This window comes from Tachypleus tridentatus, chromosome 9, assembly GCF_004210375.1.
Source record: "Tachypleus tridentatus isolate NWPU-2018 chromosome 9, ASM421037v1, whole genome shotgun sequence".
NCBI lineage: Eukaryota > Metazoa > Arthropoda > Merostomata > Xiphosura > Limulidae > Tachypleus > Tachypleus tridentatus.
The window spans coordinates 19784671-19856759 of NC_134833.1; the positions used below are offsets into that span (position 1 = coordinate 19784671).

The 72089-nt window shown below is 34.9% G+C and overlaps 1 protein-coding gene across 1 annotated transcript; it reads right to left on the minus strand.

Moving 5' to 3' along the window:
• Positions 1-18046: 18046 nt before the first annotated feature.
• Positions 18047-45566, minus strand: LOC143224810 (U-scoloptoxin(01)-Er1a-like). Its single transcript, XM_076453137.1, has 4 exons — positions 45545-45566; positions 30396-30466; positions 26412-26446; positions 18047-18914 (listed from the first exon to the last, which is right to left on the minus strand). Exons 2-4 carry the CDS (start codon positions 30433-30435, stop codon positions 18639-18641), a joined length of 351 nt encoding a protein of 116 aa, XP_076309252.1. The 5' UTR covers positions 30436-30466; positions 45545-45566; the 3' UTR covers positions 18047-18638.
• Between the last annotated feature and the right edge of the window lie 26523 nt (positions 45567-72089).

The following is a 72089-nucleotide window of genomic DNA, read 5'->3' on the forward strand; positions in this document are numbered from 1 at the left end:
CCTCGTCACACCAAACATGATCGTCCTTTAAGCCGTGGGGACGTTATAATGTGTCGGTCAATCCCACTATTCATTGGTTAAAAAGTAGCTCAAGGGTTGGCGGTGGGTGGTGATGACTAGCTGCCTTCCCTCTAGTTCTTACACTGCTAAATTAGGGACGGCTAGCGCAGATAGCCCTCGAGTAGCTTTTCGCGAAATTCAAAAACAGAATAAAGCAAAGATTTTTTAATTCCAGTTGATAAACATTATCAAATCAGGAACCTGTGTTAACAGATAACGTTATCCTGTGTTAAACATCGACGATTACTCAATAAACCTGTCAGATACTTACTAAAACGTCAACTAAACCTGTGTTAAACAGATACTTAATGAAACAGATAACGTTATCCCATCGACGTTATCAATAATTCCACAAACTAACTTAAACTTTTAAAGCTATCCTCCCAGTATCTCAGCTGTAAGTCTGAAGGCTTACAAAGCCGAAACACCGAGTTTCGATACCCGTGGTGGGCATAACACAGATAACTCATTGCAAAGCTTCGAGCTTAACAGCAAATAACCTTTAATGTATTGTTTCTAAGGCAAAAATAAATAGTTTCGTCGACAGTTTTAAGATATCTATTCAAATTGTGATTCTATAATAGTATGTATAAATTTGCGACTGACTTTAGAGTTTGTCAAGGTATTAGTAAAGTCTGACATCATAGGTAATTTACAGTCCTTCTCGATTTCAGATACGCGACAGTTTATGGCGCTGTCAGAACATGGGGAGATCAAGTTAATCCTGTTATATGTTAGAGGAGATTGGTCCCAGCGATAGGTTCCTGTCGAATTTAATGTACGTCATCTGGAGTGCTGTTGGGAAGTTGCTAGATAAATTTTGTTTGTTTTTGAATTTCGCACAAAGCTACTCGAGGGCTATCTGTGCTAGCCGTCCCTAATTTAGCAGTGTAAGACTAGAGGGAAGGCAGCTAGTCATCACCACCCACCGCCAACTGTTGGGCTACTCTTTTACCAACGAATAGTGAGATTAACCGTCACATTATAATGCCCCCACGGCTGAAAGGGCGAGCATGTTTGGCGCGACGGGGATGCGAACCCGCGACCCTCAGATTATGAGTCGCACGCCTTAACGCGCTTGGCCATGCCGGGCCATGCTAGATAAATGTAGAGAGTAGCAGCCTAAATCATTTACAATGAACATAATTCACAGCGATCAAAGAAAATTGAAATAAAAAAAAATCTCCAGATTTGTTCAGAATTTAAAAGAAAACGTGTAGAACACATTCAATAAAATTCGTATGGCTTATGTATGGGCAGAATACCAAGTTTGCCAAGGAACTGTTTATTACATTTACCTCGGTTATTTTGAATTTCATCATTAAGATATTTACTATTTATTACATAGTTTTGGTATCTCTTTAATTTTTTTTTAAAATATCAAAACTCTTTTTTTTGGCTGTTCGTCACACAACTCGACTCTACATGAACAGCTGTCTCAGCCACTTTTCTCAGACGTTAGGCTAATCTTTTATTACACTATCGAAGCCGTTTTATGGAACTACATGAGTCTCTCCAGGCATCATTAGAGAGGATTATACAAGTTCTTAACATACTGGTGTCACGCTTTCCTAAGGACGGTGATAGTGCCTGAAGTAAAGAATAGTTCCTATGTGTCTTGTAAATTATCTTCCATTATTTTTTAACCATAGTTTCATTAACTGTATTGGGTTAAACATACACATATATAATATATTTATTGTTTGTACTATTAGGATTATTTAGCGTTATTAGTTTAATACGTGGAGTTACATTTAACTTAAACAACTGAGACATGAGTAATTTTACGACATAACTTTATTTTCATTATTTGTATTTTTAACTTTAAATACATCGTGTAAATTAATTAGCTTCAAATATCTTTAGCTCTGTCTGACCGATGCTTTTAATTATCACTCAATCTTTCGTCAGTTTTCGTGATATTCGGTCATTACTGATTGTCTCATAGTAGTTTATCACTTGCTTTGAATCAGTTCACTTAAACATAAACATTTTTTTTTTTTTCTCATGGGCATGTGAGACACTACGGACGTTCATAATAATAAACTAGTAAACACAAATCATGACAGTATTTGAGTTATTTGCTTAACTATATATTCTAAATTCGTCATAATAAGTAACTGTAAGGAAAGCTGTGGTAATTCATACCAACCTGTGTGAAAACAAATATCAAATGATTTATGGAAAAATTGCTAAGTATTACAAATAACTGATTCTTTTTGGTAAGCCTATTGCATCAGTGCAGATTCCAGTTAAAGCTTTTTTTTTTAAATGCAAACTGCTTTAAGAATAAAATCAAATCCTATAAGTTTTCCATTATACAAAACTTCAGAAGTAGTGATTTCAGTCATAAAAGTTATCTTTATTAATTATTTTATTATATTAGTGTCTTAGGGACCTAATAATTTTAGAACATTTGATACGATTTTCGGATTGAATGCAAGTTAAACAGAGAGTTAGGCCTGGCACGGTCAGGTGGTTAGGGCGCTCGACTCGTGATATTAAAGATCGCGAGTTCAAATTCCTGTCACTCCAGACATGCTCGCCCTTTGAGTTGCGGGGCGTTATAATATGATGGTTAATCCCACTATTCGTTGGTAAAAGAGTAGTCCAAGAATTGTCGATGGGTGGCGATAACTAGTTACCTTCCCTCTAGTCTTACACTATATTAGGGTCTGCTAGTGGGTTGAGGCGTTCGACTCGTAATCTGAGGGTCGCGGGTTCGAATCCCCGTCACACCAAACATGCTCACTCTTTCAGCCGTGGGAGCATTATACAAACGGTCAATCTCACGATTCGTTGATAAGAGTTGCCCAAGGGTTTGCGGTGGGTGGTAATGACTAGTTGCCTTCTCTCTAGTTTTATACTGCTAAATTAGGGACGGCTAGTGCAGATAGCCTCCGAGTAGCTTTGCGCGAAATTAGAAAAAAAAACAAACAGGGCATGCTAGCAGAGTTAGCCCTCTTGTATCTTTGCGTAAAATTCCATAACAAACAAACAACAAACAGAGAGTCAGTTGAAGTTTCAGTAAGTGTCTGTATAACACAGGTTTAGTTGAAGTTTCAGTAAGTGTCTGTTTAACACAGGTTAGGTTGAAGTTTCAGTAAGTGTCTGTTTAACACAGGTTTAGTTGAAGTTTCAGTAAGTATCTGTTTAACACAGGTTAGGTTGAAGTTTTAGTAAGTATCTGTTTAACATAGGTTTAGTTGAAGTTTTAGTAAGTATCTCTTTAACGTAGGTTTAGTTGAAGTTTCATAAGTATTTGTTTAACGTAGGTTTAGTTGAAGTTTCATAAGTATTTGTTTAACGTAGGTTTATGGTAAAAATAAACTCTTTATCTCTCACTATATAGAACACTTTAAACTTGGGGCTGCGTGAAATGTTATATTATTTTCAATTACCTTATTAACTACTGCTGCATACTTGAACCTAAAGAACAGCACTTAGCCAATTAACTATTATTTTTTAAGGCTCGTATAAAGGTCGTTTCTGAAAGACGTCGTCGTATCGGGGAACTCAACCTTTAACGAGGATTATTTTCTCAAATATGAACGTACGGTTGATTAACTGCTATTAATAATGGCTGAGGGACTCTCTTCTGTAGCATCGAATACCTGTTTCAGTTTATGGAGCGTAATAAATATTATTTTATTCGTATATCAGTGTGAGTGACCAGGTACGGTTTTACGCCAAAATGCAAATTATGATTTATACTATCTTTAAAAGACACATTATAACGTACTTCATCAGACCTTGTTGTACAATAATAGCCTCAACCTGTAGAATACACATGATAACGTACTTTATCAAACCCGACTATACAATAATAGCCTCAACCTATAGAAAACACATAATAACGTACTTTATCAAACCCGACTATACAATAATAATAGCCTCGATATATAGAAGACACATAATAACGTACTTTATCAAACCCGACTATACAATAATAATAGCTTCGATTTATAGAAGACACATAATAACGTACTTTATCAAACCCGACTATACAATAATAGCCTCGATTTATAGAAAACACATATTAACGTAATTTATCAAACCCGACTATACAATAATAGCCTCAACCTACAGAAGCCACATTGACTGTAGTGCAGAAAAGATAAAGAGTATTTCAAACCTAGAACATTGTTGTTGTTGTTGTTGTTTTGAATTAAGCACAAAACTGCACAATGGAATATCTATGCTGTGCCCACTATGGGTATCGAAACCCGGTTGTAAGTCTGCAGACATACCGCTGAGCTACTAGTGGGCACCTAGAAGAGACAAGACAAGGTATTTCACCAAACTCTTACACATCAATAGTTCAAACCTAAACAACTCGTAACTATGTACTTCATCAAATTTCCCAAAGCTCCAGTAGTCCATCTTAAATGATATGTGGCCCATATTTCACAATTAATTCACATCTGGAATACATATGATAACTTACAACGTGAAATCTTTACTTACAAACAGTCAAAGAGTTACGGACCGTACTTCCTGGAGCTGGAATATTTTCTTAATGTATAATAATCTTACGGATTAACCGTTTCGCTTTGCTACGTGGAGACAGTAAATTTAAGGCAGTTTAAGATAAAGCTTAATAAATATACGAACGTTAAGAAGTGACTTTACAATATTTTAAAATTTCATTTATTTATTAATAAATTTATTTCAGTTCAGAGAATGGAACAATCGAAATGGACCAATGGATTCCGGGTTGTTCCAAAACATTATGCTACGTTAAGAAATTGTCGATAATTTAAACAACTGATAAAGAAAGACATAAAGAAAGACGTAGCTGAGACAGTTTTAAACTATGACAGTATCGTCTGTGTTAAAGACATAGCTGAGACAGTTTTAAACTGTGAGAGTATCGTCTGTGTTAAAGACATAGCTGAGACAGTTTTAAACTGTGAGAGTATCGTCTGTGTTAAAGACATAGCTGAAACAGTTTTAAACTGTGAGAGTATCGTCTGTGTTAAAGACATAGCTGAGACAGTTTTAAACTGTGAGAGTATCGTCTGTGTTAAAGACATAGCTGAGACAGTTTTAAACTGTGAGAGTATCGTCTGTGTTAAAGACGTAGCTGAGACAGTTTTAAACTGTTGCAGTATCGTCTGTGTTAAAGACATAGCTGAGACAGTTTTAAACTGTGACAGTATCGTCTGTGTTAAAGACGTAGCTGAGACAGTTTTAAACTGTGACAGTATCGTCTGTGTTAAAGACATAGCTGAGACAGTTTTAAACTGTGACAGTATCGTCTGTGTTAATGACAGAAAAGGTTACAATTTAGAATATTATATTTCTGGATTATGCAAGCAAAACCTTGGTGTTCTATCTAGTGTTTAATCTCAAGCCATGCGTCTACTTAGTACCACAAACATACATAATGTATATTATTTACATTCCAAATGATCGTTAAAAGCCCACCAATCATTTCACGCTTTACATACCAGAGTCCTTGTGGCATTTATAGACTTTGGTCCTTCATAAATCGGATACTGGAGCCAAAGACTTTGAAAAAGTATGAAGATTTTATTTTATCATGTGCTTAAATATAATATAATATTTTAGGCTTTATTTCTGTGGTCTTTGAATAACGTAACAGTGTATTGAAATGTCGAGTTTCTTTACTACTTTACTAAGAAGTCCGACCTCGTATAAAATTATCAGATGATACTCTGAAATTTTATCCGGCTTAGTTACAATATTGAATACGCAAAAAATAGTTAACAGGACATTAACTTGAAGACGTTTCATTAAAAAAGAAAGGAGTCCAAAGTAACTTTACGTCTATTATGAAACCTTTATATTTTAAAATCGTCCCCCGCTAGTACAGCGGTATGTCCTCGGATTTACAACGCTAAAATCAGGCGTTCGATTCCTGTCGGTGACCTGAGCAGATAGCCTGACGTGGCTTTGCTATAAGAAAACACGCTATTACAAAATCGTATGTGCCTATGTTATAATATTCAAAGATGAAAACAATAGCAAGGCTATTTTGATGACCTTTTATTGGGCTATTATGTGCGGAATATTTCGGGTTATTTTGGCGATCTTTGTAATAATTGATGCTCATTATATTTATATATTTGTTAACCTTCTAATACAAGAATTTATTTCTCCTATTGTTTGTTTTTTTTTAATTTCGCGCAAAGCTACTCCAGGACTATTTGCGTTATCCGTCCCTGATTTAGCAAGACTAGAGGGAAGTTCGTCATCACCACCAATTCTTGTGCTACTCTTTTACCAACGAAGAGTGGGGCTGACCGTCACATTATAACGACCCCACGGCTGAAAGGACGAGCATGTTTGGTGCGACGGGGATTCGAACCCGCCACTCTCAGATTACGAGTCGAACGCCTTAACTCACCTGACTATGCCGGGCCTTCTGCGCTAGTTGTCCCTAATTAAGCAGTTTAAACCAGAGAAAAGGCAGCTAGTTACCACAACCCAGAGCCAACTGTTGTCCGTCACATTATAACGCTCCCATGGCTGAAGGGCGAGCATGTTAGGTGCAACGGGGATTGGACTCCAGTGCCTTAACCACCTGGCCATACCGGGCCTAAATATGTTTGTAAAACAGTTGAGTTGTATATACAATGAAAGCCCAACAATTCTTTGTATCTCCATCGTATCCTTGGGCTTGAGATATAAATGCTTTAGCAACACCTATAACACGAAGTTCTGATACAGTTTTCATGAAATACGTATATTTACGTATGTAATGTAGACAAACGAGTGAAAAATACTTGTATTTTAATCTACCGAAGTGCCACAAGTATTCAAATCAGATATATTATTTGTATTTTCAATCTATTATATTGAACAAAAAATTGCATGTTTATGTGTAATCAGATAATTTGGATTCGTTTGTTTACGAACAATAAAATCAGGGGGACCCAACCCCATTTATTCAAGCCTACGTGGTTACTGCTGTAAAAATAATTTTCTTCCTCAGAAATGTATACCAGTTGCATATTTGTTACAGTTGTTTTAAAGCTCAAAGGCCTTTTGTTTCAGTTACTCGAGAGGCCCGGCAAGGCCAAGCGTGTTAAAGGCGTGCGACTCGTAACCTGAGGGTCGCGAGTTCGCATCCCCGTCGCACCAAACATGCTTGCCCTTTCAGCCGTGGGGGCGTTATAATGTGACGGTCAATCCCACTATTCGTTGGTAAAAGAGTAGCCCAAGAGTTGGCGGTGGGTGGTGATGACTAGCTGCCTTTCCTCTAGTCTTACACTGCTACATTAGGGACGGCTAGCACAGATAGCCCTCGAGTAGCTTTGTGCGAATTTTAAAAACAAACAAACAGTTACTCGAAATTAATCACCAATGACAACTTCAAAAACGGTAAAATTTACCATGCCAAACTCAACAAATGTGAAGGATCAGAAAGTCTTCCAGTAAACCTGAACATATTTCAGAGAACGTTGTATAAACTGCTCTTGTTACCACGCCACCTGCAGTCACGCACATTTATCACTCAAGTTGTAATAAAGGGGGTAGGCGTTTAACATATCGGCAACTCTAAAAGAAACTTCTCGAATACATAGGACCCGGTATGGCCAAGTGTGTTGAGGCGTTCGACTCGTAATCCGAGGGTCGCGCGTTCGAATTCCGGTTGCACCAAACATGCTCGCTCTTTCAGTCGTGGGGGGGGGTTATAATTTTACTTTCAATCCCACTATTCGTTGGTAAAAGAGTAGCCCAAGAGTTAGCGGTGGGTGGTGATGACTAGCTGCCTTCCCTCTAGTCTTACACTGCTAAATTAGGGACGGCTAGCACAGATAGCCCTTGTAGCTTTGTGCGAAATTCAAAAAACAAACAAACGAATATATAAATTTCCGAGGACACCCAGGATGTATTAACATCAATTGTTTTTAACATTTCTGAAAAAGAAACTTATGTTTTGAAAGCGTTGTTAGCTTCACTGTCTACAAGAATATTGAAATTTCAGGAAAATATACAACAACAAAGTTCTCAAATTATTGAGATTTTAAATATGTGTAATATAAATATATATATATATATATTTAGCGTGAGCGTGCGTTTAAAAATATAGAACTGATTCAATACAAATGACCAGTAAAGGAAAATAAAAGAATATAAATTTCATAGAGTCATATGACCCACATGCTATTTACTTCGATATTTATATGATACTGAGAGAGAATATGAAGGTAATAAGACGACTTGTTTGTTTGTTTTGAATTTCGCGCAAAGCTGCACGAGAGCTGTCTGCGTTAGCCGTCCCTAATTTAGCAGTGTAAGACTAGAGAGAATGCAACTAGTCGCAACCACCCACCGCCAACTCATGCGCTATTCTTTTACCAACGAATAGTGGGATTGACCTACCCTTATAACGCCCTCACAACTGGAAGGACGAGCATGTTTGATGCGACGGGTATTCGAACCCACGACCCTCAGATTACGAGTCTAGTGCCTTAACCCCCATGTCCATGTGGGGTCGAGCTACTGAGTAAAATGAGTGCTGGGAAACATTGTTCTGTGCGTGCGTGTGTTTTACTCTAAATATCTGTAACTTGTATTTTATCCCATTATCTCGGCCGTACACTGTCTGTGAACTATTTGTCGGGAAAGAAATGTATTATATATACAGATATATCATAAAAATGATTTAGTGAAACGCAGTAGTTTCGTTTCAGTAGCTTTTATTCTTTTTATTAAAGAACTTTCACTTCACAATTAAACTTATTCACACAATCATTAAACATATGGAAGCAGCAATCACCAAAACCATAAGAATAGGTACTGCTCACTGAGTAAGTAAGTAGCTTGCTAACCCTTGTTTACTAATTTAAATACGAATATAACGGGGTTTTGCAAACAAAACATTTTACAGGTGCCACTTTATTTGATTTACACTTGACTCAACACTTGACTCAAAGTGAGTAACACAGGAGTAACATATCGTAATAAAAGCTAATTGTTAGGACTTAACACAGTTATCTGCACTTAGATGTTTTTAATCACTGAAATGAAGGGCTAGAGAGAAGACCAGATGAAAACATCATTCATGGTTAACTCTTTGGCTCCACTTGTATGAAAAAAAAAAAAAAAATAGAGGGATTTCACTGTCACTCTTATGAGACATCCACAGCCCTTAAGTGCCGGAGCCAGTTTGGCGGCAACGGCACGCTAAAGAATAATGATGTAATTCATTGCCTGTACACTCTAATACTAGGCCTAAGAAAATTTATAGGCTCTACGTTCGTATAACATAAGATGATTCCTCTGATCATTCGTGCCCCACAGTGACACAGCGGTATGTCTGCGGGCTCATGCCGCTAGAAACCGGGTTTCGATACTCATGGTGGGCAGAGAACAAATAGCCTATTTGTGTAGCTTTGTGCTCAGTTCTAAACGAATAGTTAGTTTGTTATGTTTATTTTTGGCATTAATTTAAAGAAAGTCCGAAGTTGGAATATTATGTAGATAAAAGCGATAAAAAAGTTAAATAGATAAAAAAACAACAAATTCCTAACTCAGATCGTGAATTAAAAACTTAATTTTCTTTTACATTAACGGGAAGTTTCATCTTGGTTTGTGAAACACACAGCTGGAAGGAAAAACGTGTTTCTGTGTTGCAAATAATCCTTAAAAACGTCTTTCTGTGTTACAAATAATCCTTAAAATACGTGTTTCTGTGTTACAAATAATCCTTAAAAAACATGTTTCTGTGTTACAAATAATCCTTAAAATACGTCTTTTTGTGTTACAAATAATCCTTAAAAAACGTGTTTCTGCGTTACAAATAATCCTTAAAAAACGTGTTTCTGTGTTACAAATAATCATTAAAATACGTGTTTCTGTGTTACAAATAATCTTGAAAATACGTGTTTTTGTGTTACAAATAATCTTTAAAATACGTGTTTCTGCGTTGCAAATAATCCTTAAAAAACGTGTTTCTGTGTTACATATAATCCTTAAAATACGTGTTTCTGTGTTACAAATAATCTTGAAAATACGTGTTTTTGTGTTACAAATAATCTTTAAAATACGTGTTTCTGCGTTGCAAATAATCCTTAAAAAACGTGTTTCTGTGTTACAAATAATCCTTAAAATACGTCTTTCTGTGTTACAAATAATCTTTAAAATACGTGTTTCTGTGTTACAAATAATCCTTAAGATCGTGTTTCTGTGTTAGAAATAATCCTTAAAAAACAAATACATGAAATTCAAGTATTAGAAGTGACGTTTTAATTACATGAACGTCTACGTATATCCTTCTTTCTTGTTTTTTGTTGTTGTTGTTTCTCTTCACTTATCTGCCGTGAAAGACAAATATATTACCAGTTTTGTCTTTGAGAAGTGAATGTTTGTCTGCTATTATAAGGTTATTTTCTATCTTTCATTTTCTTATATCAAGGTTCCTTATCATTATATGAACAATAGGCGAAAGAGTCAATCATGACAGAACTAATATAATGATTTTGATTCATCTACTTTCAATAGAAACAAAACCTGTAATTGCAACGAGGTGGGGTGAGGTGCATGGGGAAGAACACCTATTAAAGATCCAATACTATTATATCAACCTTAGGAGCGGGGAAGAACACCTATTAAAGATCCAATACTATTATATCAACCTTAGGAGCACTTACAGAAACCAGTTATGGACGTTTGTGATTATCAAAGCTCTGGTTAAATAGCTCGAATTCTCCCTTCAAGTCACAGATTAAGTTCAAACCGGGGTGGAACAGGTCTCGCGTTAATGTGGGTTAATGTACTATTGTTCGAGTTGTTCGCAACGGAGCTATCGCTTGACAAACGGACGTGCGTGGTAGCACCTCACGCCATTTCTCAAAGAGTTAACATACTCTCTGTCATCGCTACTGTTCAACCCCACCTAGTTTCTTCTCGAACAATCAAACGTTTCAGAGTGCCGCAATTTGAAGGGTAAAACTAATTAACGCAATTTTGCAAATTCTATCCTTCCATTCGCAAATATGCCTGAATTAGGGCTAGTGTTTATCGAATTGTGAGTTCGATGGTTCCTAGTGTGTGCTCCGTTTCTGCAGAAAATTTTCGCCGCAACTTTGGGGTCGTGGGTGTGTTATAAGGGTGACTATCAAAACTCAACTACTTAATTGTACTATAGCAGCCCAAGAGTTTACGGTGGGTGCTTTGAATAGTTTCCTTCTTTCTAGTCTTTCATTTTAGTGTTAGGGACAGCTGGTGCAACTAGCCCTAACGTAGCTTTGGACGAAAATGATAAAACAAACAAACAATTCATAAACATAAATGTTATAATTAATGACGTAATATTTGGATACGAAATTATCGTGTGATTATCATTGAATACCAACAGGAAAGTAAGTTTATGAAGGACAGTTAGTCCAAAACCATTATTGAAATAAAAAACGGAAACTTTTAATCAAGGACAAGTTTAGTCTATAAAAATACATGCTTTAAGATAAGTGATAAGCAGTACTACTATGTAAGTTCCTTAGTCACCTTGTTCATTCTTAACAAATGTTTTCCCCATTTTGGATTTAATCTACAAATTTATTTCATTTGGGAACATTTACAACGCAAGGATCGGATCGTTTGGAAAATATTGTGTTAGCGTTGTACCACTCTGTCGGCCCGGCACGGCCAGGTGGTTAAGACACTCCTTTCGTAATCTGAGTGTCGCGGGTTCGAATCCCGTCATACCAATTATGCTCACCCTTTCAATGATGAGAGCGTTATAATGTGACTGTCGAGTAGCCTAAGAGTTGGCGGTGGGTGGTGATGACTAGCTGCTTCCCTCTAGTCTTACACTGCTAAATTAGGGACGGCTAGCGCAGATAGCCCTCGAGTAGCTTAATGCGAAATTAAAGAAAACAAACAAGCCACTCTGTTTCCAATTATTCTGAGTCCAGACCTGGAAGACAAGTTATTTATAATTATTAGTTTTATTAACATATTACGTTGTTGAATCTGTGGGCTAACTTCAAACTGTCAAAAAATATTTCGTGTTTCATTATTAGACGTTCTTGCAGGATAAGACGAGAGAACCAAATATGAAATTAATATTATCTTTTTAAATTAATTTAACAAACAACTCGTTACATAATTAGTGAGGCCCGGCATGGCCAGGTGAGTTAATGCGTGCGACTCGTAATCTGAGGGTCGCGGGTTCGCATCCCCGCCGCACCAAACATGCTCGCTTTTTCAGCCGTGGGGACGTTATAATGTGACGGTCAATCCCACTATTCGTTGGTAAAAGAGTAGCCCAAGAGTTGGCGGTGGGTGGTGATGACTAGCTGCCTTCCTTCTAGTGTTACACTACTAAATTAGGGACGACTAGCGCAGTTAGCCCTCGAGTAACTTTGTGCGAAATTCAAAAACAAACAAAAACATAATTAGTGTACGCAAATTACATACTGTCTTACTGGAGCACATAAAATCGTAATTTAACAAATGCAACAGTTGAGTAAGTGGCTCTAATACAGAAAGAGCTGATATACCAGCATTATTAAAGTAATGTAAATAACCGATTCTTATATTCCAAATTACTTATAATTTTTTTGCCGAACTCATTAATATTAAAACACTGATGTCGCGTCTCTGAAATTGTATGCAAGCGACATGTAATGTTTTACACCAGGTAACGTTTCGTTTAACAAACCACGCGGTTTATACATTAGTTGACATGAACCCTCAAACTGTTGGCCGAATAGCACGAAAAAATAGCTTCAAATGATTTACATCAGATTACTGTTCGCTTCATACAACAACCTGTTTATACATTGGTTGACATGAACCTACAAACTCTATGACTGATACTAAAACCGGCATCAAATGGTTGAATAATACTAATTGAAACAATTAGTCACCAAGGTAACGAATGTTACGTTTTCTCTCCTGTGTTTGTGTTTTTCTAAACAAATGATTGATTGGATTTTAACGAAAGTTGATATATACTCGGACTATGATCCAAGTTAGAAGTGATCAGTTTTTGAAAGGTCAAGGTCTCCGAAATAAAAACAACAACAAAACCTAACTGTTAACTCGGTAACAAATTTTCCACTCTATTGTTGCTGTATAACTTAGTAAAATATGAACAGATTTTTATTACACTTGGTGGGCATACGTATACTAATATTCCTTGTTGTTCTACTTAAAATGGTTTGTGTTCATCGGAAACGACGTACGTACGTTTTCGTATTTTTTGCGAATATGACCAACGCTCCCTGGCGGAAGTATGCTCTCTACAGAGAGCCCTCTAGTTAACATTGTATCACACAGAAGTTCATCTTTAAGTGAAACATTATCGTTTTGTGTTAAAAAATGTTGATAAATTTATTTTCATTTACCAGTTTTAATTTATTGTTTGTGTTATGTATAGAAATCGAACATTGTTGTTTGTGTTATGTATAGAAATCGAACATTGTTGTTTCTGATATTTATAGATCAATAGCATTGCTGTTCGTTTTATTTATAAAACTCGAACATTGTTGTTTTTGTTATGCATATAATTCAAATGTTGTTGTTTGCGTTATTTATAGAAATCGAACATTGTTGTTCGTTTTATTTATAGAACTGGAACATTGCTCTGTCTTATGTATAGAAGTTGTTCATTGTTCTTCATGTTATATATATATATTTAACCTCGAACATTGTCGTTCGTTTGTTTATAAAACTGCAACATTGTTCTTTGTTTATGTATAGAACTTCAACATTGCTTTCGTGTTATATATATATTTAAACTCGAACATTGTTTTTCGTGTTACAGATATATTTTAGCTCGAACATTGCTGTTCGTTTTTTTAGAACTCAAACATTGTTATTTATGTTATGTATAGAACTTCTACTTTGTTTTTCGTGTTATAAATATATTTGAACTCGGACATTTTTCTTTGTGTTATATATAAAAGTTGTACATTGTTTTTCGTGTTGTATATGTATCTGAACTCGAACATTGTTGTTCGTTTTATTTACAGAACTCGAACAATGTTCTTTGTGTTATGTACAGAACTTATAGATTGTTTCTCGTGTCACATATATATTTGAATTTGTACATTGTTGTTTGTGTTATTTATTAAACTTAAACATTGTTGTTCGTTTTATATATATGGAACTCGAACATTTTTTTGTTATGTATAGAACTCAAATGTTGTTGTTTGCGTTATTTAGAGAACTCGAACATTGTTGTTTGTGTTATTTGTAGAGCCTGAACATTGTTGTTTGTATTATACACAAAATACGAACATTGTTGTTTAAAATATTCTGATATATTGTCGTTAAAAAATTGGGTCAAAACAGAGGATTTTAAATCTAACTTCTCTTAAAGATGGTTTTTCTTCTATTTTTTGTATAGCTCCCTCAAGCTTTTCACCGCTAATTTAAGAACAGTTAGCGCAAATAGCTTTTGTAAAATTCAAAACAAACCAAATAAAGTTATTATTTTGGTAAAAACACTTATCTGATATTAAAAGGACGAAATAATCAAATATTAAGCAGATATACTCCCCCCATCACATACCTCCCCAAAAAAAAAGAAGAAATTTCAATTATCAGGGTTAACACCTTAAGGGGTTTCTTTCATCAGTTTTAAGACCCTAAGTTTCTTTAGTTACCTTACGTTACGTTAACGAAGTTAAGTTTGTTTGTTTGTTTGAATTTCGCACAAAGCTACTCGATGGCTTTGTTGCTATCTGTGCTAGCCGTCCCTAATTTAGCAGTGTAAGACTAGAGGGAAGGCAGCTAGTCATCACCATCCACCGCCAACTCTTGGGCTACTCTTTTACCAACGAATAGTGGGATTGACTGTCACATTATACACCCCCACGGCTGGGAGGGCGAGCATGTTTAGCGCGACGGAGGCGCGAACCCGCGACCCTCGGATTACGAGTCGCACGTCTTACGCGCTTGGCCATGCCGGGCCTCGAAGTTAAGTACAACATAGTAAAATGTACAAAAATACCCTTTTAAGCACAAACAAAGGGTTCGTTTATGTAGTAACAAAATGCATACCTATTTGTTACTCACGTTCACAATTGATTGAATTATAGTTTCAACGAGAAAAGATAAGACAGATAAGCTAATATATGTATATAAATGTACACCGTTTTTCTTTTGCGCAGAATCGGCTCATGTCATTTATTAGTCACGGTTATTCAATGCTGTTATCTGAGTATATGACTCCAAAGTGGGTCGTTCCGTTTTTATTTGTGGACTAATCCGGTTGTTAAAAATCTCTTCTAGAGGGCGTGGTTACTGTTCTAAACTTTGTGATTACTCGGAGAAATTACATTTTATCGTTTGCTTTTCTGTCTGAACGCACTTGAGTAACTTTATACTGATCTGGGTCAGTCAGTCATGAGCAAAAAAAACTTGCATTCGTAGATAAAACATTAATTTTCCAGATCAAATATTGTTTGCAGAAAAGAAACTCTTTCTGCTTGTTAGAATCGACAAGGAAGTGTCTTTAAACCAGTTCAAAAAAGGAGAGAAGATCTCCTTATCAAATTATAGTAACTCGAAAACTAGCTGGTCGTTAACTTAATAACTTGTTGGAAAGTAAAAAACAAACAAACTACAAAATCTAAAAGTCGCACACAGATTTTAATTTATAGATTGTTGAAGATACACCAGAGAAGCAAGTGTGTGTGTGTTTTCTGATAGCAAAGCCACATCGGGTTTTCTGCTGAGTCCACCGAAGGGAATCGAACCGCTGATTCTAGCGTTGAAAATCTGTAAACTTACCGCTGCGCTAGCGGGGGAACTCAGAGAAGCAAACCAGTTTCAATAAGATATGATTTTTGTCGATATCGTAGAGGCTAATACATATAAATTATACTCTTTATTCGAAAAAATTGTTGCGGGAACATCACTATGCTACGTCCAATCCAATTCGACCCAGCGTGGCCAAGTAGTTAAGCCACTCGATTCGTGCGTAATCTGAGGGTCGCAGGTTCGACTCCCCGTCCCAGGAACAGCAAAGGAAGTTTTACAAGCCACAATTTTCCAAGGGCTTCTTTCCAAAGGAAAACCTGCCCTTTCAGCCATAAGGGCGTTATAAAGTTAGGTCAATCCCCCTATTCGTGGCGATGAGTGGTGATGACTAGCTGTCTTTCTTTTAGTCTTACACTAGGAACGATTAGTGCAGCTATCCCTCGAATAGCTTTGCGCGACATTCAAAACAAACCAACCGTATTCATTGTATATATATAAGTACATAAAGATGGTAAGCAAGATATCTCAATTTTACTTATTTAAAAAAAAATGTGTTTTTGACAGAAAAATGTAGCATTATATGTTTTCTTAACGTCTCGTGAACAATCTACATACATTATTCAAAAATGAATCACGTTTTTTGAGTTTCATTGAAGCACGTAATAATTTATTTTTATTGTTTAGTCATTCGAACAATGCAAGTCATAATTTAGGTGTTCCTAAAGGAATTTGAAATTACGTCACTATTACTGCAGCTCTTATTTTGTAAGATTACTTTACGAGACTTAATATATAAAGGTTTATTACGTTTTTACAATCTCAGATTATATAAAGTGTGTGTTTTCTTATAGCAAAGCCACATCGGGTTATCTGTTGAGTTCACTGAGGGGAATCGAACCCCTGATGTTAATGTTATAAATTCGTAAACTTACCGCTGTATTAGCGGGAGACACACATTATGTAAAGAAACCTAAATATACATAGTATACTTGTCAAATTTTTCAACGCTCATCAATTTTTCATACAAACAATTGTGTTAAGTGTGTGAATAATTTTTATACACACCATTACTGTGTTAAGTGTGAGAAGAATTTTTATACACACCATTACTGTGTTAAGTGTGAGAATAATTTTTATACACACCATTACTGTGTTAAGTGTGTGAATAATTTTTATACACACCATTACTGTGTTAAGTGTGAGAAGAATTTTTATACACACCATTACTGTGTTAAGTGTGTGAATAATTTTTATACACACCATTACTGTGTTAAGTGTGAGAAGAATTTTTATACACACCATTACTGTGTTAAGTGTGAGAAGAATTTTATACACACCATTACTGTGTTAAGTGTGTGAATAATTTTATACACACCATTACTGTGTTAAGTGTGAGAAGAATTTTTATACACACCATTACTGTGTTAAGTGTGAGAAGAATTTTTATACACACCATTACTGTGTTAAGTGTGTGAAGAATTTTTATACACACCATTACTGTGTTAAGTGTGTGAAGAATTTTTATACACACCATTACTGTGTTAAGTGTGTAAAGAATTTTGATACACACCATTACTGTGTTAAGTGTGTGAAGAATTTTTATACACACCATTACTGTGTTAAGTGTGTGAAGAAGTGTTAAGTGTTTAATTTTTATAACACCATTACTGTGTTAAGTGTGTGAAGAATTTTTATACACACCATTACTGTGTTAAGTGTGTGAAGAATTTTTATACACACCATTACTGTGTTAAGTGTGTGAAGAATTGTTATACACACCATTACTGTGTTAAGTGTGTTAATTTTGATACACACCATTAAGTGTGTGAAGATTTTTAACGCATACGATTATTATGTTAAGTATGTGAAGATGTTTGCTGGTGCGTTGTTTTTTATAGTTTTAATGTGTTTCATTACATTATACAGTATTAAAATCAAATGTCAATAATTTCTAATTCTAAACCAAAATTTTAAACCTATGGTATTAGTTCCACACTTTGCTTCAAGTTTCTTCTTCCTTACTTCAGTGTTAGTGTTAAATTAGTATATAGCGAGTTATCAAAACGTTAAAGTCGTTATACACTGGTGTTGTATAGGAATGTAGCTCTTTAAATATGACTACCCAGTTATAATTTTTCGTACTTTAATTTAGTTATCTAACCTAACTTATCAGCGCAACAGAGAAAAAAAAAGAAATTCAGAATGTTTGCGATGGTCATTTTTGAAAAATCAGTGTTAAATCTAATTATCGAATAACATGTTTTATTTTATTTGGTTTATAGGATTTGTTTTTCTGCAAGACTTTACGTGGCTACTAAGAAACTAACGCCCCTCCCCCCAGTGGCATAGCGGCATGTTTGTGGACTCACACCGCTAGAAACCGGGATTCGATATCCGTGGTTAATTGTAAAGAAACAAAAAATAACCCACAGAGAAACAATTTTGAACGGAGTGGCTATTGGCACAATAGTTTTATCAATATGCGATCATACAAATTCTCAAATAAACACGATCCGATTTTTGTTCACACATAAAACACAAACAGGACAAACTGAGAGATCATCTTATATACATAAAAAAGTTCAATAAAACACAAATAATATTTTTTGTATCATAAAACTATCATATACAAGTCATCGATTTCAACACATTTTCATTACGAAACTTTCTCTGTAGTCTAAAAATATTAAACTTACTTGATGCAAATTGTTCTTAATACTAAAAAAAACAACAAGCAAAACAAACTGCAAATATCATAAGAAGGGAATTAGCTCTTTTAGAAATATTTTGAGTATCTTTCTAATATGTAGATTCTGATAAAAGCCTAAAATTTGTGGTTTAGTTAGAGAGGTTTTCATGGCACATCGTCCTTCAAGTGACTGCTGGATTTCTTATCGCTTTTCGGGAGGTGGTTTTTCATACGTTAGATCGTTCAGATAGTACCAGTTAGGGGCTTCACTGCAGTCCACACTGTAGCTCCAATCACACACCCTGTACTGCTGGTTGAACATCGTGTCGTTGGGACAAATGTAAGGAACTCTGCGCCCGAATACGTCGCACATGTGGAATATCTTACAGTCGAATTCTTGGTCTGCATAGAAACCAACTGCCCGGTTGTTACAATCGAACGTAAACTCTACGTCGGGGAACTCTTCCCACCTTTTTACCTGAGAATGAGAAGTGTTGTACAACACGTCAGTCTATATAATAAAGTCGATTTGAAAGTGTACGAACATATGATCTGCATCAAGAAAAGTGTCTACAAAAATGACACTCACACATATATATAACGTATCTACAGAAAAGACACACTCACACTTATATAACGTATCTACAAAAATGACACACTCACACTTATATATATATATATAACGTATCTACAAAAATGACACATTCACACTTATATATATATAACCTATCTACAAAAATGACACACTCACACTTATATATATCTAACATATCTAGAAAAATTACACACTCACACTTATATATATATAACGTATATACAAAAATGACACACTCACATTTATATATATATATATATATATATATAACGTATCTACTAAAATGACACTCACACTTATATATATATAACGTATCTACAAAAATTACACACTCACACATATATATATAACGGATCTACAAAAATTACACACTCACACTTATATATATCTAACGTATATACAAAAATGACACACTCACATATATATATATATAACGTATCTACAAAAATGACACTCACACATATATATATATATAACGTATCTACAAAAATGACACTCACACTTATAAATATCTAACGTATCTACAAAAATGACACACTCACACTTATATATATCTAATGTATATACAAAAATGACCCACTCACACTGATATATATAACGTATCTACAAAAATGACCCACTCACACTGATATATATAACGTATCTACAAAGATGACACTCACACTTGTATATATATAACGTATCTACAAAAATGACACACTCACACTTATATATATATAACGTATCTACAAAAATAACACATTCACACTTATATATATATATAACGTATCTACAAAAATTACACACTCACACTTATATATATATAACGTATCTACAAAAATGACACACTCACACTTATATATATATAACGTATCTACAAAAATGACACTCACACTTATATATATATAACGTATCTAGAAAAATTACACACTCACACTTATATATATATAACGTATCTACAAAAATGACACACTCACACTTATATATATATAACGTATCTACAAAAATGACACACTCAAACTTATATACATATAACGTATCTACAAAAATGACACACTCACACTTATATATATATAACGTATCTACAAAAATGACACACTCACACTTATATATATATATATCTACAAAAATGATCTATATATATATAACAAAAATGACACACTCACACATTATATATATATCGTCTGAACGACACTTATCTATCAAAAATGACACACACTTATATACATCTAACGTATCTACAAAAATGACACACTCACACTTATATATATCTAACGTATATACAAAAATGACACACTCACAATTATATATATCTAACGTATCTACAAAAATGACACACTGACACATATATATATATAACGTATATACAAAAATGACACACTCACACTTATATATATATAACGTATCTACAAAAATGGCACACTCACACTTATATATATATATAACATATATACAAAAATGACACACTGACACTTATATATCTATATATATATATAACGTATCTACAAAAATGACACACTCACACTTATATATATATAACGTATCTACAAAAATGACACACTCACACTTATATATATCTAACGTATATACAAAAATGACACACTCACACTTATATATATATATAACGTATATACAAAAATGACACACTGACAATTATATATATGTAACGTATCTACAAAAATAACACACTCACACTGATATATATCTAACGTATATACAAAAATGACACACTCACACTTATATATATATAATGTATCTACAAAAATGACACACTCACACAAATATATATATAAGGTATCTACAAAAATGACACACTCACACTTATATATATATAACGTATCTACAAAAATGACACTAACACTTATATATATATAACGTATCTACAAAAATAACCCACTCACACTTACATATATATATATAACGTATCTACAGAAAATGACACACTCTCCCCTATATATATATAACGTATATACAAAAATGACACACTCACACTTATATATATATAACGTATCTACAAAAATGACACACTCACACTTATATGTATATAACGTATCTACTAAATTGACACACTCACACTTACATATATATATATAACGTATCTACAAAAATGACACACTCACACTTATATATATCTAACGTATATACAAAAATGACACACTGACACTTATATATACATATATATAACGTATCTACAAAAATGACACACTCTTCCCTATATATATATAACGTATATACAAAAATTACACACTGACACTTATATATATATATATATATATATAACGTATCTACAAAAATGACACACTCACACTTATATATATATAACGTATCTACAAAAATGACACACTCACACTTATATATATCTAACGTATATACAAAAATGACACACTCACACTTATATATATATAACGTATATACAAAAATGACACACTGACAATTATATATATATAACGTATCTACAAAAATAACACACTCACACTGATATATATCTAACGTACATACAAAAATGACACACTCACACTTATATATATATAACGTATCTACAAAAATGACACTCACACTTATATATATATCTAACGTATATACAAAAATGACACACTGACACTTATATATATATATATATATAACGTATCTACAAAAATGACACACTCACACTTATATATATATAACGTATCTACAAAAATGACACACTCACACTTATATATATATATATATATAACGTATCTTCAAAAATGACACACTCACACTTATATATATATAACGTATCTACAAAAATGACACTCACACTTATATATATAACGTATCTACAAAAATGACACACTCACACTTATATATATATATATAACGTATCTACAGAAATGACACACTCTCCCCTATATATATATAACGTATATACAAAAATGACACACTCTCACTGATATATATAACGTATCTACAAAAATGACACACTCACACTTATATGTCTATAACGTATCTACTAAATTGACAAACTCACACTTATATATATATATATATAACGTATCTACAAAATGACACTCACACTTATATATATATATATCTACAAAAATGACACACTCACACTATATATATATATACGCGTCTACAAAAAATGACACACTCACACTTATATATATATAACGTATCTACAAAAAATGACACACTCACACTTATATGTATATATAACGTATCTACAAAATCACACACTCACACTTATATATATATAATATAACGTATCTACAAAATGACACACTCACACTTATATGTATATAACGTATCTACAAAATGACACACTCACACTTATATATATATATATATAACGTATCTACAAAATGACACACTCTCCCTATATATATATATAACGTATATACAAAATGACACACTCACACTGATATATATATCGTATCTACAAAAAAGACACACTTACACTTATATATATAAACGTATCTACAAAAATGACACACTCACACTGATATATATATATCGTATCTTCAGAAAAATGACACACTCACACTTATATATATATAACGTATCTACAAAATGACACACTGACAATTATATATATATAACGTATCTACAAAAATGACACACTCACACTTATATATATATATATATATACGTATCTACAAAATGACACACTCTCCCCTATATATATATAACGTATATACAAAATGACACACTCACACTGATATATATATATCGTATCTTCAAAAAAGACACACTCACTTACTTATATAACGTATCTACAAAAATGACACACTCACACTATATATAAACGTATCTACAAAAATGACACTCACACTTATATGTATATAACGTATCTACAAAATGACACACTCACACTTATATATATATAATGTATATACAAAAATGACACACTCACACTTATATATATATAACGTATCTACAAAAATGACACACTCACACTTATATATATATAACGTATCTACAAAATGACACACTCACACTTATATATATATATAACGTATCTACAAAAATGACACACTCACACTTATATATATCTAACGTATCTACAAAAATGACACACTCACACTTATATATATATATATATATAACGTATATACAAAAATGACACACTGACAATTATATATATATAACGTATCTACAAAAATGACACACTCACACTTATATATATATAACGTATCTACAAAAATGACACTCACACTTATATATATATATCTAACGTATATACAAAATGACACACTGACACTTATATATATATATATAACGTATCTACAAAAATGACACACTCACACTTATATATATATAACGTATCTACAAAAATGACACACTGACACTTATATATATCTAACGTTTATACAAAAATGACACACTGACATTTATATATATCTAACGTATCTACAAAAATGACACACTCACACTTATATATATATATATATATATAACGTATCTACAAAAATGACACTCACACATATATATAACGTATCTACAGAAAAGACACACTCACACTTATATAACGTATCTACAAAAATGACACACTAACAGTTATATGTATATAACGTATCTACAAAAATGACACACTAACAGTTATATGTATATAACGTATCTACAAAAATGACACACTCACACTTATATATATATATATATAACGTATCTACAAAAATGACACACTCTCCCCTATATATATATAACGTATATACAAAAATGACACACTCACACTGATATATATATCGTATCTTCAGAAAAGACACACTCACACTTATATAACGTATCTACAAAAATTACACACTCACACTATATATAACGTATCTACAAAAATGACACTCACACTTATATGTATATAACGTATCTACAAAAATGACACACTCACACTTATATATATATAATGTATATACGTATCTACAAAAATGACACACTCACACTTATATGTATATAACGTATCTACGAAAATGACACACTCACACTTATATATATATAACGTATCTACAAAAATGACACACTCACACTTATATATATATAACGTATCTACAAAAATGACACACTCACACTTATATATATATATCTAACGTATATACAAAAATGACACACTTATATATATATATATAACGTATCTACAAAAATGACACACTCACACTTATATATATATAACGTATCTACAAAAATGACACACTCACACTTATATATATCTAACGTATATACAAAAATGACACACTCACACTTATATATATATAACGTATATACAAAAATGACACACTGACAATTATATATATATAACGTATCTACAAAAATGACACACTCACACTTATATATATATAACGTATCTACAAAAATGACACTCACACTTATATATATAACGTATCTACGAAAATGACACACTCACACTTATATATATATATATATAACGTATCTACAGAAATGACACACTCTCCCCTATATATATATAACGTATATACAAAAATGACACACTCTCACTGATATATATAACGTATCTACAAAAATGACACTCACACTTATATATATAACGTATCTACGAAAATGACACACTCACACTTATATATATATATATAACGTATCTACAGAAATGACACACTCTCCCCTATATATATATAACGTATATACAAAAATGACACACTCTCACTGATATATATAACGTATCTACAAAAATGACACTCACACTTATATATATAACGTATCTACAGAAAAGACACACTCACACTTATATAACGTATCTACAAAAATGACACACTGACAGTTATATGTATATAACGTATCTACAAAAATGACAGACTCACACTTATATATATATATATATATAACGTATCTACAAAAATGACACACTCTCCCCTAGATATATATAACGTATATACAAAAATGACACACTCACACTGATATATATATCGTATCTTCAGAAAAGACACACTCACACTTATATAACGTATCTACAAAAATTACACACTCACATTTATATAACGTATCTACAAAAATGACACTCACACTTATATGTATATAACGTATCTACAAAAATGACACACTCACACTTATATATATCTAATGTATATACAAAAATGACACACTCACACTTATATGTATATAACGTATCTACGAAAATGACACACTCACACTTATATATATATATATATATATATAGCGTATCTACAAAATGACACACTCACACTTATATATATATATATATATATAGCGTATCTACAAAATGACACACTCACACTTATATATATATATATATATAGCGTATCTACAAAAATGACACACTCACACTTATATATATCTAACGTATATACAAAAATGACACACTCACACTTATATATATATAACGTATCTACAAAAATGACACACTCACACTTATATATATATCTAACGTATATACAAAAATGACACACTCACACTTATATGTATATAACGTATCTACAAAAATGACACACTCACACTTATATATATCTAACGTATATAGAAAAATGACACAGTCACACTGATATATATAACGTATCTACAAAAATGACACACTCACACTTATATATATCTAACGTATATACAAAAATGACACACTCACACTTATATATATATAACGTATCTACAAAAATGACACACTCACACTTATATATATAACGTATCTACAAAAATGACACACTCACAATTATATATATCTAACGTATCTACAAAAATGACACACTGACACATATATATATAACGTATATACAAAAATGACACACTGACACATATATATATCTAACGTATCTACAAAAATGACACATTCACACATATATATATATAACGTATCTACAGAAATGACACAGACATATATATATTAAACGTGTCTTTAAAAATTATACCCACACACATATATATATACACAACTGTATTTGTTATATCTGAGTATTTTTAAATATATTTTCGCGTTTTTCTTTTATCAAAATCAAAGCGAGCTCCTGATTTTAGTATTGTATATCCGTAGACTTACCTTTGTACCAACAGGGGAACAAAATATGGGTACGCAGATATACGGGTGACCATACATATACTTATGAAACACGTTTTAAAAGTTGTAAGTGTTCCTTATATCACGCACTTCAATTTAAATCTTAAGTATTTCCATCAAAGTGTTCTATTTTGTTAACGTAGCCATAACACAAGTTTATTGAGATCAAATCGATATATTGGGATTGAGTTTTAAACAAAGTAAATCGTTTTGTGCATACTTTATCAGGAACGGTATAAATGTAAGAAAGGGAAAATATACCTATTCTGAATTATTTTATATTTTCTACTATCCCATTAATTACTATTATGAATAGAATAATACTCATAATACTTAACTTATACGTTTATATATTATCTACGTAAATTCAAATTACTATGATAAATTCTCGTTCGATGTTTGGTTTCGTTTTCAATGAAAATAATACGTACCCTGCTGAGAGATTTCCCGCAGACAATCACAAGAACTAGAGAAAAAGATAAAAATCATTTATAATGAGTTTCTTCCAGTCATGAACTGCAATTACGCTCCGAAATCTTACTTTTACTTCTCGCAAGATATGACAGTTCATTTCTCTTCAAATGTAATAATTTACATTGGGATTTTGATGTCGTTTTCAAAGAAAGCTTATGAGAACCTGGATATTATTTGTTTATATAATTCAATAACTAAAAGAGGAGCTTTGAGAAAAACGAATGTCATTGGTCGAATTACGAAAGAAAACTTATGAGAACGTGGATTCTATTGGTTTATATAATTGAGTGACTAAACAGAGCTTATAAGAAAGTGGATGCGATTGGTTAATATAATTGATTGAGGAAAAGAGCTTACGAGAACGTGAATATTAACGGCTTAAGTTATTGAACTTTAAATATCTTTTTTTTTTTTAATTTGCAAAACATCCCGAAATAAAGATATTTAATACAAGATGTATGATATTAATCAGCCATTTTGAAAAGTGATAATATTTTCTGTATAGCGTTTCGTATATTCAATTAGTAAACTAATATTAGCAAAATAATAAAACTTTAGTGGAGAACAAAAAAGCTAAGAACTGAAATTTCGTTCTTGTTTCTTAGGTGATTATAAATATATTCGGCCCTCTAACCTTTACCTTCCCCATATTTTAAGTTCATTTATTTTTAATACAACGCTCTGCGTGACATAAAGGTTAAAGGAAAACAACATAAATGCCGCATTTAAAGTTTTGTAGATAAATACTTTTTTTTTTTTAATTTCGTGCAAAACTACACGAGGGCAATATGCGCTAGCCGTCCCTAATTTATTAGTGTAAGATTAAAGTGAAGGTAGCTAGTCATCACCACCCACTCGTTTGCAAATGAATAGTGGGATAGACCGAAGTGTTATAACGCCCCCACAACTGAAATGGCGAACATGTTGGGTGGGACGAGGATTCAAACCGCCGACCTTCAGACTAGGAGTCGGATGCCTTAACCACCTGGCCATGCCGGGCCTAAATATTTTTCAGTACACAGAGCAAACAGTACTTGTTCTACGGATGTCAGGCGTTAGTTTTGTATTTGTGAGACATAAGTTAAAGCAACCATATCGTATGTCACCATTACATGAATTACATTAAACAAAATAAATGAAAAAACTTGGCCTTGAAAATTAATATTTTGGGTAAATTTTAAGAATAAAATTACATTTTTTTGCCCTATTCCAAACCTAAAATGATAATTAAAAGTTTCTTATAACCAATTCAACCTTCCATGATGTTAAATGGTATTTCTTCATGCATTTAGTACAAGAACCGTGAAAACATAATTTCATCCTTTCTTAAAAACAACGCAGAATATAATGACGCAACTTGCTATAGGAAGACCCGTATTAAGGTAAACGCAATTTATAGAAGAAACAAACATAAAGAACAAATACAAATATTGTTCAAGACGCGAATTAAATAGAAAAACGTCTTACGCTAAACATTCTAGCAGCGTAAATTTGATAACCATAGTAACTGTAGATTTCAGAGTTATATTTGCTGTTTGTTGTTTTTTTTTAATGGACAATTCCCGAGGCGTTTCATTAACAACATTTCCCAGGATAAAATCTCACACAATATACCCTTAAACAATATTTAAACTAAACTTTAAAACCTTCTTTGCTCCAAAATAAAAGAATTGTTTGTTTGTTTTGAATTTCGCGCAAAGCTACACGAGGGTTATCTGCGCTAGCCGTCCCCAATTTAGCAGTGTAAGACTAGAGGAAAGGCAGCTAATCATCACCACCAACCGCCAACTCTTGGGCTACTCTTTTACCAACGAACAGTGGGATTGGCCGTCACATTATAACGCTCCCACGGTTGAAAGGGCGAGCATGAGTGGTGCGATCGAGATTCGAACCGCGACCCTCGGATTACGAGTCGAACGCCTCAACACGCTTGGCCATGCCGGGCCCCAAAATAAAAGAATGGCCCCGTGTGGTGAAATGATTAGGGCAGCCGACTCGTAATCTGAGGGTTGCTGGTTCAGATTCCAATTCCACCCAAACATGCTCGCCCTTTCAACCGTGGGGGCGTTATAAAGTTTTGCCCAATCCCACTATTCGTTGGTAGAAGAGTAGCCCAAGAGTTGGCGGTGAGTGGTGAGGATTAACTGCCTTCCCTCTAATCTATCGCTGCTAAATTTAGAACGGCTAGCCTAGATAACTCTCGTGTATCCCTGCCCGAAATTCTGAACAAGCTTCATGTGGCTTAAGTTACGGAAGATAAGCTATTTTTCAACTAATTAGGCCTAACATGGCCAGGTGGTTAGAGCACTCCACTCGTAATCCGAGGGTCGCGGGTTCGAATCCCTGTCACACCAAACACGCTCGTCTTTTCAGTCCTCAGGGCGTTATAATGTGACGGTCAATACCACTATACGTTGGTAAGAAAGTAACTCAAGAATTGGCGGTGGTTAGTGATGACTAGCTGCCTTCCCTCTAGTCTTGCACTGCTAAATTAAGGACGGCTAGCGCAGATAGCCCTAGTGTATGCTTTGCGCGAAATTCAAAACAAACCAACCATTTGTCAACTAATTTTAAAAGCTTTTCCTTCATTCTATTTAAATGTATTTTTCATTGATATTAATAAACATGAGTGTTTGTTCATATAAGGTAAAAATTTTAAAACGTATTTTAAGTGGGAAATGACGGTCATTTGATATAGAATGAGTTATTAAAACATTGGGAGTCAGTTAAATTTTGTCATTTGATATAGAATGAGTTATTAAAACATTGGGAGTCAGTTAAATTTTGTCATTTGATATAGAATGAGTTATTAAAACATTGGGAGTCAGTTAAATTTTGTCATTTGATATAGAATGAGTTATTAAAACATTGGGAGTCAGTTAAATTTTGTCATTTGATATAGAATGAGTTATTAAAACATTGGGAGTCAGTTAAATTTTGTCATTTGATATAGAATGAGTTATTAAAACATTGGGAGTCAGTTAAATTTTGTCATTTGATATAGAATGAGTTATTAAAACATTGGGAGTCAGTTAAATTTTGTCATTTGATATAGAATGAGTTATTAAAACATTGGGAGTCAGTTAAATTTTGTGTAAAAATTTCGATTGTTTAAACTGTAAGTGTGAAGAAGAAACAGCAAGCAGACCAATGAGATAACAGAAGCACTGGAAAAATGATATTGTTTAGTTAGAAACTTGAGTAATAAGAAGAGAATAATTATATTTATGTGTATCCTCGTAATTATGTTCATTGACCCTGAACAGTTTTAGGACTTGTCAAACACTTTTCATTGAATTTGTTCATAATTTATTTATTTCTCATAAATTTTTAGTGACAAAAATGGCAACTTTAAATAAATAATTTTTATGTTTCCAGATAAGACATTAGTGTTTAATTGTTATTGTCATATAACATTATGTATATTCGTATATGCCTAAAATACTTAATGGTTTAAGCCCTCCTAAAACAGTTTTATTAAAATATTTTTAACTGCTTTAGGTTAAGGCATTTTTCTGTCAATACAGGGGCTTCCATTTTTGTCTGTTTGTTTTTAACATTCAATGTCGCTAAATGAGAAACTTATGTTTTGTGTGTTACTTAAAGCACAATAAGAAATTAACCTGTTTTCTAACAAGAAGCGTGACTGGTTACCGAGAATATGTTATTACAGTATTTCTGATAATTATGATGAAGACTTGAACATCTATTTTTACAATCTCTCTCTCACTTCAAAACCACAGATTTTTTTAGCTGATTTTTGTTTCAAAGTTTATTGGACGTGGTATAAAACAAGGGAAGCATTTACTTCAAAATACATAAAGTAATTGAACCGTAATAGTTTATAACAAACAAATAAAAACAAGTCCAAGATTTTTGAATATCTATATTACATGCTGTATCTAAAGACCTATATACTTCACAAGCTATTAGATCCCTACCTGCGCATGAAAGAGCAATGACCGCTATGTGGCGCCACATGTCTGTCGATGACCGCTGGACTCGACGTAATCTACTGCAAAAAAAGTAGTAAGAAACAAACATGATCAGTGCCCCCTGTTGACACGAAGAAGGAAATGAAATATAGATTCAAATAGCTTATGCAGACACGTATGACCTATTTTCAGCTAATCTGCTAATGATCAGTAGTGTATACAAAGATATATACATATATACCTGCAAGTGCGAGCTTACCAGTTTCGTGCCAGCGGCATTGATGAGATGGAAAAAAACAACAACAAGCAAACCTTTAGCTAATAAGTGGGTCGAGACTTTGATATACGTTGTACCAAGTATGATTCAAAGCCAGAAATCCTTGCTTCTCATATCGAGGACTTCCTTCCAACTCCGATCTAATTTGAACACAACGATCCACCTCGAACAATGGAGTCAAGGCTACAACTTACGTGTTACACGATAATGTGTAACGGGCTGCTTCGATTACATCTAGATCGTTGAGATTTAGATCGAAAGGTGAAAGACGTCCAGACATTGCATACGTCAAGTGATGACCCTTCTATCATTAGGTCAAACTATATGCACCTTCATTTACATGCTAAGAATACACATGACCCGGAAAACAGGAATTTCTCTCTTTCGTCGTGAACATTGAAAAATAATGTGAGCACATGTCAGTTTCACATTCGGTAATAATGTGAGCACATGTCAGTTTCACATTCGTAATTGTGATGTTTTCACATTCGGTACTTATGTTTTATTTCTATTTTTACAAGAGACGGTTTTCCATTACAATGGACAAGAAAAGCATTCTCGTAGAAGTTCAAAGTAAGACTCATGAAAATGGACAGCTCTTTAAGATATTAAAGCTACTGTTGTTTCTATTGGCTGAAATGAAACGTACGACTTCAGAGTAAATGATTTTAATCTGACACTGTTAGATACGCACACATCACACTTCCCTTATCTGAAGTTTTAAACAATTCTCTGTTACGTTTAAAGTGTTGCTTGGAACTTTGAATAATTGTTTCTTCTAATTTGTCTTTTTCATTTATCGTTTTAACTCGAAGAACAAAATTAATCATTTACAATTGTATGGCTTTTTGTCGCTTCTGCACCTACCTTTAACTAAAACAACACAGGCCCGGCATGGCGAAGTGATTAGGGGCACTCGACTCGTAGTCAGAGGGTTGCGGGTTAAAATTCCCGTCACACCAAACACGATCACCCTTTCTGTGGTGGAGACGTTATAATGTGACACTTAGTCCCACTATTCGTTGTTAAAAGAGTAGCCCAAGAGTTGGCGGTGGGTGGGGATAAACAGCTGCCTTCCCTCGAGTCTCACTGCTAAATTAGGGACGGCTGGCTCAGGTAAATCTCTTGTAACTTTGCGTAAAATTCCAGAACAAAACAGTTTAGTTTGTTTTGATCGTGATACACCAATCACGATCGTTTATTATATTTTAAATCACAGCCATTTTTACAAAAACGAAATTTTTCCACAGGCCTACGCTTAGAATTCTATTTTGAAGAAGTGTTTTCCATGGCTTCTAACAAAAACTACCAAACAGTAAGAGCGAAGTACAAGGTGTCCCAGTTTAATGTATCTAATCGTTCGTTATAATGTTGTGCTTTTTTTTTTTTTTTGTATAGGCAGAAAACAATAAAACATTAATAAATTTAATGAACCTGAGTTTTAATAAATTAAATTAAATCAAATTAATCAAATTAGGTCAAAATACAACTTAGACATTTTGTTGTTTTTGGTTTGTTTTGAATTTCGCGCAAAGCTACACGAGGGATATCTGCACTAGCCGTCCCTAATTTAGCAGTGTAAGACTAGAGGAAAGGCAGCAAGTCATCACCACCCACCGCCAACTCTTGGGCTACTCTTTTACCAACGAATAGTGGGATTGACCGTTGCATTATATATCGCCCCTACGGCTGAAAGGGCGGGCATGTTTGGTGTAACCGGGATTCAAACCCGCGACCCTCAGATTAGAGGTGAGTGCCTTAACACGCTTGGCCATGCCGGGCCGTTTTGCTGTTTTTTCTTCGAGTCAAATTCTATTGAATTTAGTTAAAAATAAACAATAAAAAATAAACATTATCCATTTGTAAATAATGGAAATATTATAATTCAAGAGATGTGTGTGTGTGTGTGTGTGTATAGCAAAGTCCATCGGGGAGAATCGAGCCCTTGATTGATAGAGAGATTAGGACAATGGTTTGTATGTGACATTGTCACAGCAAAGCAATTCAAATATTTGGTCTTATAATGAAGGCCTTACATCTTCGCCCCCCCAGTGGCTCAGCGGTATCTCTGCGGACTTACACGCTAAAATCCGGGTTTCGATACCCGTGGTGGGCAAAGCACAGATAGCCCATTGTGTAGCTTTGTGCTGAAACCAAAACAACAACAACAACTTAAATCTTGTGAAAAGTTTCAATATATTTTTGTTTTGATAACATAAAATTATCAATATTAAATTTATGAAGTGATTTAACGTGTAGTTCTAACGTTCTTCTCAGCTTGTTATATTACCAGATTATTTAGTAAAATCGAAAATTGTTTCAAATGGCATTTTGCTTAATATAACAAACGAAATTTGATTTTTAGGGCAAATAAAATTTGGAACTAAGTTATAAAATCTTATTACAAGTTGAAGATTCTTAATATTTCCTTGTTTGTGTGTTTTATAATTTTCACATAAATCTACGTAACCTTAATTCTTAACTGATACATTAGAAGGAAGAGAGCTAATTAATAAGAATTACCATGGTCAGGCACTCTGAGGGTCGCGGGTTCGAATCCCCGTCACACCAAACATGCTGGGTTGTAATGACTAGCTGCCTTTCTTCTAGTCCTAATCACTGCTAAATTACGGAAGGCTAGCGCAGATAACCCTCATGTAGCTTTGCGTGAAATTAAAAAAACACAACAAACCAAACATGCATGCCCTTTCAGTTGCGTAATCGTTATAATGTTACGGTCAATCCCACTATTCGTTGGTAAAAGAGTAGCCCAAGAGTTGGCGGTGGGTGGTGATGACTAGCTGCCTTCCCCCTAGTCTTACACTGCTAATTTATGGACGGCTAGCGCAGATAACCCTCGTGTAGCTTTGCACGAAATTCAAAAAGCAAACATCCACTGCCAATTACTGGGATAAATTTAACTGATAAATAGAGAGACTTGACCGTCACTGTCTTAACTGTTTTTTTGTGAACACGAGACACGAACTCTTGGTTTTGCTGTCTGAGCACGCTGATCACTAGACTACACCCAACCTAATGGTATTTATGAAAATAGCATTGTTACTGTTTACGTAAGTTTGAATAAAAAAATGAATATTCAACTGCAGCTTTCGGCGAGATATCTGACGATTTGAGAGATTAAGCCTGGTGATTAACTGTATTAAAATATATTAAAAATATATTCTTTAAGCTTTAAAACTACAAGAAAAAAATGAAAGAAAATATATTATTTGTTGAAACTTCTGTTTAGCATAATTCTACTATTTTATTCTATGTCTTCCACCAAAGAATTATGTTTTGCTAATTCTTTGCTGTATATCTATAGTAGAGCCTCTCAATGGCACAGCGGCATGTCTGAGAACCCACACCTCTAAAATCCGGGTTTCGATACCCCTGGTGGGCAGAGCACATATAGCTCATTGTGTAGCTTTGTGCTTAATTATGAACAAACAGATCTATAGTAGAACTTGTACACTAATTTAAGTGAATTCTATTCTAACAGTAGCGCACTTAACTAAAGTGAATTACAGTTCCATGGTAGCATTTCTGTGTTAAACCCAAAGTTAGTTGTACACCTATTGTTACATATCTGCCCTAAATTGTAAGGCCCGGCATGGCCAAGCGTGTTAAGGCGTGCGACTCGTAATCTGAGGGTCGCGGGTTCGCATCCCGGTCGCGCCAAACATGCTCGCCCTTTTAGCCGTGGGAGCGTTATAATGTGACGGTCAATCCCACTGGTCGTTGGTAAAAGAGTAGCCCAAGAGTTGGCGGTGGGTGGTGATGACTAGCTGCCTTCCCTCTAGTCTTACACTGCTAAATTAGGGACGGCTAGCGCAGATAACCCTCGAGTCGCTTTGTGCGGAATTCCAAAACAAACAAACAAACTGCAAATCAATAAATTCTATTTCTATATTAATAAGCCTGCACCAATTTATATTTCTGTGGTAGCACATTCGGACTAAATCAAGTGAATTATACTGGTGTGACAGTGTCTAAATCCAAATGAATTCTATTCATACGACAGCACGACTGAGTTAACTCTAACGTCTTCTATTATTACAATAGCATGTTTGCACTAATTCGAGTTATTTACCTTCACATGGTAGCACGTGTATTCTGTTTCTATGGGAGAGTGTGTGTGCATTAAATGAAGTGAAATATATTCACTGGTTAGCATGTCTGTACTAATTCGGTTTAAGTTCATTCTAATAAATTGGTTTTTTTTTTAAATCCGTTAGATTAATAATTTTGCAATACGTTGAAACACGTTATGTGTGTATATAACTTGCTGTTCCACAAAGCCTTATGTTAATGATATTAAGTATATGTTTAATACAATCAAAAGTGAAATATAACAAGGAATTAAAGGTTCTTAGGCCCCCAAAATAAAACGTCTACTTTTGAAGACTGCCTCTTAGGTTATTCTGGGAAATAAGTATTTCAGACAGTGATCGTACGCTTATTTTTGCTACAAACATCTGGAAGTGAAATGAATGAATTAGTACATAAATCTTGCATTCAAAAGAACCCTGAAGCTAACATTAAACGTAAAATAATATTGCAAGAAATAAAATTGTAGAGTTTCTATTAGGAATGTAAGAGATCCATATATAGAATGTGTGTGTGTGTGTTTTTTCTTATAGTAAAGCCACAGCGGGCTATCTGCTGAGTCCACTCAGGGGAATCGAACCCCTGATTTTAGCGTTGTAAATACGTAGACTTACCGCTGTACTGATGGGGAGTTCCCACATATAAAAAGAAAGGTGTTTACTAACATTGGTAATAAAGTTTTGAATATACGAAAATATAGAAAATAATTCTACATGACTGTAGTAATACAGTGAATAAGTCAACAAAGGTTATGTTTAAAAATAATAGATTATTTGTATAAATGCAGTGAATGAATTCACAAAGATATAAAGTGGAATGCATTGTAAAAAATAATTGAGGTTCCTATATCAGAGCAGTGGATAACATAAACAGAATACCAGTATGGATATAACACAAATTTGAAACAGGTATATTAATGTAATATATAAAGTCGTCAAGATATCTCATGTAGTGAAGTGTAAAACAAATATTAAAAGCTTGCAGTAGCGTAGTGGATATTACAAGCTTGCAGGAGTGCAGTGGATATTACAAGCTTGCAGTAGTGCAGTGGATATTACAAGCTTGCAGGAGTGCAGTGGATATTACAAGCTTGCAGGAGTGCAGTGGATATTACAAGCTTGCAGTAGTGGATATTACAGCTGCAGGAGTGCAGTGGATACAAGCTTGCAGTAGCGCAGTGGATATTACAAGCTTGCAGCAGTGCAGTGGATATTACAAGCTTGCAGGAGTGCAGTGGATATTACAGCTGGAGTGCAGTGGATATTACAAGCTTGCAGGTGCAGTGGATATCAGCTAGTGCAGTGGATATTACAAGCTTGCAGTAGTGCAGTGGATATTACAAGCTTGCAGTAGTGCAGTGGATATTACAAGCTTGCAGGAGTGCAGTGGATATTACAAGCTTGCAGGAGTGCAGTGGATATTACAAGCTTGCAGTAGTGTAATGGATATTACAAGCTTGCAGTAGTGTAGTGGATATTACAAGTTTACAATAGTGTAGGGTTTTGATTAATACAAAAACAATACTACGAAGGAGTAATACATTTCATGTATTTAGTATGAGTACCTTAAGTCAAACAATGATATAACAGACCAAATAGATAACGTACTAATATGTTAACACTTAATCCACCAAATAACCAGAAGACGAGCGATAAAGCAGCGAGTAAAGTAAGTTAAACAAAATATCTGCTTGAACACAGGTAGAGAATAAATCAGTAATAGTGTAGAGTACCCCAGAGATACATGATTAAGTAAACATTGAGAAATAACGGCATAGTGGCAGAAGCTTAGTGGACAACGTAGATAATAAGATACAGGAATGTCATGGATAACGTAGATAATAAGATACAGGAATGTCATGGATAACCTAGATAATAAGACACAGGAATGTCATGGATAACGTAGATAATAAGACACAGGAATGTCATGGATTACGTAGATAATAAGACACAGGAATGTCATGGATTACGTAGATAATAAGGTTGGGGAATATAGTGGATAACATAGACAATAAGGTAGGGGAATATAGTGGATAACATAGACAATAAGGTAGGGGAATATAGTGGATAATGTAAATAATAATATAGAGAAATATAGTAGATAACGTTCAGTAAGATAGGGGAATGTAGTGGATAACGTAGACAAGATACATAGAATAATGCACGTACAAAGTAGACATTAATCAGCATTATTCAACGTCATTTCAGTTATGCGCGTCATGAAACTATAACTGTATCCTTGAAAGTTAAGAGTTACATAATTCATTGAAGTCTCTGTCATCTGTGTCGAAATAGTTTAATATTCAAATATCTTTATTTTTACTTCTAAGTCGATCTTTCGCTGTTAAATAGAATAGTAGACAAAAACACACACTTATGCTCGCTTTAACCAGAGAGTAAGTAGCCGCTAATCATTTATTCAATATATTAAAAATTGGATTTATTTGTAAATTTTCAATAAACTTTTCATAAACTTTAGTATAAGGCCTGATATGGATTGGTAGCCAGGGCCCTCAACTGGCCTGATATGGATTGGTAGCGACCGGTTATTCTCGTTCTTTCAGCCGTGAAGAGTTATATTTCAAACAGTAACTTGCCCAAGAGCTTGTGGAAAATGGTATTGACTTAGAGCCTTCCTTTCAGTCTCGGTGGGCTCAGCAAATAGCCCAATGGGGCTTTCTTATAAGAAAACACACACACACACACCTTTCAGTCTTTCATTTCAAAACTAAGGATGGCTAGTTCAGGTAGTCCTCGAGTAGTTTTGTGCGAAACTTAACAAACAGTTGTTTAGTATAAGTTAAATATATCAACAAACTTGGACGTCTAGTTGAAAAACAGCTGATCCGTTTGCAATGCTCTCGTATGAACCTAAGATAAAAATAAATCTTCAGTGTTTCGCCAAACTCAATAATTGTATTTAAAGCCATTAATCTGACTCTTGATTGCTGGAAAACAAAGATATGAGCTTGACTTTTGTCTTGAATATTACAGATAAGGAAGTTTAAAATTTTCAGGATATGCCTGTTACATTTCTTATTATTTCTTATTGCTATTGTTGTAAAAAAAACAACATTTTTTTTTACAAAAGTATTCCGAAAAATATATCGTATAATAACTTACTCTATAAAACACACGGAAGTCTATTTTATGAAAGAACAAAACCTGTGGTAGCTCAGAAACAAAATCAATTTATCAAAATAGACTGAGCTTTGAAACTTATATGGTAAATGATTACGCCAGTGCATATAATACATTAGGAAACATATTCTGAAAACACTATTCTAGTTTTAGACAAATGGATTTAATTTACCCTGTGAAAGCTGAAGCTATTTGTATGTATGTTAGAAACCTTGCACTGTGTTGTACTAGTCTGTCTATACTTGTACTGTGTTGTACTAGTCTCTCTATACTTGTATTGTGTTGTACTAGTCTGTCTATACCTGTACTGTGTTGTACTAGTCTGTCTATACTTGTACTGTGTTGTACTAGTCTGTCTATACTTGTACTGTGTTGTACTAGTCTGTCTATACTTGTATTATGTTGTACTAGTCTGTCTATACTTGTACTGTGTTGTACTAGTCTGTCTATACTTGTACTGTGTTGTACTAGTCTGTCTATACTTGTACTGTGTTGTACTAGTCTATCTATACTTGTACTGTGTTGTACTAGTCTATCTATACTTGTACTGTGTTGTACTAGTCTGTCTATACTTGTATTGTGTTGTACTAGTCTGTCTATACTTCTACTGTGTTGTACTAGTCTGTCTATACTTGTACTGTGTTCTACTAGTCTATCTATATATTACATAACTTGAGTGTATTAGCTTGTGTTGCACTAGTCTTGTCTGTATATTACATCACTTGGTTATATTTACCTGTGTTGTACTGGTCTATCTATATATTAAATAACTTCAGTGTATTCACCTGTGTTGTATTAGTCTATCTATATATTAAATAACTGGAGTATATTTACTTGGATTGTACTAGTTTATCTAAATATTAAATAATTGGAGTATATTTTCCTGTATTATACTAGTTTATGTATACATTAAATACCTGGAGTATATTTACTTGTATTATACTAGTTTATCTACATATTAAATAACTGGAATGTATATTTTCCTGTATTATACTAGTTTATCTATATATTAAATAACTGAAGTATATTTACCTGTATTACACTAGTTTATCTATATATTAAATAACTGGAGTATATTTATCTGTATTGTACTTTTCTATCTATTTGTTAAATAATTGGCGTATATTTACCTGTATTACACTAGAGTATCTATATATTAAATAACTGGAGTACATTTACCTGTATTACACTAGTTTATCTATATATTAAATAACTGGAGTATATTTATCTGCATTGTACTTTTCTATCTATTTGTTAAATAATTGGAGTATATTTACCTGTATTACACTAGAGTATCTACATATTAAATAACTGAAGTATATTTACCTGTTTTATACTAGTTTATTTATATATTAAATAACTGGAGTGTATTTACTTGTATTATACTAGTTTATTTATATATTAAATAACTGGAGTATATTTACCTGTATTATACTAGTTTATCTATATATTAAATAACTGGAGTATATTTACCTGTATTATACTAGTTTATCTATATATTAAATAACTGGAGTGTATTTACTTGTATTACACTAGTTTAGTTATATATTAAATAACTGGAGTGTATTTACTTGTATTATACTAGTTTATCTATATGTTAAATAACTGGAGTGTATTTACTTGTATTATACTAGTTTAGTTATATATTAAATAAGTGGAGTATATTTACCTGTATTATACTAGTTTATTTATATATTAAATAAGTGGAGTATATTTACCTGTATTATACTAGTTTATCTATATATTAAATGACATTTCGTTAAGATTTATCCGTTGTGTGCGTTTAGTTTTAAATTCCGTCTGTCATGCAAGTCCTTCTGTGGTTAACTCAGTAAGTAATATGGTTTGAAGTAGCACCTATTGAACATAATTTGCACTATAGTTTCTTTTATTTATATCATAATTAACACTAAAATATTTCTCAGCTCTCTATGAATGGTGTATCGTCTGGCATACTTTGACATACCAAAAGAAAGTATAATATCATATCACTGTTCGGAGTACAAGAGAGGACGTTCATGTCTGGGCATAGAATATTTATACTCATACGTACGTTTTAAAATATATGTGGTATTTGTTTAGTAATAAGCAACATTATAAACTTTGAAACACACAAAGACCCCATTGTTTAAATCAACTCGACCTATATCGAACACGAGTAATTAATATTCTTCCGTTTTTCCTTTAGGAACGAAATAAAAACTCGAAATTATCATTTTTGAAATTTAACCATCAAAAGTATGGTGGAAATATCCAACTTAAAGCTGGTATACAATTAAGGACGAACATAGTAAAGTAATATCACATTTAACAATGCAAAATCAACCCCACCATGTAACAGTTATAATATTAAAGTGGTCAGGTACGTTATTGAAGTAAAATTGTCCGTATTAATGTTGAAACGTAACATACGTGATAAAAGGATGGTCACATACAATTATTGATGCTTAAAATAAATCTAATCATAAAAGAAATTGCGAAGCCCTGAGATATTTTCGTTAACATTTACGAAGTTTTACGTTACCCGAGACAGACTCAAGACATTAGATCTGAACAGTTTCCTCTCCCCAAGAAAAACCCTTTATTCTTTAAATGAGTTTAGTCTCTTCGGTTTCCAAGAGAAGGCCTTACTTCATTGACTGTGTTCATTATTATATTTACCTCAATGAGTGTGTTTAGTTGCCTAGAGAGAGTTTACTTCATCAAGTGTTTAACATATTATTAGTTCCTAAATGAGAACTCTTTATCAGGTATATTCAGCTTCATGGTATTAAGAATAAAAGCTAGCTTCATTATATTCATTCAGTGTTATAGCAACAATTCAACAGGCGTGTTCAATCTAGTCAATTACCAGGAAAACCTTACTTCATCAAAAGTGCCTACTGCCATCAGTTCCTGAGATAATAAACCATTTCTTCATGTATCAAGTTCCATTAATTATACACCTTTATAAAATTATCTCATTATAGTACTATAAACTAGACTCACTTTGTTTTCATCGTTATGACTGGCTGAGCTGTAATGCGTGTCTTTCTTATAACAAAGCCACATTAGGCTATCTTCTGAATCCACCGAAGGGAATCGATTTGTTTGTTTGTTTGTTTTGGAATTTTGCACAAAGCTACTCGAGGGCTATCTGTGCTAGCCGTCCCTAATTTTGCAGTGTAAGACTAGAGGGAAGGCAGCTAGTCATCACCACCCACCGCCATTCTTGGGCTACTCTTTTACCAACGAATAGTGGGATTGACCGTCACATTATAACGCCCCCACGGCTGGGAGGGCGAGCATGTTTGACGCAACCGGGATGTGAACCCGCGACCCTCAGATTACGAGTCGCACGCCTTAACGCGCTTGGCCATGCCGGGCCGAAGGGAATCGAATCCCTGATTTTTGCGTGGTAAATCCGTAGACTTACCGCTGTTCCAGCGGGTGACTGAGCTGTCACACTGGGAACTTCGTTCCAAATTCGTGAAAAAAACTGAATCGACATTAATTTAGTACCTCTAGAAATATTTAATAGTGAGAACTATACTCCAAGTTCGTGACGAGTTTGTTTTTTTGTTTATAATTAAGCACAAAGCTACAAAATGGGCTATTTGTGCTTTGCCCACCACGAGTATCGAAACCCGGCTTCTAGCTGTACGAGTCCGCTGTGCCACTGCGGGACGGGGGGTATTCATGACGAGAATTGATGCAACATTAACATGTTACCTCTAAAAATCTGTAACAGTGGAAACCATGTGACTAATTTACGAAGCAAACAGTGTTTTCACTGAAATGTACTTTTATTGAGATAAGAAATTTGTTCAGAATATAATGAAGTACAAAGTCCAAAAATATTTAGTGTAAGGTGTAATAATACGTGAAACGTGTTAGTAGGAGAAACGGTGAACCGTACTTATGATACATATCTCATTGTAAGAATAAAACAATGGTAACAAACAGGGCATTGTTGTTTGACGTGTTGTTTCTCTTGTTTGTTTGTTTTTGAATTTCGCACAAAGCTACTCGAGGGCTATCTGCGCTAGCCGTCCCTAATTTAGCAGTGTAAGACTAGAGGGAAGGCAGCTAGTCATCACCACCCACCGCCAACTCTTGGGTTACTCTTTTACCAACGAATAGTGGGATTGACCGTCACATTATACGCCCCCACGGCTGGGAGGACGAGCATGTTTAGCGCGACTCGGGCGCGAAACCGCGACCTTCAGATTACGAGTCGCACGCTTTACGCGCTTGGCCATGCCAGGCCTGTTTCTCTTGTATTGACAACTTATGTTTTAATGTTGCTGGGCTCCTCAATGGCCCGTCGAAGAGATTGTGGTTTTGTGATGCTAAAATTCGAGGTACGATACTCGTATTGGGTAGCAGCAAGTATAGTCAGTTGGGTAGCTTTGCTTTCAAACATAATAAATGCTCCCTGGTGTTGTACGGGAGAGATTTCAAACCTAAATAATACGGGGTTAATTCCAAACAATCATTCAACTGAATAAATAAATATCCTTATTTTATGGCTTTTATTTGGCATCAGAAGCACATGAAGGACCATTTCCAGGGTTCGATCATTTTAGTTTAGTCAGTGTTTGCAAGGAAGTTCTCAAGTTATTTCATACAACTTGTTGGCTTATTTCATGCGCATAAAGCAAGCAGTAAACAGACTGTACCTGTGTTAAAGTTTTGTATTCTCTTCTTCAAATACAACCTTTCTACATATTCAGACTAGCCTAACTACCAGTAATAACGTGTTGGAGAGACAGGGCTCACTATGGGCTGTGACGTCACATAAAGTCACATAATACTGGAATTATAATTTTAATACAGTCTCGTTCGAAACTAACTTCGCTTCAAGTTACAATGCTCACTCAATGTACATTAACTTCAAGAACAAAGTTTCGTTGTTTGATTATTGTTAAGCGCATAATGAACTATCTGTGCTCTGCTTACCACGAGTATCGAAACCCGGATTTTAGCTGTGCAAGTTATCACTGAGCTACTGGCGGGTGGCATTAAATATAGCCATGAATGATTTTGGAGGAAAGAGGAAGACACAGCCAATAGAAAGAAAATTTGTTAACATTATGTTTGTTTTGTTAATTTCGCGCAAAGCTACTCGAGGGCTATCTGCGCTAGGCGTCCCTAATTTAGCAGTGTAAGACTAGAGGGAAGGCAGGTAGTCATCATCACCCACCGCCAACTCTTGGGCTACTCTTTTACCAACGAATAGTGGGATTGACCGTCACATTATAACGCCCCCACGGCTGAAAGGGCGAGCATGTTTGACGCGACTGGGATGCAAACCGTTACGGTCAGTCCAACTATTCGTTGGTAAAAGAGTAGCCCAAGAGTTGGCGGTGGGTGATGATGACTAGCTGCCTTCCCTCTAGCCTTACACTGCTAAATTACGAACGGCTGGCACAGATAGCTCTCGAGTAGCTTTGTGCGAAATTCAAAAACAAACAAACAAACTGACCGTAACATTATAACACACCCACGACTGAAAGAGTGAGTATGTTTGGTGCGACGGGGATTCAAACCCGCGACCCTCGGATTACGAATCGAACGCTTTAACCCACCTGACCATGCCGGGGGCTTTAAAATTACGAAACATGTGAAATTATAGTAATGATCTCATTTAAATGAGTTCCTTTAGAATGTATTGTCGTCACAAGAAGAAAAAAGTAAAAAACAAATAAATTAAAAACGTTTAGTGAGTAAACAAGTATATGAGCCAAGCAAAAAGACAATGTTTCATTGTTGTTACGTTACAGGAAGAAATACAAAGTATATAAATATATCATAACTCTCACGCTTCTAGACAAACAACTCTTACAGTTCGAGGTTTATTTTTAGAGACTTACAGAAACTTGTATGATGTTTAGTGTCGCTTTAGTGAGCGACACATATATATATCAAAATGAACTGAGTTTATGGATAACTGCTTGAAATATTTCACCGAAGACTATATTCTCAAACTTTAAAGACGTATTTATTATGTAAAATGATTAAATAAAATAATGCATTTATTACCAAATATTGCAAATTTGTTAGCAGCGTCTGTGATTTTTTAATTAACTGTAATATACCAGATCTCACTGCATAGCTATTTGTGATAACTAAAATAAAGGTTTTATAGTGTGTCCTATAATACATGCTCGTTGTAACGCTTTAAGAGTAATGCGTATATTCTTGTGGTAGTGTTCTAGATAGCGACACATATATATGTACTAATCTTGGTTCTTCAACGGGCAACATATATATATATATATTCCCATGATATTGTTCTAGTGAGCGATATATATATGTGTGTGTGCGCGCCATTGGTAGTTCTCTAGAGGGCAACATACGTATATATGTTCATGTCAATGCTCTAGGAGGCGACGTACGTATGCCCAAGACAGTCAAAGATGTAATGGAGCTCTACAATTAATAAACAAGTATTTGTTTCGCTGTGATTTCTTCTGACAACGAAAACATGTGTGTTTCATTAAACGAACCGACAAAATCGTTGTTGATACGTGGATTAGTTTGTTTGTTTGTTTTTGAATTTCGCGCAAACCTGCACGAGGGCTATATGCGCTAGCCGTCCCTAATTTAGCAGTGTAAAACTAGAGAGAGAAGGCAGCTAGTCATCACCACCCACCGCCAACTCTTGGGCTACTCTTTTACCAATGAACAGTGAGATTGGCCGTAACATTATAACGCTCCCACGGCTCAAAGGGCGAGTATTTTTTGTGCGACGGAGATTCGAACCCGCGACCCTCATATTACGAGTCGAACGCCTTAACATATCTGGCCATGCCGGGCCCATGGATTAGTAAAGACTGCTAACTCAAGTGTTAGAATTTCTCTTAAATTAGAAGAGAAATGAAACTTATGACGTAGGACTCTTAAGACTTAACTCGTAGTACTTAAATCTTCAAGGTTAAATTTTTGAGAACATTAATTAAACTTGATAAAATATTATACGTGTATAATAAATACTTATAAATAAATATATATATATATAAATGTGCATGCAAGCATTATATAAACACTCAAATATATGCAAATATATATATACGCAGTACGATTCGCCCTCACTTCATGATACTAAGGTAGTGATGCAAAAGTGAAATATTCAAATCAATGGTGGATAGATAGAGTGTGTTCTAAACTATACCATTTAATACAGACTGTGTCCAACAAAGGCCAGCTTAGCTACAAAAACTGCATATAAACCAAGTTATGATAAAAACATACTCTTTAATGCAGCTCAGTAGATAAAGTAATATAATTTTCTTCACGGGCTTTCAACTAACTACAAGACTTTGGGGAAATAAACTCTGTTCTAGCCATAATAAATTCGATGTCGTGGCAACATTGGCTGCTAGTGGCTAAACAATAATACAGTTAACCCTACTCTCTAGATTCTAAAAGGCTTAAAAATGCTAAGAAATACAAACAAATATTAAGAATGTATTCGTCTGCCTTACCGTTTCTGCCAAATTCGATAAACTCCACTAAAGCTTTTAAAAAGCGTCTTCTATAGCGAACAGGTGTTCTAATCAATTTTTATTTGTATTAATCTAATTCGCGTCACCCTAATGTTTGATCACAGCCTTATCGCCTCCTTTTATACCTGTTTCTCTTACCTTCGGACATGTGAAGAAAAACCCAGCGCTTAACCAACGCACTCGCCAATCGGGTTCCAAGTTCCTAAGCGTCAATTTCTTCAATGAGGAACGCGGATTATCTCGCCCGGGGTCTAGAAAATCGCGGTCGGTACGGCAATAAGATCTGCGTGACCCGGTGATTACTGGGGAGGAGAGTATATGGCAGGATGGTGTAATGATCCGTTGCAGGTGAAGGTCTAGCTAAGTATGCAACACGTGGGGGTCACAGGTGAAAGTAGCCGTACGTTTCTTGAATATTTTCGTCAGCATCATCTCTGTGGTATATACTTTCTCTCTACGCATATATCTGTATGTTGATTAACTATTGTTTGTTTGTTTGTACTCACGTACGAAGCTATACAGTGGGATATCTGTGGTCTATCTCGGTACGGGTATCAAAACCCAGTTTTTAACGGTATAACTGCGTAACATGCTGCTGTGCCACTGAGGGGCATGATTTAACTGAGAAGTTGAGATATAATTTACAACTTCGAATTATTTTAGCCTTATTTTATCTAGAACGACATTTTTAATGAAATGCCAATTTCATCGCAGTTGTGGTTTTAGAGCAAAGATGCGCAATTGGTTGTTTGATTTCTGTTTACCACAAGAAACCGAACCTCGAATTTTACAAGTACTTAAAATTAATGCTTACCAATATAAAATATATATATCTAATTGATACTGATTACCATTTACCTAACTAAATGTGTTGTGAATTTATAAACAAAACCATTATCTCTATTTGACATGTTTTAAGCTCTGCAATCTAATTAACAACGTCATTATTAATACCTGACGTATAATTTTGATTAAAGAAAACTGCCTTGTCGAATAGAACACGACCAACGAATACAGCTATCTATATATCCATTGTTCTTACTTATCAAAAAATAATAATCTATTTTTTTTCATCATGTGGACACCTCATTGTTAACGATACTTTTGGCCATAAACTCAATAATATCTCACGAAGTTCAGCCACATTAGGCTAACGTTAAATCAATATACTAAACCAACAAGGCGAAATCATATTAATAATGTAAATACAATATGATTGTTTTGTTTGTTTATTTTTGAATTTCGCGCAAAGCTACACGAGGGCTATCTGCGCTAGCCGTCCATAATTTAGCAGTTTAAGACTAGAGAGAAGGCAGCTAGTTATCACCATCCACCGCCAACTCTTGGGCTACTATTTTACCAACAAATAGTGGGATTGATCGTCACATTATAACTACCCTACGGCTGAAAGGGCGAACATGTTTGGTGTGATGGGGGATTCGACCCCACGACCCTCAGACTACGAGTCGAATGCCTTAACCCACATGGTCATGCCAGGCCTAATACAATATGAATCAAGGCTGATAAACAAATGAATTTTTGTGAACTTTGCCAACGAAAACGATATAAGGGAAGGTACACCTCAATCACGTATTGATGATATAAACAATAGTTTTGTAAACTTATATATTAAACTAGCAATACAAGAATAATCGTAATAATAAAATTACAAGAAGGAATTTAATATCTTTTATTGATTAAAATAGTAGATGTATATCAGGCATTCTAACCAATTCTGCTAAAGTATGGCCCAGGATAAGCCTCACTTTTTATTACAGCATACAGTAATATATGAACCACGTTATATTGCTATATTCAGTGCTGACGAGTCTGTTCATGACATAACAAGCTCGTGAGGTCAACTGAAACATAACAAGCATCGTCGCTGATATTTCGGCCCCGGTATGGCCAGGTGGTAAAGGCACTCGACTCGTAATCCGAGGGTCGCGAGTTCGAATCTCCATCACAACAAACATGCTCGTCCTCTCAGCCGTGGAAGGTTTATAATATTATAATAAATCCCACTATTCGTTGGTAAAGAGTAGCCCAAGAGTTGACGGTGAGTGGTGATGACTAGCTGCTTTCCCTCTAGTCTTACACAGCTAAATTAAGGACGACAAGCGCAAATAGTAGCTTTGTGCTAAATTCAAACAAAACCAAAACCTGATATATTAGCAAACTGTTTGTCAACGACTATTACGTTACGAACCATTGATTAAATATAATATTTGTACTTTTTCATCTAACAATACGATTAGAGTAACAAGTCAAATTAAGGGTTACTCTTTAACTAAGTGCAACGTAATTATCTGTTGTCATCTCGAAACAAAGTCTTACAGTTTAGTGAAAAGGAAACTCCTCAAGAGTGAAACTGATAAAAACTAATCTAGACGTTTTTGTAAATATTTTTCTAGATATTATGAATAAGATATAACTAAATAGAACTAAACTTAAACTTTGTAATGAACCATCACATTATCAAAACAAAATCTTTGCAGACTTTGATCTTTCACACCGATATCGCTGTGACAAATCGCTTCTTGTTAAAATTACTGAATAATATCCAACACCCCTGTCACACCAAACATGCTCGCCCTTTCAGCCGTAGTGGCGTTATAATGTGACGGTCAATCCCACTATTCGTTGGTAAAAGAGTAGCCCAAGATTTGGCAGTGGATGGCGATGACTAGGTGCTTTCCGCTAGTCATACTCTGCTAAATTAGGGACGGCTAGCACAGATAGCCCTCATGTAGTTTTGCGCGGAATTAAAAAAGAAAGAAACAAACAAACCTAAGGAAAACTATAATGGTTAGTTTTGTAAGTAATGTGAGTTTTAGGTTTGTAAGAAATAATTAAGCAGAGCTGGCATTATTTTCTATCAGTTTTAGGTTTTTGTAGATAATAGAGACGTTCACGTAGAAATGATATCTTCGTTAAAGTTTGAGTCAGTCAACACCAGTATCGGAAAAATTATTTGTTTGTTTTGAATTTCGCGCAAAGCTACACGAGGGCTATTGCGCTAATCGCCGTAATTTGGCAGTGTAAGACTACAGGGAAGGCAGCTAGCCAGTCATCAATCACCACCTACCGTTAGTTCTTGGTTTGCTCTTTTACCAACGAATAAGGAGATTGACCGTCACATATTATAACGTCTCCACGGCTGAAAGAGCGAGCATGTTTGATGTGACGGGGATTCGAGCCCGCGACTCTCTAACTACGAGTTGAACGCCCTAATCACCTGGCCATGCTGGCCACATGGAAAAAATAACAGGCTTAAGTGTACTTTGGATTGTAATATCCCACTTTTGAAAGACACTTATTTCTTGAATAGGATTATATCGTCAAGTCACGTGTTTTTTTAGTGCGTTTTTTTTTCACGTTATGCATTTCCATAAAATATATAGAACTTCAGTTTTAGTGCTTCACGGTAAGTCACTAGGAAATCGTGTCCCCAAGGCTTTGCTAAGTTCTGGTATATTTATGGAAAACGTTAATATAACCGCTAAGTGATCTTTAGGTCAAAGACTTATAGGGTAGGGCCAATGTGCGATGATCGAGTTTAGACTGTTCTCAAATCGACAAAGCTCAACGTAAAAGAGCAAACTATTTACGTCAAACAATTTATCCTAATAAACACTTATTATACTGCGAGGTTCTCGAAATTCCAAGGGTTTCATATCTTTTTTAATCCTAATTGAAATTCAATCCTGAACATTCTATACATGTGCGTCAGATAAGAGAGATTACAGTGATGGAGACTGTTGAACCCAAGGAGATAGCGAAACGTACAAGAACGTATTTAGGCCCATCATTGAGAGACTGAAACCGTGTATTTCATTAGGCGTAATTTTTTTTTTTTTAACCATGAAGTTGTGGTTGTCATGGATAAAATATGAGAACCTTTAGAAACAAAAGAAGCACAGCACAGCACAGATAGACCATTGTCTAGTTTGGGGCGGGAAAAACAAAGAACCAAATTCTTTTCTGGGATTCATATAAAAAAAAATCACATTCTTGTCACTTGAAACAATCAAAATAAAATACCCGCAATTTTTTTCAAACATTTCTGTTTATAATACTAAATTTCGTGTCATCGATTATTGCAAGAATGCGTTACTATAGCAGTTAGCTGAGCAACTAAAAATACCAAGAACATTTCTTAAGTGAAACTTAAAGAGTTCAAATCAGTCATTAAAAAGCATATGCAATTACATTATTTCATGTATAAAATACGTTAAAATGGTTTCGTACCACAGCTATCTTGCGTGGTTTTGTTTCGTGGTTAGCGTATCCGGACTTTGAATTCGAAGATTCGTGGTTTTCGTTCGTTATAAAGCAGTAGGTACACAATAAAAGCGACAGTCAAATCTCATTGTTCGGTCAAATATAAGTAGCCACAGTGTTGTTGTCTGCCTGACCTTGTTAGTTAAAAACTTGAAACAGCTATGTGAAGTTGACCTCCTGTGTAGTTTAAGGTAAACATTTAAATACTCTCTAGACTCCAGAGGCACCTGCTATATCAATCGACCTGATGAACCCTGGTACTTACGAAAGGCCTCGTCGGCACAGGATACTATAGAAGTAATGCGATCGATATATTATGGATTGGCTGGCTTTCGCTCATAAATTTTTAGTATTCTAAAACGAATAAGAAATTTGGAAATATCAAACAGATGATTTTTATCATTACATTAATTCCATTATTTTTCAATAATTTTATTATTCATAATTTATTTTATCTCTACAATAAAAACAATGGTTTAATACCTCCCTTTAAGCACAAAGAACATAATTCGTGTTTCTGAAATTAGCAATTATGAAATGTGGTAACAAGCATGACGCCCGGCATGGCCAGGTGGTTAAGGTGTTCGACTCGTAACCTGATAATCGCGGATTCGAATCCTCGTCGTACCAAACACGCTCGCCCTTTCAGCCGTGGGGACGTTATTATGTTACGATCAATCGCACTATTCGTTGGTAAAATTCCAAATTCAAAAACAAATAATATAACATGAAAAAAATTTTATTGGATATTGAGGACAGTTCTGTATACAATTTAAGCGTGGCCTCACTGAGATTTCTTATTCGTAATACGGTTATCATTTTGGCACTTTTATTGGATTTTAACAGAATAAACCTACTTTAACGTAAAAAGGTTTTCCGCGTAACGAAAGTCTAAACTGGAGTTTTAGCCATTTAATTTTGGTATGGTCCATGGATTCGTGAACTGCAGCATACAATTATGTGGGTATGCAGATGTGTGTGTTTTCTGACAGCAAAGCCACAGTCTATCCGCTATGTCCACCGAGGGGAATCGAGTTTAGATTTTAGAGTTGAAAATCCGAAGGCTTATCGCTGTCCCAGCGGGGTACGAATATGCAGGTACGCTGTTAAAAGCTCGCGTTAAGATAGGATATATCAGACGTCTGAAAACATCGCTAAAATAAGCACGTGGAAGCGCAGTTGACACAATCGAGTCAAAATCTTGTTTAGATCATGTTCAGCAATTACTGAAAGAAAAAGAACATAAAATAAGTATTTTATTTCTTTAAACACACATTACTTTCCAATACAAACACAAAATGTAACGAAATTGTATTTTTGTAACATATATATATATATATATCAATATTTGTTATTATTATCACGTCTGGATTATCTGTGGTTTAAATAATATACATTATCAACTAAAGAATTAACCTCTTGTCTTTCCCACGAAGCTTTCCGAATTATTAGTTTTACAAAGAGAGGCAGTGTCATGTTTCTGTTTATAGCACCTCAATCCAGATCGCAAGTGAGAAATAGGAATGTTTACACGCTTAATTAAATGGGAACGTAAATACATACAAGGTGAACGGCCGATAATTAAGTGTATGATAAAAGTCAACAGAGCAACATATTCCTTTGTTTTTGTTTTTTTAGGCACTACGTTCCTATGACAAACATACGTGCAAAATGTGAGTAAAAAAAAAACTACGCGGGACAGAAACAATTTTACTGCTTCGTTATTATGAGGGATATAAATACAAATTATGAGGATATACATAAAATTGGCTTTTGAATAGTTTTTCTTATTTTTGTACGCAGTTTTACGATGGCTTAAATAATTAATTAATTATTGTATAATTTATTTTTGAGGATTTCTTTGAATGACAATACGTACAATGCTGTGCCTTTCCTTCCCCGTGACTCAGTGATAAAACGGTGGACTTACAACGCTAACAATAAAGTTTCGATACTCGCGTTTAGCAGAACACAGACATCCTATTGTGTAATTTCGCGCTTTACGACAATGAAAGAAGACGCTTAATGATTTATTTTCCTGGCAGAAACAGACTTTTCGATTGGTTCTTAGAAATATTATTTAAGTGACGTAAGGTTGTGTTGTGACTGAAGCCGCCCTACGGGTATTTTACTATATAATATATTTGGTTATTATTCAGTGTCCATTCAAATTTCTACAGATTTGATTAATTAATTTGATTATTTGTAATAAAGCACAAAACCACACAATGGGCTATCTGTGCTATACCCTTCACGGGTATCAAAACCCGGTTTTTAGCGATGTGGGTCCGCAGATACACCACTAGAGGGCGTCAAATTTCTGCACTGTTCTGTCATTCTCTGCTGGGGGTATGGTTTTAGTCTATTAGAAAAAAAAACAGAATGCATGCGTTTAATTACCTAAGAAATGTTAATAACATCCATCATACTCTGACTTGATATATCTTCTAGCTTTCTCAAAATTATATTCGTTCATGTTCTCCGGTGGGTCACTGGTAGCTTAACAGACTTAGAACATTAAAAAGATCTCCAGTTTGGTTACCTGTGGTGGACACAGCACAGATATCTGATTTTGACATTTTACGAAAATCAGACAATTCTTCCTTTATTTTGTTCGAGAACTTTTGATAAAGTATTGATTAAAGATGTCAGTTTTTAGAAGCAACTTTAATTTTTATAATTTCAAGGTATTTTTCCTCCCGAAAAGGATGACAAATATAACCTCTGTCCGGGAAATATTACAGTATTTCAAGCTTATTTTGGTAATTTGATTTCCAGACGTAAATCTAGGTTTTCCTGAATGTTCAAGCGTTTCTCTTATGGCATCCTTTATGGAGAAGTGACGTGAAATGTCTAATTAGAAACAATGGAAGATTGGAGAATGTTAAAATCTCTATTCAGCAAGGTGTTTAAAAGCTCGAAAAAATATGTTAGTCTAAGCAGAAGGTGTGATGTCAACATTCTACTTGCTATTGGCTATCGTATTGCCCCATATTAACGCCCTCGAGGGCGTTGCAAAATGTATAGGGGGCGCTACTTGTAGTATTTGTGCACTTCTGGATTCTGTTTTTAACATGTGTTTTACATAGGCGTTTATTTATTTTCTGTTGTTGTTTTTTTTTACAATTCGAAGTTACGGAAATAAAAGTGGATCACATGTTGGATTACTATTGCTGTAACACAAGGTAAGCTTGATAGAAATACCACAAGAGCGACAATTAGAGAGAAGGTATTAATTAGTAACAGTGATGACATTAATTAGAGGCTATTCGGCGTATTGGTATGTGTGTGTGTGTGTATATATATCTGTTAAAACTTCCCCATTTAGTAGTTAATTTTACTTTGTGTAAAGGTCTATGTTTTGGGAAGCAATGTGTATTTCACGAGTATTTTCGCGTGCCCGCCATAATTGATTTTTATTGCAGAAGCAGAGATCTTAAAATTTATGTTTTTCGCCATTAGGGGGCTAAAGTTTACGTCAGGTTTGTAAAGCAGCATGAAAGAAAGGGTAACGTATACAGTGTGACCATTATTTTCAAGAACGTCTATCGAAAGAAATTCACATATATTGTTGGTTTTAATGTGAAGATACTGGTGGGATAATCCACGATATTAAAGTAAAAAGATCGAGTTATACATATATATATCAAAGGTCAAGAGGAAGCCATTTACATGTAGATTTCCCGGTATCAAAGACGTTTAAAAATAGCAAAAAAGAAATACGATCTTGAAAACAAAATTATTTCAAAGTAGCAGAACCATTTTTAAACACCAATTTTGACAACCAGCCCGTCTTGGTAGGTAAGTGTGAACAGAGAGACAATATATACATATTTCAGTCGTCACTTGTCTTGCGCCCCCTCTTCAGCTGCAGAGCGATCTGTCTGCGGACTTACAACGTTAAAACCCGGGCTTCGTACCCGTGCTGGGAAAAGCACAGATAGCCCTTTGTGCAGCTTTGTGCTTAACTACAAACAACAAGACGTACCTTAAGTTCCCCAGTGGCACAGTGGTTTGTCTACGGATTTACAACGTTAAAAACCGGCTTCGTACCCGTGCTGGGAAAAGCACAGATAGCCCTTTGTGCAGCTTTGTGCTTAACTACAAACAACAAGACGTACCTTAAGTTCCCCAGTGGCACAGTGGTTTGTCTACGGATTTACAACGTTAAAAACCGGACTTCGTACCTGTGCTGGGAAAAGCACAGATAGCCCTTTGTGCAGCTTTATGCTTAACTACAAACAACAAGACGTACCTTAAGTTCCACAGTGGCACAGTGGTTTGTCTACGGATTTACAACGTTAAAAACCGGCCTTCGTACCTGTGATGGGAAAGATCACAGTGTATATATAATACGAAATTTATAAAGGAACGGTTTGGAATGAGTTACGTTGTGTTGTAGTTAAAAAGCGCAAAAATAAATAAATAAATAGGATGACAAAGAAGGCAGACGTGCGAGGACTTTGATTTTAATTAGTGTTAATTCTACAATAAATATACCACGTAGCCTTGATTATTTCACAACAAATTTAAAATTAATTAGCTTTGTTTCGTTATTTATAAATAATTTGTTTGTTTGTTTAAAATTAACAACAAAACTACACAATGAGCTGTCTGTGCTCTGCATACACGGGTATCGAAACCCGGTTTCTAGCGTTTAAATTCATAGACATACCGCTATACTACTGTTCGGGGTATTTAAAAGTGAAATGAAGAACAGTAATAAATAAATAACTGTTGTTTATATTAACGGCGGCACAGTGGTATGTCTACCGCTGGAAATCGGGTTTCGATACCCGTGGTGGACAGAGCACAGATAGTCCTTTGTGTAGCAGTGTGCTCAGTAAAAACAATTAAACTAACGTTTTAGAAAGTTGATGAATCCCGCTCAGATGTTTGTTTGTTTGAATTTCGCGCAAAGCTACTCGAGGGCTATCTGCGCTAGCCGTCCCTAATTTAGCAGTGTAAGACTAAAGGGAAGGCAGCTAGTCGTGACCATCCACCGCCAATACTTGGGCAACTCTTTTTATCAACGAATAGTGGGATTGACCGTCACATTATAACGCCCCTACGGCTGAAAGGGCGAGCATGTTTGGTGCGATCGGGATTCGAACCCGTGACCCTCGGATTACGAGTCAAACGCTTTAACACGCTTGGCCATGCCGGGCCCTGAATTCCGCTCAGAAAAACCTTATTGGTGTGTCGAAACTCTAGTGGCCTCTTTACAAAAAGGTTTTTTTGAAGATATAAGTGGACGTATTAATCTGGAAAGAAGTTTGTTAAAACCAATATTTAACCGTATTGTGACAATGGCAATACAAAACTCTTAATGTCTGAAAAACAGTTCGTTTTCGTTAGTATTTAATATACTATTAAGCAACGATTTATTTGTATATGGGCCCAGTGGTTTCGGGTGCTCGATTCGCAGATTACGACTAGCGGGAGCGAAACCCGTGTTCAATGACATTCGCTCTATTAACCGTGGTGGTGGTAGCTGGTGTTGGCCAAGTGCCTTCCGTCTAATACTTTACTTTTAAATTAGTGACTGCTGTTACAGATACCCCTCGGAAACCTTGGTTTTATCGTTTACTGTTTCTACGTAATGTTAACCGTGTGCCGTCTCTTCCTTTGAATTATGCAGGTCGTAAAACGTAACAAGGGATATCAACGTGCATATGTAGTTTTCTAGTTTTACGTCCACGGACTCTGTCATCTTGTTATAAAATGTATGTTTTACAACATCTCCATGAGCCTAAAAGTTCTTGCTTACTTTGTAGCTCTTATGCGTTTCTATAAACACGCGACTTTACGGTAATTAATCTTGGTTACATTAAACATACATTACTTATCGCTTACAATTTATAGACGCAATTACAAACACGTCTAACATTGAGATATCATTGAAAGAAGAACGAGTTTTATTCAAAGAAAACTAAATTTAAAAAAAAGAAAATATTTTTTTTTTTATGTTTTGTAAACCGTCCTTTTCTAAGCCGAGTTGCTTAATATAGAGTCGAAGTACAACACAACAATAAGCACTTGAGAAATTGTCGTTAATCAATACGTGGAAAGAAAATTATTAGTGTATAACTACGGCTGTTTCACCTGGCAGGTGAATGTACTTCGAGAACAGCGATAATCAAATACCTACCACGAGGTTTGGTCAACTTTCTCTAATCTGAAACCGGTTTGCACCAATATTCACATCAGATTTCTGGTTATAACAGGATCCGTGAAATGTCTATAACCTCCCGGTTTGAACTAATTTTTGTATTGATGTACCAGTATTATTTGGTGTGGTAACTTTCACGTTAACCTCCAGGTATTTTCTGATGAGCTAATTTTTACATTAACCTCCAGGTATTTTATGATGAGCTAATTGTTTCATTAACCTCCAGGTATTTTATGATGAGCTAATTGTTTCATTAACCTCCAGGTATTTTCGGATGAGCTAATTTTTACATTAACCTCCAGGTATTTTCTGATGAGCTAATTTTTACATTAACCTTCAGGTATTTTCTGATGAGCTAACTTTTACATTAACCTCCAGGTATTTTCTGATGAGCTAATTTTTACAATAAACTCCAGGTATTTTGTGATGAGCTAATTTTTACATTAGCCTCCAGGTATTTTCTGATGAGCTAATTGTTTCATTAACCTTCAGGTATTTTGTGATGAGCTAATTTTTACATTAGCTTCCAGGTATTTTCTGATGAGCTAAATTTTACATTAACCTTCAGGTATTTTGTGATGAGCTAATTTTTACATTAACCTCCAGGTATTTTCTGATGAGCTAATTTTTACATTAATCCTTCAGGTATGTTTTGATGAGCTAATTTTTACATTAACCTTCAGGTATTTTGTGATGAGCTAATTTTTACATTAACCTTCAGGTATTTTGTGATGAGCTAATTTTTACATTAACCTTCAGGTATTTTGTGATGAGCTAAATTTTACATTAGCCTTCAGGTATTTTCTGATGAGCTAAATTTTACATTAACCTTCAGGTATTTTGTGATGAGATAATTTTTACATTAACCTCCAGGTATTTTGTGATGAGCTACTTTTTACATTAACCTTCAGGTATTTTGTGATGAGCTACTTTTTACATTAACCTTCAGGTATTTTGTGATGAGCTAATTTTTACATTAACCTTCAGGTATTTTGTGATGAGATAATTTTTACATTAACCTCCAGGTATTTTGTGATGAGCTACTTTTTACATTAACCTTCAGGTATTTTGTGATGAGCTACTTTTTACATTAACCTTCAGGTATTTTGTGATGAGCTACTTTTTACATTAACCTTCAGGTATTTTGTGATGAGCTAATTTTTACATTAACCTCCAGGTATTTTGTGATGAGCTACTTTTTACATTAACCTTCAGGTATTTTGTGATGAGCTAATTTTTACATTAACCTTCAGGTATTTTGTGGTGAGCTACTTTTTACATTAACCTTCAGGTATTTTGTGATGAGCTACTTTTTACATTAACCTTCAGGTATTTTGTGATGAGCTAATTTTTACATTAACCTTCAGGTATTTTGTGATGAGCTAATTTTTACATTAACCTTCAGGTATTTTGTGATGAGCTAATTTTACATTAACCTCCAGGTATTTTGTGATGAGCTAATTTTTACATTAGCCTCAGGTATTTTCTGATGAGCTAAATTTTACATTAACCTTCAGGTATTTTGTGATGAGATAATTTTTACATTAACCTCCAGGTATGTTTTGATGAGCTAATTTTTACATTAATCCTTCAGGTATTTTTTGATGAGCTAATTTTCACGTTAACATCCCGGTGTTATATGATGAGTTGTTTTTTTTATCCTCCTAATATTAAATGATGATTCAATATTTACATTAGCCTTATTGTGTTGTCTTATGAGCTACTTTTTATATGTATTATCTTTTAATATAATTTTTACATCATTTAATGAAAAATGACGTTGTACAGACGAAACCAAAGAAAGTAGGAACAATATGAGCTTTGAATCAGATATGAGGTAAAATACACGTAAACAGTGTCTTCAATTCACGAAAACCTCAGAGCTATTTATTCATCTTTAAATATGAACTAACATATTAATACGAATTTTAAATCCAACGTTTGGGTTTTTCTGTTGCTAGTAAGTAAATACAATTATCGGCATTTTAAACAATTATTTTGAAAGAATGAAGAAAAACAAATATAAATAAAGAAATATTTATCTTTCGTTTTTGCTGTTGTTAATATTACATTCAGCTTTGCATGGCCAAGTGGTTGGGGCGTTCTACTTGCAACCTGAGGGTCACGCATTTGAATTTCCGTCATACCAAACATGCTCGCCCTTTCAGCCGTAAGGACTTATAATCTGACGGTCAATCTCACTGTTCGTTAGTGAAAGAGTAGCTCAAGAGTTGTGGCTGGCTGGTGATCACAAGCTGCCTTCCCTTTAGTCTTACACTGCTAAATTATGGACGGCTAGCACAGATAGCACTCGTGTAGCTTTGCGCGAAATTCAAAAGAAATCAATAAATATTGTATCGTGCCTGTTAACACGAAGTAACAGTTTTACTCTCGGCTTTATATAAAAGTAATTTTTTGTGCAATTACAACTTGCAACATTAACTCTTTTGGTAGACGAGACAGGTGTCTATGAAACTGTGTCACCGAAACTAATGATTGCAGTCGAAAACTTGTCGTTTTCAACTTTACAATATGCGGTGTAGTACATGTTACAATGAATGGTGCGTTGGAAATGTGTTTATTAAGTAAGGTCTCGAACTAAATATACGTTGCAAGATAACACATTGAGCTGTTACGGGACTAAAGCCACAGACGTTGCATCCATTGGATCACGACAGATATGCAAGACCTCTCATAAAGACCATTGTCATTACTGTAAATTGAAAACAGTATATTACTCTTACCTTTAAGAATTTGTCAACAAATGTTACTGTCTGACCACTGCTATCGTCATTTGAGAATCCTGAGTCCTGCGGTCAATAAAGGTAACTGTCTGACCACTGCTATCGTCATTTGAGAATCCTGAGTTCTGCTGTCAATAAAGGTAACTGTCTGACCACTGCTATCGTCATTTGAGAATCCTGAGTTCTGCTGTCAATAATGGTAACTGTCTGACCACTGCTATCGTCATTTGAGAATATTGAGTCCTGCTGTTAATGACAGTGACTGTCCAATTAATGCTGAAATATTGACAACCAGATACTGAGTTATTGCCAGTTATACATTGAAATATTTATAGTAAGATTTTGAAGTGTTAACAGTGAGATGTGTACTGACAGTAGGCGTTAAACTGTCGGCTCAGTTAAAGCTATTGTACTGGAGAAGTGACATAAAGATAAACATTAAGGCATGTGTTAGCAAAGTTTCTACAGCGGTCGTTAAACGTTATGTCATTCAGTTAAGACTTAAGTTTTAACAACAAGAAGTACAAGAAGTTCATGTCAACAGCTATCCTGTGGTTACTGTGGAACATATTTATTGGAAATTTACAGACAACGCAGTTTACTTGTGCAGACACATTTATTTTGTTTATGACTTCTTTATTATTTTAATTTAAATTAGTAGACAATATTAAAAAAATCAGGGATAGACGAGAAATAACTTGAGTTAAGACTTAATATAACAACTAATGGTAAACAATAGTATACAATACTAGAAGAACTATGGATAAGCAGAGGAATCATTTGAGTTAGGGTTAAATATAACAATCAATAGTATACGGTACTAGAAGAACTAGAGATAGGCAGAGGAATCATTTGAGTTAGGGTTAATCAATAAGGCCTAGACTGGTTCAATTCTTAAATTATATAAGTCATCATTTGTCCCTTTGAAAAAAATAAAAAAACACATACACTGCTGGCCAAAATCTTAAGGCCAATGAACATAGAGAAAAAATATGCATTTTGTATTGTTAGACTCAACCACTTATTTCAGTAGAGCTTCGAAAGATGAAAATAAGAAAAGGGGAAATAAAAATAAAACTTTTTTAGCATTTAATATGGAAAATGTGAACACTATGAAATTAGCCTAAATACTAGCTGGTCTAAAGTTTAAGACCATACTGAAACGAAGCGTTAATCGGTAAACACATAACGCAATTTGGTCGTTTGTGTTCAAGCATTAGCGTTGCCAACATCTGCCACTGACATCTACTGTGTTATGTTGGGTAAAAACATGGCAAAAGCTAAAACGTTGACAGAGTTTGAACGTGGCAGAATTATCGAGCTGCAAAAGCAAGGTCTCTCTCAACGTGAGATTGGGCGAAGTAAAACTGCTGTTGGAAATTTCTTAAAATACCGTGAGGGATACGGAACGAGAATTTCAAGTGGTCAGCCCAAGAAACTTTCGCCGGCGTTGAGCAAGAGGATTCGACGAGTTGTCCGGCAAGACACCAGCCGATCGTCCAACCAGATTAAGGCCCTTACGGACGCAGAATGCAGCTCAAGAACGAGAGAAAGGTTTTAAAAACCGCTAACGGCTTTAAAGGCTACGTCTTCTTCCACATCACGAAATAGCTCTGTTAAACTTTGCTGAGAAGCACCAAACACGGGACGTATAAAAGTGGACGAAGGTTTTGTTCTCTGAGGAGAAAAAATTTAACCTGGATGGTCTAGATGGCTTTCAACGTTACTGGCACGATAAGGATATCCTACCGGAGACATTTTCTACACGACACAGTGGAGGAGGTTCCATCATGATCTGGGTTGCTTTCTCCTTCCAGGAAACAACGGAGCTTCAGGTTATACAGGGGCGTCAAACAGCAGCTGGCTACATTAGCATGTTTGAGAGAGCATCTTTATTGACTAGAGGCCCTCTCTTGCGTGGAAATGACTGGACCTTTCAGCATGCAATCCACAATGTCCGCAGGACAAAGGACTTTTTCATGGCGAATAACGTGATTCTTTTGAACCATCTAGCGTGTTCGTCCGAACTGAACCTCATTGAAAATGTTTGGGGGTGGGTGGCAAGGGAAGTCTATAGAAATGGATGTCAATTCCAAACAGTGCACGATCTCCGTGAAGCCATCTTCACCACTTGGAATAACATTCCAGCCAGCCTTCTGCAAACGCTCATATCGACCATGCCAAAGCGAATGTTTGAAGTTATTCGCAATGACAGCCGTGCAACTCACTACTGAGACTTTTGTTGGGCATTTCCTACCCTGGTTAGGACTTCTTTTTGGTATGGTCTTAAACTTTTGACCAGCTAGTATTTAGGCTAATACCATAGTGTTTATATTTTCCTTATTAAATGCTAAAAAAGTTTTTTATTTTTATTTTTCATTTTCTTATTTTCATCTTTCGAAGCTCTACTCAAATAAGTGGTTGAGTCTAACAACGCAAAATGCATATTTTTTCTTTATGTTTATTTGCCTTAAGATTTTGGCCAGCAGTGTATATATATATATATACGAAAATATATCGGAGATGCAAATTTTTCAGAAATTTGTAAACCAGTAACAATCTGTAACTCATCAATGTACACCATAGCACCATCAGAGAAGGAATGCTCGTTATTTTCAACACACACATAAAAACATTCGAGAGACGTTAGAATTATTAGGATAGCTACTGCATATCCGGGTATTTATATACTAATAAGGATATACTTTCTAAAAAACACCGAGTAAAAAGTATTTGACGACGGTAAACTTAGGTCTGTAGGTGAGTAAATATCAGAACAGAGATCGATTTGGTTTGGTTTGCTTTGAATTTCGCGCAAAGCTACACGAGGGCTATCTGCCCTAGACGTCCTTAATTTAGCAGTGTAAGAGTAGAGGGAAGGCAGCTAGTCATCACCACCCACCATCAACTTTTGGGTTACTTTTACCAACAAATAGTGGGATTGATCGTCACATTATAACGCCCCCATGGTTGAAACAGCAAGCATGTTTGGTGTGACGAGGATTTGAGCCCGCGACCCTTAGATTACGACTCGAGTGCCTTAACCACCTGGCCATGCTGGGGCCTCAAAGAGATCGATCATATTAGGTTATTAGAACAGAAGTTTTTTTTAGAAGCTATTTGAAAAATTACCGAAGTTAAAGCCTAATTTAAACAATTTTCAGATCTGAGAAAACATCATGCATTCCTAATAATTTATCTCATAGACCTGTTTTTGTTTATTTGCATTCGTTAAAACAGCCCTACACCCTTCCCCACACACATATATTACAACCATATTTTCGTAAGTTTTACTATTTGAACGTTTCATATATAATTTTGTTATAATAAAATTTATCTGCTATGCACCATTCTAAATGTAATATACACTCAAGTTTGAGCTTTAAATTAATTTAAAAATCAGCTTGTTCAATCAAAGATATTATGCCTTCATGCCAGTCTTGTTCATAAGCCGTCTTTAATCTTCCATGAAATCCAAGAGTAAATTAGTCTGTTGTTTATTCCCTGCAGCATTTATTAATAATTTAATTATTAAATCAGTAATTTAATATCATTCTTCCAGCTTGGAATGTTCACTCCAACTCTCGTTATTTAAACTGTTTCCGCCTCATGACAAAGTAACATGTTAAATGTGTGGAAATGGTAATTACAAGTTCAACAGTTTGAGTTTTTTTCTTTATAAAAGCCCCCTCTAGAACAACGGTAAGTCTACGAATTTACAACGCTAAAATTAGGGGTTCGATTCCCATCGGTGGGCTCAGCAGATAGTTCGATGTGGCTTTGCTCTAAGAAGAACACACACACACATTCTTTGAAAGGTCTTAACAAATGGCTTCCATTTTTAATTACTTTTAATCAAAATAACAAACACTTGTGCTTTAGTATATCAAAGTCATCGTTTGAAACCTTCCTGACAAACAAAATAAAGAAGAATATTAAAGGCCCCGGCATTGCCAGGTGGGTTAAGGCACTCGACTCATATCCGAGGGTGGCGAGTTCGAATCCCTGTCGTACCAAAAGTGCTCGCTCTTTCAGCAGTAGGGGCGTTATAATGTTCGGTCAATCCCACTATTTGTTATTAAAAGAGTAGTCCAAGAGTTGGCAGTGAGTGGTGATGACTAGCTGCCTTTCCTCTAGTCTTACACTGCTAACTTAGGGATGGCTAGCGCAGATAGCTCTCGTGTAGGTTTGCACGAAATTCACAAGACAAACAAACAAACAATATTAAAATAACACACACACAAAGGAAAGGATACACTTTTTATTATACCAGCTGAAAGAATTAGCTCCAATTATTTTGTTTCGAAGGCTACTCTTGTGAACATTATTCAGAGATTTTCAGCTTTGTTTTGTTTCATTTTCAGATACCAGGTGTTATTTGAACATAATATTATTTTTGAGAAACTATCCTATTTTATACTAGATTAATTTTCTCAGTTATTTTCCTTGTTTTATGAGAACCTAAGTGTGACAGAAGTGAAAAAAAAAGGAATTTCTGACATACTTTTGTGATTATTATGGCTCTCCTTGGATATTCCATCCATAAGAATCTATGCAAGATTTTTGCCATGTATTGGTCACACTGACACACATAAGGTCAACTTTCACATCCTTTCGTGATCATACGTGTCTTAAGGTGCTAACTTGTTGTTATTAAAAGTGATTACCGAATTCTTTTCTGTACAGTAAATATACCGTCAGCACAAGTCGATAGACACGCAATGCATTTGGAGTTCAAAGGCCAGTATTAACAGAGGGCTAAGTACACATATTCATTATTTGGAAGAAAACCTGTAGATAGAGGCATCTGAACCAACAATATTTGTTTTCATACACACGATAAAAAAACAACAACACACACACAAAACACAAACAACGATAGTTCTTTTGACTATGTTGGAGGTTAATACGTCTATTGGCGCGTTGATTTATATAGTTTAAGGGGAGATTCTCGAATGTTCAACAATGTTCGAAAACACGTTAGACTTTTCGTAAAACAAATATTGTTGATTATTAAGAACTCTGTTTGTGTAATGTGATGAACTGCTACATATTTTTTTGATAAGAGAGTGAAGCCAATGGAAATTTTGTGCATACACTCTCATGTAACACACATTAAAGTTTCATTCTTTAAATACTGTTTAAAATAGGTAAATTACTGGTGCGTGACTCGTACTAAAATTTTCCAAACTAGAAAAAAAAACAATACCGAAAACAATAACCAATACGTGTTTTAACAAATGAAAACTAAAAAGTCAAACCATATCAGAGTTTAACTGTGTGTTATTAATGTATCTGCTTTGGCGTGGTTTATTGGTTACAGACGGTGAGAGAAAAGTCCAAGGTTCGAGTTGCGATTTATTGCGAAATATACTCCGCGTATTTAAGTTTGGGGAAACTATGACTGTGATAGTCAATTCTTTACACGGATAAAATCAGCTGTTTTGACGACAGGTGCCGTTAAACGGCGTCTCTATTTTGTCAGCAGTTTAAAATTAGTGATAGCTAATACGCGTAAACTTTGGGGTTTCTGACCCAGTCTCTTAGTTTATAAATCGTATAAAATTATGGTTCAGATTGAAAAGTGTTAATTTTATGAACCATTTTAAAGAATTTCCAAATCTGTACCGCACTAATGATAAGTATTAAGTTCATTTTGGACATCTAGTACCACAATGGATATCTGAACCTTCTGAATGTCATACTATCACAAGTACCACAATGGATATCTGAACCTTCTGAATGTCATACTATCACAAGTACCACAATGGATATCTGAACCTTCTGAATGTCATACTATCACAAGTACCACAATGGATATCTGAACCTTCTGAATGTCGTACTATCACAAGTACCACAATGGATATCTGAACCTTCTGAATGTCATACTATCACAAGTACCACAATGGATATCTGAACCTTCTGAATGTCATACTATCACAAGTACCACAATGGATATCTGAACCTTCTGAATGTCATACTATCACAAGTACCACAATGGATATCTGAACCTTCTGAATGTCATACTATCACAAGTACCACAATGGATATCTGAACCTTCTGAATGTCATACTATCACAAGTACCACAATGGATATCTGAACCTTCTGAATGTCGTACTATCACAAGTACCACAATGGATATCTGAACCTTCTGAATGTCGTACTATCACAAGTACCACAATGGATATCTGAACCTTCTGAATGTCATACTATCACAAGTACCACAATGGATATCTGAACCTTCTGAATGTCATACTATCACAAGTACCACAATGGATATCTGAACCTTCTGAATGTCATACTATCACAAGTACCACAATGGATATCTGAACCTTCTGAATGTCATACTATCACAAGTACCACAATGGATATCTGAACCTTCTGAATGTCATACTATCACAAGTACCACAATGGATATCTGAACCTTCTGAATGTCATACTTTCACAAGTACCACAATGGATATCTGAACCTTCTGAATGTCATACTATCACAAGTACCACAATGGATATCTGAACCTTCTGAATGTCGTACTATCACAAGTACCACAATGGATATCTGAACCTTCTGAATGTCATACTATCACAAGTACCACAATGGATATCTGAACCTTCTGAATGTCATACTATCACAAGTACCACAATGGATATCTGAACCTTCTGAATGTCATACTTTCACAAGTACCACAATGGATATCTGAACCTTCTGAATGTCATACTATCACAAGTACCACAATGGATATCTGAACCTTCTGAATGTCATACTATCACAAGTACCACAATGGATATCTGAACCTTCTGAATGTCATACTATCACAAGTACCACAATGGATATCTGAACCTTCTGAATGTCATACTATCACAAGTACCACAATGGATATCTGAACCTTCTGAATGCCATACTATCACAAGTACCACAATGGATATCTGAACCTTCTGAATGTCATACTATCACAAGTACCACAATGGATATCTGAACCTTCTGAATGTCATACTATCACAAGTACCACAATGGATATCTGAACCTTCTGAATGTCATACTATCACAAGTACCACAATGGATATCTGAACCTTCTGAATGTCATACTATCACAAGTACCACAATGGATATCTGAACCTTCTGAATGTCATACTATCACAAGTACCACAATGGATATCTGAACCTTCTGAATGTCATACTATCACAAGTACCACAATGGATATCTGAACCTTCTGAATGTCATACTATCACAAGTACCACAATGGATATCTGAACCTTCTGAATGTCATACTATCACAAGTACCACAATGGATATCTGAACCTTCTGAATGTCATACTATCACAAGTACCACAATGGATATCTGAACCTTCTGAATGTCATACTATCACAAGTACCACAATGGATATCTGAACCTTCTGAATGTCATACTATCACAAGTACCACAATGGATATCTGAACCTTCTGAATGTCATACTATCACAAGTACCACAATGGATATCTGAACCTTCTGAATGTCGTACTATCACAAGTACCACAATGGATATCTGAACCTTCTGAATGTCATAGTATCACAATATCGTCGTGATAGGCAATAACTTCAAGTGTGTTGTGGTCAGTTAAACATGCCAATCCTGTTAGCTATCCCTAATTAATTAAGGTAAGCTGAGTTATTGTTTTAATAGGGTGGTTGGGCTTTCTTATTGTGTCGCTGTTTTCGGGCCCGGCATGGCCTAGCGCGTTAAGGCGTGCACTTCGTAATCTGAGGGTCGCGGGTTCGCGCCCGAGTCGCGCCAAACATGCTCGCCCTCCCAGCCGTGGGGCGTTATAATGTGACGGTCAATCCCACTATTCGTTGGTAAAAGAGTAGCCCAAGAGTTGGCGGTGGGTGGTGATGACTAGCTGCCTTCCCTCTAGTCTTACACTGCTAAATTAGGGACGGCTAGCACAGATAGCCCTCGAGTAGCTTTGTGCGAAATTCCAAAAAAACAAACAAACAAATCGCTGTTTTCTGTTTGTTTGTTGTTGTTTTTTAATTTCGCGCAAAGCTACTCGAGAAATATCTGCGCTAGCCGTCCCTAAGACTAGAAGGAAGGCAGCTAGTCATCACCACCAACCAAAAACTCTTGGGCTACTCTTTTACCAACAAATAGTGGGATTGACTGTCACATTATAACGCCTCCAAGGCTGAAAGGGGGCGAGCATGTTTTGTGCGACCGGGATTCGAACCCGCGACCCTCGGGTTACGAGTCGAACGCTTTATCCCACCAGGCCATGCCGGGGCCTCGCTATTTTCTGGATTCATGCAGTACGTGCTGATCTCTGATCAATAAATAACACCTACTTGCAAGAAAACACAAACCCATACCAGAAGTACCGGACTATTGTTTCACTGCAATTTGTGCGAACCAGGTAGGCACGGCACAAGTAGATAATTTGAACACAGTTAGATAACATTCGAACTAGAGATTTCGTTTATAGAAATGTAGCGTTAATGGAATTTGTTTTAAGCTAGGTTTTAATAATTCAGATGAGAAACTGTGTCCATGGAGCGTGACCTACTTATTGTCTCTAATATCGGTTTTGCAAATTAAACAGTACCACCTAATAAAAACTACGGATTGTGATAGATTAATAAAACTATCTGAAAATAGTTTTATCAGATACTCAAAATAAAATACGTTTTCAACTGGCACCACGTGCGTGCTCCTCATTCTAAAATTAGTTTTCTTTTTTCTTATTGTCCCAGTATTTAAGGACTGACAGTGTCTTGTAGATTTTGGTCGCATTATGACACGAGACGTGACTATTTCTTTTATTATGAAGCGTATTAATAACAAGAAGAAATAACATAGCATCATATATTACTGATTATTAACATTAGATTTATCGTACGTGAATAAATAAGGAATATTAACTGGTTTGTTGTTGTTAACCAGAAAGTGACACAATGAGCATCTGAGTTGTGCCCACTACGAGTGTGTTGAAACCGATTTTTAGCATCGTAAGCCCACAGACTAGCCGCTGAGCAAGTGGGGGATAGGGTAACACGTTACATAACATTATTCCATCTAAGGCCATTGTACATGAACTGATGCATAAATAAAACAGACCAGTTTTGAGTATGTTGACAGTAAATACGACAACCCCACGAGGATCAGAAATGTGCTTGTCCTTGTTGTTATATAGAGAGGAATGCGGCCAGGTCAACCATTTAAAACTTTCATGTTTCACGAAACCCACACACACAAAAAACAACAACAACAACCACGTAATCAGTATTAGAACGCCCCCTTCCACCTCTCTGATGAGAAAAAAACACCAAAATTTTTACCGTGACCCATTTGGGTTAGATTGGCACTATTTTCAAACTAAAGAGAGTTTCTAACACGTTTTCGATGTCCATCAAGAATCCCCTCTTCATTTACCTGGTGTCACGATTGAAACACGAAATATGCCGCAGTAATGGATCAATCTACTATCTCCTTCAGTGAAGCTGTCTCAAGAAGTGAACCTCTTGACCTCGAAGAACGTTTGACATATATATGACCTCTAGAGATGCTGAAACGTCCTTGAACTTCCTATTTATCTACCTACTTGGTCTCCTATATTTATTAGGTAATCACTGACTTATCATTGCGCAGCTGGTTGGCTACAATTCGAAATCGGATCTTTTTAGCAAAACTTTGTGGATTTATTGTTATTTGTGTCTTAGTTTTGAAAATATTATTAATAGCATAATAACTTAAGCTTGTGATGTGATAAATTAAAATACATTACAACTTATATGCATTGCACAACTCTTAATTTTTACAAAACGAATTTAACTCACAGTGTGTATTCAGTAAAGATTTTAAACTGATAATTTATAGTAATTAATTTAATATCATTATTCTGATCACGTGGTTTGAGTATTAAAATATTTTGTGGAATGCACAATAAGTACGTTGGCAAAATTAATTTGTATTTATTATTAATCAACTAACTGTTGTGGCTCGGTATGGTTAGGTGGTTAGGGTGCTCGGGTCATAATCTGAGGGTCGCTGGGTCGAATTCCAGTCGCGTCAAACATGATCGCTCTTTCAGCCATGGGGGCGTTATAACGTAACTGTCAATCCCAGTATTCGTTGGTAAAAGAGTAGCCCAAGTGTTGGCGGTGGATAGTGACGACTAACTGCATTCTCTCTAGTCTTACGCTTCTAGACCCACTCAATGAACCTAAATACGGACACTTAAAAAGGTGAACCAGCGACCTTTGCTGCATGTCAAAATATTAAATTAAGAAAAAGCACAAACTCTTTATTTTGTTATGTAAGCCTTCCAGTGGCTCAACGGCATGTCTGTGGACTTACAACGCTAAAATCCGGGTTTCGATACCCGCGGTGGGCAGAGCACAGATAGCCCATTGTGTAGCTTTGCGCATAATACAAAACAACAACAACAATTGTTATGTAAAATAAATAAGTAAATTGGTACACAAGTCTATGGATTTACAACCCTAAAATCAAGGGTTCGATTCCCCTCAGTGGACTCAGCAGAGACCCCGAAATGGCTTTGTTAAAAAAAAAACACACATACGTACATAAACACTAAAATACCGGTTTCATGTCTTAAACGATTGTCTTAGATTTTTATAACGGTTTCGTATCTTCAAGGAACTTTTAGGTTTTAAAATAAAAATCTCTTTAAGATGTACTTAACAGCGTAAAACTATATATGTTCCATAATTATGTTTGGCAGTGCACGTTATGAATATGCATTACGTGCGTTTCGTAAGAAACTATACATTGGGAATGAATACTACATTAAGAACCCTGCTTGAATTTTGCTGTTGGTTGTGGTTAGATATCGTGACCAAATCCTATTATCTTATAAATTGAAATAATTTCTCAAGAAGTCTGAAAATTTATGCAACGAGATTACACTGTCTGCTTACTAGACTTGAGTGGATGAGTTGTCAAAAAGGGTAACTGATAAGACAGCGTGGTCTCTGCAGACTAATCAATGCTGTAATATTAAACTGTCACTCATTTTCGTTTAATCTCCGTTTACAGAAGTAATACAAATGATAAGCCTAGTCTCTGTGAGAGTACGATACTTATTTTGTTTTTTAAATGAAATACTCATAAGAATGGACACGCACAAAACATTAGCATAACCACGTGTTTGCCTGGTCAAACATCCAATAACAAAAAACAACAAAAAACAGCTCATACCAAAGGAACGTGCATATGAAGTACGTTCATTTGAGATAAGATAAGAAGACAAATTAACTTATTTAAATAATAGTAACGTTTTGTTTTCAAACTTCGTATTAAATTTATGTTTTTCGAATGAGACAGCTAGAAATGCAATGCAGTTGTCCTGTTCTATCTAAAACTCAAAACGTAGTGTATATTCTGTTGTTTTTTTATACTTTTAGAGATAAAATATTCACTCAAACTTATATTCATCTCAACATCAGTAATCTTTAACCACGAACCTGGTAAGGAAGACTGTATATTAGGTGCCGTACAGATAAATTAGGTGCAGTACAGAAACATTGGGTGCAATATAAATATATTAGGCACAGTATAGACATATTAGGCGCTATACAGACATACTAGGTGCCGTACAGATATATTAGGTGCTGTACAGACATATTAGGTGCCGTACAGATATATTAGGTGCTGTACAGATATATTAGGTGCTATACAGACATATTAGGTGCGGTACAGACATATAGGGTGCAGTAGAGATATATTAGGTGCCGTACAGACCTATTAGGTGCAGTACAGATATATTAGATGCAGTACAGACATATTAAGTGCCGTACAGATATATTAGGTGCTGTACAGACATATTAGCTGCCGTACAGATATCTTAGGGGCAGTACAGACATATTAGATGCAGCACAGACATATTAGGTGCCGTACAGATATATTAGTTGCTGTACAGACATATTAGGTGCAGTACAGACATATTAGATGCTGTATAGACATATTAGCTGCCGTACAGATATATTAGGGGCAGTACAGATATAGTAGGTGCAGTATGGATATATTAGGTGCAGCATAGTTATATTAGGTGTAGTAAAGATATATTAAGCCGTACAGATATATAAGGTGCCATATAGACTTATTAGGCGATATTATGGTAATGTCTTAATCTCTCCTCATAGCCATGTGTATGACGTCGTGTCTTTCAATGCAGTGACTACAACTTACATGTATGGAACTTTGTAGTATGGACAACAATTGCCTTTTGTCTTCAGGTAGTGTCTAAACGTCCTCTTCACTTGTGTCTCCACAACAGACAATTGTTATCCATTCTACAAAGTTTCATCATGAATACTCTGCCCAAACAATTTATCAAACAAACGTACATGTAAGAATCATTAACCAAAAGTTACCTTTCAAAATGTTTTATTTAAATAAACAATTTGACAAGCTATTAACATTCGTTTGTACAAAATGTCTACTGAAGTGTACCTACATCAGCATTTTGTTTACATCGGTAATCAGGATGAGTATCAACAGATTGGTTAATTTACTTCTATCTGGTCTTTAACGAGATCACGTATGGATCTGATGTTTGATAACTTGTTCATACATTGTACAATTTATTATATATTATTCTGACTCCTTTTACAGTTTATTGAACAATTTTTTTCGTTTCCTTGTTACCACTCACACACATAAATAAATATAAATGGAACACCTTCTGTAACTTCTCCCTGGATAATCTGTAGTTAAAAAGCCAGTCGAAAGTCATTTATTTTCGATTATACAATGATCAAAAACGACAGTCTGGGACTGAGAAATCGGGTTTCATCGGCCATTCGTCGATGTTTTAGAGTATTATATAGCAATTAAGTTTTGTCACGCTTACTCAAGCAGTCAAGGGCGAAACATCAGTGTAATTATAGGATAGGGCACTGTGTTTATGGCACTTAAGGTATTTCTTAAATTTATTCAACTTTTGCTGTGAGATGTGTGCTATTACAAGTATAAGTATACTTGTCAGTATATTCACGTGTAATGTTTTGCTAAACGGTGTGGATTACTGAACTAAACAATTTATGTTTTAGGTTTAATGACCATATTCGTTTCTCTTGAGATTTTGTTTCATCAAATCTTATTGTTTATAATATTTTGGAATTGGTATTCATTTTTAAATTAATTTTCATGCTTAAGACGATGAGCAAAGTTAGCTATCATATAGAATTAAAACATCTAAGTTTATTGCACATTGTACGATGCTATTGGGTTTACGACCAGCAATACAGATAATAGCGTAGGATCCCAACTTGTGTGTCTCTGTAGTTTAATTTTCATATATTTTAAGGTAAATAAATTTATAATATTAGGCTATTTTAATTTATATCAGAGATATGCGAATGATAAGGTCTGGTTTTAATTTTTTTATTTGTTTAATAGTTTTAATCTGGTTTAGAAGATGGGAAAGCCGAGATGAACCAGACAGGTCTCTCGTAATCCTTAAATGTTATGTTATTTTTACATGACAG

What these genes read in the sequence shown, in the direction of transcription:
- LOC143224810 (XM_076453137.1), bottom strand. Translation starts at nt 30,435, where the DNA reads ATGTGGCGCCACATAGCGGTCATTGCTCTTTCATGCGCAG. An exon ending in CATTGCTCTTTCATGCGCAG is followed by an intron (nt 26,447 to 30,395) that starts GTAGGGATCTAA and finishes CTTTTTCTCTAG; the next exon opens with TTCTTGTGATTGTCTGCGGG. An exon ending in GCGGGAAATCTCTCAGCAGG is followed by an intron (nt 18,915 to 26,411) that starts GTACGTATTATT and finishes TCTCATTCTCAG; the next exon opens with GTAAAAAGGTGGGAAGAGTT.